The 72,089-nt window shown below is 37.8% G+C and overlaps 1 protein-coding gene across 2 annotated transcripts; it reads left to right on the top strand.

Moving 5' to 3' along the window:
- Positions 1-16,163: 16,163 nt before the first annotated feature.
- lrrtm4l1 (leucine rich repeat transmembrane neuronal 4 like 1) lies at positions 16,164-69,353 on the top strand. 2 transcript variants are annotated; one of them, XM_084400507.1, is made up of 3 exons: positions 16,164-16,853; positions 27,464-29,106; positions 67,971-69,353. In XM_084400507.1, the coding sequence occupies exons 1-3, from the start codon at positions 16,850-16,852 to the stop codon at positions 68,034-68,036; spliced, it is 1,713 nt and encodes a 570-aa protein (XP_084256633.1). In that variant the 5' UTR covers positions 16,164-16,849; the 3' UTR covers positions 68,037-69,353. The 2 variants fall into 2 exon arrangements, 1 of the variants encoding a protein (XP_084256633.1); XR_014626305.1 differs by having other exon boundaries at positions 16,418-16,853; positions 27,464-29,162; positions 67,971-68,024.
- Positions 69,354-72,089: the final 2,736 nt, after the last annotated feature.

Here is a 72,089-nt window from a genome sequence, read left to right as displayed (position 1 = left end):
CTAGCGACAACATTCACCCTGGTGACCCCTAGCGGCCGGGATGAAAATTACACCCTGTAATAGTGGAACTGTTACACATTCATCCATCCATGCATCCATTTATCCTTACATTCCTCCATCCATGCATCCATTTATCCTTACATTCCTCCATCCATGTATCAGTTTATCCTTACATTCCTGCATCCCTGCATCCATTTAGCCTTCCATTCCTCCATCCATGCACCCATTTATCCTTCCATCCATCCACCCATTCATCCATGCACCCATTTATCCTTCCATCCATGCACCCATTTATCCTTCCATCCATGCACCCATTTATCCTTCCATCCATGCATCCATTTATCCATGCATCCATCCACCCATTTATCCTTCCATCCATCCACCCATTTATCCATGCATCCACCCACCCACCAACCAACCATTTATCCTTACATTCCTCCATCCATGCATCCATTTATCATTACATTCCTCCATCTCAACTGACTTAATTTTGTCACTTAATACAATGACAGTCAGACATTTTTAAGTGCGATTTAGGTGCCCAAGTGCTTTTTACGGCCACTGTGTATCCTAAAAATGTGTATAAAACAAGCGCACATTTTAACACAGATATCCTGGCAAGATTAAATTATGATATAGGAAGGCAAGAGCCTTGCTGACTTCATCCTGGATCCAGCCCACATGGGTTTAAAATAACAGTCAGTGAATAAAAAGTAAAGAATAATGTTATTTTCAAGCCATTTCAATGTTATGGTAAAAATGAATCACCAGCTATGTCATTCAAAAGTGTTAGTATGAAAAGGCATGAACGATGCTAATTCAAAGAAAATGTACTATGTAGTGTATTGAACAGCGAGAAATAATTCAATCAGCAACCACTCAAATTAGCATTCAGACAGCTCAGCTGCCGCTCATCTCCAACTTTGGAATGGATAAGAAAACTAGGAACACTTTATAACGAGAGTTTGGTCACACTTTTTTTTCTTAACCTTGTGCACGCTAATTTTTTTGTCTAGCACTGATTTTTTGTATGCACAACTTGAAATGGATGGGGTGTATTGTATGCACTGAGTTGCATATTGTAAAATTCAGTTTAGAGATCACAATGACCTGGGCAAAACCAAGGTATTCCCTAAAATTTCAATAGGTGGTTTAAGTGATTATTCAACAACTGGGGTTTTCAAAATATGGTGATCTATAATATTCCCAAATATGACAAGATGAGCTTTGTAATATATAGGGAGCTCTATATTCACACTTATAGAAACCCATTTATAATGTTTGATTTATTCAAATATATTTATATTTGTATTAATAATATTATAAAGATAGCATGTTGTTTCCAAAATAAATAATTAGCTTCAAAGCAAACTATTAAAATATTAACTAACATGAAAATATTTCAGGGACTGAGCCGTTCTGAGGCTGGAGGGGAAGCCACGGGATCATCACGCCCAGGGGGAATTGGCTCCCAGCAGGTCCACTGTGTAACCACGCCACTGAGAGGAAGTAGAGGTGACAGAGGGACCGATCGGGGATGATGACTGAGTGGCAGGATTGGCAGTCTGAAGAGGTGGTGGGAGAGGGAGGCTGGGCGGGGTCAACGGGACTGAAGACGATACACATTTTGGCAAGATCAAGGGACACAAGGAATTCATCTCTCCACACACATAATCTGTCCAGTAAGTCCAGCTGGTACTCATTCTCAGAAGGCTCACTTCCATACCCTCAAACTCCACGAGGACTCCCATGGCGATGGACGGTGATGCCGGCTCACACCCCTGGTCAGACTCACTGAGGTGATTCTGCTCTGGGGCAATGGTGGGTGCTGTCCTCCTTTCCTCGGGCATAGGCACACGGGCTCTGGCATAATATCCGTCCATCATGGTGGTGGCGAGCTGAGCTCTGGGTCTGGCTGCGAGACATCTGTAAGGTGGGGCTGGATGAGGCTGATTGCATCACCCACTGTGAGTTTGGATCCGTCCACCCACAATGCAAAGTTGATATTGTCCTCTAGGGTTCAACAGTGCTCATGACGAAGTGAGTTTCATCATCCAGCCCACACCTAAATCCGTCCATGAGGCAGGCAGCTTGATGGCAGGGAAGTTTTTTTTTTAAACCAGAGTCTTTGATAAAAATCCACAGGAAAATCAAACAGAAAGTAGCAAGCTAGCAAACATAACTTTATTAACAAGACCCAACAACTGAACACTGAGAACACAGGAACTTAAGTAGTAAGGCAAGTGAGGACATAATGGCAAACCTGGGATAATTAAATTAATCTCCATGACAACTTAAAGAGTGGCGGGCAAACTAGACAAAGGGAATTAGGAAACTAATGAAAACAAAGTAAAAGTCCTTGAAAATTAATCTAAGACTTAATAACTGAATGTATGTGACAAATATATTATAGTAAAATATATTTTAATACATTAATATAATATACTGTGTTAGCATATATGTTAATACATTTATAATTGTATTATTACTATATTAATATAAAGACAATGAGTTGTTCCAAAGGAAGTAGCTTTAAAGCAAATTTTTAAAACAATAACTGAAAAATATTTACTTTACATTTGCATGTTGCTTTTTACATTATTTATTTTTTTAGTTTTATATAGAATATCACAAACCTATGGAGGACAAACCTGCAAAAACAATAAACAAAAATACGTATGCATATAAATAAATAAATAAATACATACATGTATACATACATAATTACATACATACATAAATCCGCATATTCCTGCACAACTAAATACATGTGCAAGCAGATAAACTAAAAATGAAGTACATACATACATACATAGATAGATAGATAGATAGATAGATAGATAGATAGATAGATAGATAGATAGATAGATAGATAGATAGATAGATAGATAGATAGATAGATAGATAGATAGATAGATAGATAGACCCATCAAAAAATAATACAATATAAAACATAAATATATTTTTTTGTGTAAATAAAAAATAGAAGTATTTTGTGTCCCAGAACTCCCTAACAGAGAGCTTGTGATTGAATCTGCCACCCTGATGCTCATGAAAGCACTACTGAATATATATAGGCCTGTGTCTAGAGCTCTTAAACTGATTTGTTCGCTTTGTGCTACAATTGCTGTGCTGATTCCAGTGAGAGCAAGTGTACAACTGAATACATACAGTATATAGAAAAATCCAGCCATACATTTCTGAAAGGGCTGGAATGAATATTCAAGGCTTGATGCAGAGGTCACCCTATGGTGTGCTGTTCTGCATATAAAGCTTTATTGATCTAATGATATCAGTGATCTAATAATCTAATATTCAATATGATGCTATTTCCAATGTGGATTGAATCATGAATGTAAATGTTCTATGTTGAGTTGTGTTACTTAATTGGTTTTGCTGTGATGGACAACGTGAACGGTTACTTTCTAGAAGGGAACCCAGCTACTGTACTGTATATTAAGGGAGTATGATTTCAGAAAGACATGACGGTGGACACGTGAGTACCCTAGCAACCACTATGGAAACGTCCTAGCAACCACTCCACACCTAATTAGTTGTCCATGTGTTGTCCTTCAAACCTTTTAAACAATGTTTCTGAAGTGCTGGTGTGCTTTTTTTCCGAAAATGACCATTTAAAAACCATCTATCGTTAAGCTCTTGTACAATCCTATTGCATATTATGGTAATGATCATAAATCTGTAGTGAATCCTGTGGGTGTATGCAAAAACTTTCACAGCAGCAGCCTTCTGGCTGTTTCATCATCATGTCAATATGTGTGCACTGTTTTAGCGATCTTCTCATAAAACATTCCCACTATACACTGAAAAGATTAATATCTGTGGGTGTATCTAATAAAGGTCAGTTGTAAGTTTGGTTTTCAAATTGAGACCATTTCTGTGCTCTTCAGTGACAATTCTAGTTAGATATACTGTAGGCACTCGTTGAGGGACAACTGATGGGTAATTTATTTAAAAAAATGTTTTACTTATATAAATTAACAATTTGTGTGTGTGTGTATAAAAAAGGTTATTTTAGACTGTAATTTTTCACAATATTTCAGCTTTTACTGAATTTTTGATCAAGCATAAAAAATCGACCCCAAACTTTCAAAGGGTAGTGCATATCAAATTTTTATGATATATTTTAATAATACTATAACTCAATCAGAATCACTATGTTTTGGATGAAGGGAGAGGTTTAAAATATCCATTACCTGAGGGTTATGAGGCATAGCCGACAAAATAATGTGCTATTTATTATTTATTTATTATACTTCTATCTATACCATCACGAAAGAAGCAATGTGAAGATAAACTCACATTACATTCCAGAGAACAATTCTATTCTGTCATAGCAAAAAACAGCACATGATTAATTAATGCAGCCATTCAACACTAATGAAATTTTCTTACAGAATTAATTAGCACACAATTAAATGCTTTAATCCAATGTGACTTACAAATGAGTAATACATACATATATAGATAAAATATTTAATACACATTTAAATAACATTAAAATGATTACAGTCATTGTGTCTTTGCACAAATTGTCATATAGATAATCTTTGTTCTACAGGGGAATATCCATGATTCATTTTGCTCTTGTATATGTAAACCTAGTTGCTGCAGCTTGTAATGTGAGCAATTTATTATTGTAAACAGTACAATGAGGCTTTTTTGTTTTACCCCTTTGGGATACAGTAACAAATGAAGCAAGCTCATAAAGGTTTTTTTTTTTATATAATAATGATCCAAGTGCAACAAACAGTAGTAGCATGTGCTGAATGTTCATCTCTATAATGTATTTCCAGGGCTTCTAGATTCCCATTGAATCTCCATTCACCTGTAAGGGCACTGGGGACAAAAACCGTCACGTAAAAGCAGCTATGCCATTTATTAGCCATTATTTTTGAACTTACTGCCTGTGAATGTGAGCAGCATTGTACATGGAAATATTGAATGGCCTGTGGAAGCCCTCTTCAATGTTTGCAAGATTGTGCACAAAGTGGCTCTGAAACGAAGAGGTCGGGATCTCTGAGAAAGATGCCTCTGGGGGAGTCTCTGATGGCAAATACTGTCTGTTCCATAGTCATTAAAGTATAAAAGAGCGCTACTACGGGTAATGTTAAGCACAGAACAAGGCCCGCAGGAGAATAGTCTCACATTCTGGGTTGCTTCCACGCTGTCAAGACACCCTCTGATAACCTCCAGCACGTTATCTATAAACAGTGTTTATCCAAGTGTCAGCAAGGCAAGGAATCAAGAAGCAGCCATCATTTTCCCTGTCACCCATTATCTGGCTGCCAGGCATTGTCAAAAGCTGAGAAATCAATTAGTGTGGAGCATCTTGACAGCAAACTCCACTGGCCCTCATGATCGCCCTGCTGATGGAAGGAGACAAAGTGTAAGTAATGAAGACGGCCACCCACGACCCTTCCCTGCCTGAAAATATCTCTGTTTGCGGTCCACCGGAGCTCCAGGAAGCTGGATCACAGACTGGATTTGGAATGGAAATCCACACTGTAAAAAAAATATATATATATTGTTGGTTTAACTTAAAAAAGTAAGTAACCTGGTTGCCTTAAAAATGTAAGTTCACTGAAATAAAAATAAATAAAAAACAGTTAAATGGAGATTGGTTTAATCAACAGAAACTCAAAATATTATGTTATCTTAAATACATAAATTATTTAGGCCGATTTGACAAAAGAAAAAATGCTGTGACAACAAAAATCAACAGTGACGCAACACATTTAATTGAATTTTAATTCAATTCTACTGGTCCTGTTTTTTAACAAGCTGCACAATGTGTTTTAGTTTTATTAGCTGTATTTTGTGTACCTTTGTTGGGTTCGTTTAATATCAGCTTAATATAATTTAATCAAATCTATATAATTTAATCTAAGTTTAATAATACCTAATTGAGAATACAGCACTGATCATGTTTAAATTATTTTTTTTAATATGCACCACCATTCAAGTTTTTGAGGTCAAGATTTATTTTTCACAAATTTCAGACATTACCTCTGTTTCATGCCAACTTTCACTCTATCTATCAGATTAAACTGCATCGTAAATAGATACTGAAGATGGTTGGAGGGACTGGCATTTTGAGAAAAAAATAAAATAATACAAAGACAAAACTTGTATTATTTTATTTGAAACAATGTGCCCTGATGAATTATGCAGAATAAGACCAGAAATGTGCATTAAGGAAATAAACCGGGTCAAGTTCTATGTCATGTTGACAATCAGAGAAGCTGCTTGAATCTCATGGGCAGTGCAGGTACTGTTTGGAGACACGTGACGTGCGGCTCCTTAGAGTTAATGTCTTTATTACACATTTCGCCTGGTTAGATCCATATCTATAATTAAGTCCATTTACCAGATAAAGGGTCAAGCCACAGTGCTGTTGTTCTTTGTGCTTCTGCTGCGACTTTAGAGAGTAAAGATGGCTATGAAGTCACGTGTGTACAGTAGATCACTGCGGCCAGTCCCTGGGGTATTAATGTAATAGCGGAGAGTGCACACAGTGAGTGTTACTCTTTGTGAAGACACAATCTCAGCATGATGTGCTTTTTTAAATTCCTCCTCCAGCTCCATGCCTACCTTTGCTGTTGCCTTTTAACACGCTGTATTTTTCAAACTCAAGGACAAGCGATATAGGCTTACATTACATTGGTGCCACAGAACAAAAACGGCCAATAAGGATTAGTTTGTTTTTAATTCCTTTCACTGACAGAATTTATCAGTTATAACGTTCTTTTATTTTTGATTGTGATAAATTTGTGTAACCTGTCAGAGCAAAAATTGCCTTGCAGGACTGAGAGGATTTTCTAAACACACGCTAACCTTTCCAACAGTTGAGATACATGTACTGTGAAACATGTGGACCTTGAGTTTGTCTCAACCATTGATTACTGTGCAATTTTACAATACTCATTTTTTTTCTATATAGTTTGAAACTGTGATTAAGGTGAAGATCTTATCTAATTAATTATATATAGCCTACCATTGGACTTAAAAAATATATATAAATATTTAATTATATTTTACATGACATATTATTAATATGCAAACTTTCTATTCATCAACTATTATTTCATAACTTTTCCATACTTTAAAAATAAATAAATGCAGCCTTGGTAAGCATAAAAGACTTATGAACAATGTATACAGTAACTACCAAATTATATATAATGTTTTTTTTTTTATTATTATTGTTATTATTATTATTGATCTCAAATAGCAAGACATCATTAAGTGAACAGATCGATTCATATTAGATTGATTTAATTTAATGTAGATGTAGTTTGATTTAATAGATATCCAAGAAAGACATATATCTCTTCTTCTTAAATATTATATTTTGACACGGTTCCTTTTGGCTTCCTAACTGAGGATTGTAAAGCACAATGTGGCTTTAAAGTGATTTAAAATGAACTATTTTAACCAAACTTAATTTAATCATCACTGCTAAGACTAACTGGCTCTTAAAAAATACATTTAATTCATGTCAAATGGGTTCATTCAGCTCAGACCTTGCAGAAGCGATGTCTCATGTGAGACTATAACCCCTTTAGAAAATAAAAAACATCTTCATCTCAGTGTCATGCCGGGTTCAGACTACACAATATCAGCTCGTTGTTGGCACGATCCATTTGATGTAGGGTGTCATGGTGATTCATAAACTACAATGCAAGGCGAAACAAAAGAGAAGTGATGGTATTGGTGCTGCTAAGTGGAATTATGCAATGGATGCAAAGTTTTGTGGGGCCATGGCAACAATACTCCTGCATTTATGATGTTTGATAAAAAGATAAATGCTGGCAAATGATATAGCGGAGGCGCTTCAGCAACCCGGTGAGTACTGGAATTAGCATTAAGCTTGCACGGCGCTATGGTAGTTTGTTTACGCTCTTGTTTCCGGAAGTCAGTTGCTTGTTCCGCCTTCTCAATGATATCACGCACATCGTTAAAGACGGAAAGTAATGACTGGCATGTTTCTTGTCCACGACATGACAATAATTTAGGAGTCAAAATCGCATAATCATACAGTGACTATCGTAACAAACAAAAATATTGTGTAGTCTGAACCCGGCATTAATGACACATATGCTCTCCATCTGCCAGTCTTTTACTACATTTCCCAGCATCCCTCCTGTCCCTCACCTGCACCCGTTCCTCATCATCATGCCAATCAAGAACAGTACTACAGCACATTGTCTGTTCTCCAAATTGGATTACAAACTTCTTATGTGTTATACTTAACTGAAAAGTCTCCAGCGATCTCCTGTCCTGTGAATCTATTTGCTTACCTGGCTACCCACAACTGTCATTGAAGAGGTTTGAGATCTCCTGCTCATGCTTCAGTCACAGTCAAGATTTCTGAAACCTGGTAAAGAAACAAAGACTTTGCTATTCTGTATTCATCTGCTAAAGTAATCACTTCTCCATTATTCACCTGCTTGCGTTGTTTATCATCTGTTTTGATAAATACCTGTTTGGGTTGAACTCCGAGTCTGGTATCCCCTGACAGAAGTCCAGACCTATAACATCATGAACCCAACAGCTTATTCACCCGTCCACCCCGCTGACTTGCTCCTCTCTCTCTTACAGGATGGCTGCCGTCTAGAACACTATGTGGAGGAGTTCCTCGAGCTTTCCTACCTGGAGTCTTGGAGTGACGACACCCAGAGAACAGTCTTCTGGAGTGGTTTGGATAATCATCTCTTCCAACAGTTACCAGAGGGAACTACCACCTGTACCCTGGAATGATATCTAGAATGTAGATGAGTGGCTTCTCCCTCGTAATAGCAGAAGAGGATGAAGACACCATCGCCCCTCAGTCGCAGCCTCTCCAGCCCACTCCAGTCCTCCTGGTGCCATCTGTCCTCATCTCAGAGACACCACCCGCCTCAGAACTTCTCCCTAGTCCTTCTCCACCCCTCCTCAAACCCGCCACTATGCTAGATCCAGTGACTTACAGACTTCCAGCCCAAACAGCCCCTTACCTAACCCACCAGGGTCACTGAACCAGAGCCCATGGCAGACCCAGAACCTGAGCCAGAGCCTGCCAAGGACCTTCCTCAAATGGAGAAAGTTACCCGGAGCCAGTATGACTCATCCCAGTGTCAGTCATTGTGTCTGACCAGGTGCGAGAGCCATCCCAGTGGGGATTCTAGAGTTTAGAATTTGACCGTGTAGAGTTGGGTTCCATCCATGTCCACATCCCTGGTGTGCAGTTGATGCCTATGAGCCCAATCAATAGGCACCCTAGTTCCCTCCTATTCCCAAACCAAGTCTCCTGTGTCTCCGCTGGTCCCGCCCATCTTCATCACCCACACCTGTTTCTCATCAGCACGCCAATCAAGAAAATTTCTAGAGCACACACATCTCAGTCACTCATCGTCTGGTCTCCAACGTGGATTACCGACTCCTTACCTGCTGTCCTCACCTGATAAGACTCCAGTGATCTCCTAGTAAGACTCCTGATATCTACATGTGATACTGCAGTTATGTCAGTCCTGTCCTCTGAATCCCATTTACCTGTTTACTCACCTGGCTACTTACCATTGTCATCAAAGAGATGTGTGCTCTCCGGCTCCATCACGCTCCAGTCAGAGTCAAGATATTTGAAACCTGGTAAAGACACAAAGTCTCTGTTATCCTATTTTCATCTGCTCAAATCATCACATTTGAGCAGATGCAAATGACTAATTTCTCACCTGCTTGCATTTAGCATGTTTCAATAAATAACTGTTTGGGTTGAACTAATCCTTTCTCTAAAGTCTGATATTCCCTAACAGTTGGAAATAGATCTTGACCTATACCTGGGAGTACATGATTAAAGAATAAATACATATATGTGTTGAAATGGAACATTATTATAAGTTAGTACTGTTTGAAAGTAAATAAATAATTAAGCAAGCTCCACAAAACAAAACAAAAAACACTTGAGAGGTTGTGCATGAGATATTCCCCCTGTAGTTTGTTTTTTTTAAAAAAGAATGGGGGAAAAAATGTTGCATAGGCTGTTTTACATACATTTTTAATCATTAACAAGAAGCTAAACATTTCTGTGATGTCCATGAATGTCTTCATGTTTAATAATGATTCTTTAATAATGAATGTTGTTTTAAATGATTTACTTTTTATCTTCACAGAACACTTACAGTATGGTGTGTGCAGGGTTTGTGTTTGACAGCTAAGTTTGCTTGTAATTGGCCAAACTAGTTCAAAACTGTTGACAATAAGGACTAAAAATCAGAAAACAACCAGCCTCATAACTTCCAAAAAAAACAAAAACAACACCTATTAGCAATCCAAGCTCCCTCTTTTTCAAAAGCACATAAAGAAAATTGAACAAGAAATCATGGTTTGACACCCCACAGAACAATTGTTAAGTGGATTTCCATGTTTTGTTAGAAGTCAGGTTTTCTTTTGATGTAAATGGTTCTGACTTGTGTCCTTTAGAAGGTCACATGTTGGCCTCTCCTCCTTTCCATATTAATGCATTTACCTTTAATCACACAGACCCATAAGTGCAGCTCATTCCAGACATTGACCTACAAGAAGACATCATTAGTGATTAAGCCTTTGACAGGTGACTATTAGACCATGTACGGGTGCTGTCTCTTTGCTCTCTGCTGATTTGTTTCCGTGCTTATGTCTATTCTTCTATTATTTGATTAGCATCCGAGTTATTGCGCTCAGTGTGGTGTAGTGGGTGTTATGTTTGGTTGATCAATGCATAAAAGACATCGACAGTGCGATGCAATTAATCTCTTCCCCGCTTTTTCAGCAAGCTGTTGAGAGCTGTAAATATCCTCCTTTTCCCGCTGCCAAGTTTAGTTACCCCTCACCGCCTCTGATCATTTGTGTGTGAGTATAGGTGTCTGTGTTTGAATATATGTTCTTATAAACTGGATATGCAGTGTATATATTGTTGGTCCTTGATTTTGATTGGCTGAGTGGCGTTCCAAGAATGCTGATATATCAGTCTAACAGCACTGGGACCGGACCGTTTGTATCACTTTGTTTGCGATTTCCACAGTCTGTGCATTTGTGGTGGCGATTATCATTGTTGAGAGAGTCATTGAATTATTCGCCCAATCGAGTTGTTCAAAACGTCTCAGGTTATGACTATAACCTGGGTTCCCTGAGGGAACGGGATACTGTCAGGATGTTATGGGAATGCTTCTGAGTGAACGGTCTCTGAAGCACATGTGAAATCACACCACATTCTATTAGCCGACGGCAGTCATGAAATGGTGCGCTGTTATGACTAAATGGCCCCTGAAGTAGACGTCATTAGCTTCTGATTGGCTGAAGGAAGAAGCCTGGGCATGCAGGAAGTTCTACTCAACTCAGGGAACCGGGGATATAGTCATAACCTGAGACATTCCCGGTAACACTTTATAAAACTGCACGCTATTAATCATTAGTTAAGCATTAGTAAACAGTTAATTCATAATTTATAAAGCATATATAGATTGGTCTAATTTGAATCCGAAAAGTCAGACTGATTGCCCCTTTAGCAAACTGTAGTTGGTCAGACTAGTTCTTAAGACTTAAGGTCCTTGCACACTGAGTCCGAAATTTTCGCATGCGTTTTTTCGTATCCGTGAATATTCGTGATTCGGTGGCTCTGAATTGTCAAAACACCATTCAAAATGCTTGCTACGGATGCGGAAAACGCAGAAAATAGAACCTGATCCAATTTTTTTTTTTTATGACGGACGAAAGTTTCGGAGGCAGTGTGCAAGCGTGATTGACATAACGTGAGGTCGTATTTATTTTTTAACATGCGAAAATTTCGGTTGCAAATTTCGGACTCGGTGTGCAAGGGCTTTAAATTGTCAAAACACCATTCAAATGCTTGTTACGGATGCGAAAAACGCAGAAAATCGAACCCGATCCGATTTTTTTTTTTGACGGACGAAAGTTTCGGAGGCAGTGTGCAAGTGTGATTGACATAACGTGAGGTCGTATTTATTTTTTAACGTGCGAAAATTTCGGACGCGAATTTCGGACTCAGTGTGCAAGGGCCTTTAAGGCTTAACATAGTAACTTTGTTTGGGCAACTGTCCCCTGTAATCTTTTATTTTCTAACAGATTATTGGAAAAGAGACTTGGTTCTTGGTTCTATCAATTGGTTGTTGATTGGATGTTGAGATGTGCGTATTTCACATAAAAGTGGAGGCAGATGAATGAAAGCTTGCATTGGTAGGGTTTAAGCAGACTAAATTATTAGAGAAGTCTGTCATAACACCGAAAGATCAAGACATTTTGATTACACACTATGAGGTAAAATCATAAAAATAAAAAAAAGAAACAGATGAATTGTTCACAATAAGATCTATAACATGCATTTACAAAATATATTGGGTAAATATTAATTTCAAGCCAACAACCAGTGGTTTAGGAAGAGGGCTACATTTGTCACAATGTGTGCTTTTGTATTATGCTGTGTGTTTTTGATTCGGCAAAAAAACTGGTTTGTGAATCTGATCATATTCGTAGCATTTTTTTATTTTTTTTTATTCACTAGAACCAGTAAAACCAGGGATTTGTTTTGGGAATTGGGGTTAGCTGGTTGTGCTATTTGTTTTTGATTTCAATAAATTTCAAAGTCTGGATAGTCCTTTTTTCAACATGCAGTTAAGATATTTTTGATTAAATCTGAGTGCTGTCTCACTCCTCCATAGGCTTCTACGACATTATAACTTGCTGGCCCAGAAAATGTATTAAAGACATCGTTAATATAGTCCAAGTGACTCCAGTGGCTCAATCTTAAGTTTATAAAGCGACGAGAATACTTTTTGTGTGCAAAAACGAGTTAGTTCATGTAGTGTTTAAGCGTAGCGCGTCTGTGTTGCACGTCACCCCGTAGGCTCACTATTGGCCGACGCTGGTCATGTGTGTCATACGTGGTGACGTGCAACACAGACGCGCTACGCTTAAACACTACATGAACTAACTCGAGGCCCAGAGAGAAGGAAATGAAAAGTGGAATAAAGTCGTTATTTTTGTTTGTTTTTGCGCACAAAAAGTATTCACGTCGCTTTATAAACTTAAGATTGAGCCACTGGAGTCACTTGGACTATATTAACGATGTATTTAATACATTTTCTGGGCCAGCAAGTTATAATGTCTTAGAAGCCTATGGAGGAGTGAGCCAGCGCTCAGATTTAATCAAAAATATCTTAATTTGTGTTCCGAAGATGAACGAAGGTCTTACGGGGTTGGAACAACATGAGGGTGAGTAATTACTGACAGAATTTTCATTTTTGGGTGAACTAACCCTTTAATATAAGAAAACTTGACTTTTGCTTGTGGTGAATGGTTAAGCCTGGTAAAACGGCAGATTTCCTTCAGATTGAGGGCTCTTAAAGGCAATCAATAGAAAGACAACTCAGCCCGACCCATGTTTAAGTTCTGAATCACTCAAGTGGAGCAGACAGAACTGACCAGTTATGAGAGATTTCCTTTATTACTTTTAAAATGTCACATGCTTATTGAAGACATCCTCAAGGGAATGCATGTTATTTTTCTAAGCAAAGAAATCACATCAGGCTAGAACTTTTTGTGTAGCGCAGTATGCAATTTAATGTGTGAACTTCCATCCAGAATGCCTGTTATGACGTCTCATAATCATGCAATATTTATGACGCCCTGGGAGAGATATTGAGAGCCATGTAATTGGCTTACATCAGCATAGCAGAAGCTTTTGGTGTTGTTTCAAGACAACTGGGTAACAATTGAGTTTTTTTTTACCACTGATTATCACATCCATCATACACTCTCTCTACAGACTCAAAAGACAATATGCTTTTTATAAATCATAGTCCTGTGAGAGAGAGTAAACAATGACAGAATTGTTTGGTTATTAAATTATTCGGATTGGATATATCATATGCTTAAACTCTCATTACAAGACTTTTTGTTAATGTCAGTGCATGTGTCCTATATTTGTCAACATTTCTTTTCAACACAGCAGCTAACACAATGATGAATTAAGCTATGCTGTTAACAGTGACCTTGTTTTGCCTTCGTCCATCCTTACATTGCCATCGGCTCCTGCCTGTTTTTGCCTAACGCGTACTGCTTAAACTGGATAATCCCCTGCTAAAATTTATTCCATTGCTTAAAATTATCTGCATGTCTTCAATGCGGCAAGAGATCAAATAAAGCCATAGCATCCTTAATCCACTCATATCACGACTGCCAATGTGTGAAAGTTCCAAGAATTCTTTTTTTTTTTTTTGAAGATTTCATTGTGAAAATCTTGTTTAAAACAGCCAAGATGGAAAAAAGATGGATTTTGACAAAAAAATACGATTTTTTTTAAGTTCTAACGAGATATCATCTCGTCTTTTTAACTTACAGATAATCTGCCCAAAACCATTTCGAAAGCTTCAAAAACCAGTTGCACCTTGTAGCCATTATAAAATAATCGACTTATGGAGCATAAAATTAGATGGATTCACAGGTAAAGACCAGAAGAAAACTCATCAACATGCACACTACATTTACCCACAGGATAGAGAGTCCAAAAAAAAAAAACCTCATGTTCTAACCATCCTATTAATTAAAGTTTTTGTGATAAAGTTGCCATTTCTTTTTGCTTTACTTTGAATCATGGACAAGTCGGTCAGATCACAAGAACAGCCTGGAACAAATCTACTTCTCAAACCAGAAAATTAATCAGAATAATTATTTTTCATAGACCATATATCAAGTGTTTTTTTAGTTCAGCTGCTGGCTCTCTTGTTTAACAGCATACTGTATTTAACAAGACCTACAGAAATACTTTGTTTTAAAGAATGTCAATAACAAAACGACAAGAGTTAAACTTGGCGATTGTCTTCACTATTGTGACATACATCCAATTGAAACAGCTTCTCAAACAAGAAAAAATGTAGGGCAGGACTTGATTTTGTCCATGTGGAATTGATTGGATGGTTGTGGTTTGCTATTGGTCGATCTCATGTGAGTGACAGGTTGCCCCGCCCTTGCGCCAGTAAACGTGTCATCAAAGAAGAGAAGAGATGCCATTGCAAGAGGGAGAGGAAATTGTTTTGATTAAAGATCGCAAGGCACATGGACTTTTTTTTTTTTTTTTAAGTAATGATGTGCATGGATATATTATTTATAATAAATACAGCAATATTCCAATAAAAAAAAGTCAAATTGTCCATTTTGATTTTACGGTGACGTTAAATTCTCCGCTAATTTGATCACTAAATTGGAACTAGTTCTATGGCTGTTTTTCCTAACACTAATTAGGGAAAAAAGCACCAGGGGGGACCAAAAAGGAAATTTCCATATTTTGTTTATCATTAAAGAATTTTATGTCGCTAACATGCTGGATTACTTTGTTTTATAAGACATTTTCTTTCATTTTTTATGTGCCTGTACAGTTTTGCATGTATCTGAACTTCTACTTCACAATGTGCAGCTAATGATAGATTGAATATTTTGCTTATTATGGGGCTTACCAAGTAATTAAATAAACAGACATTAAATATTGATTTGCGCTGAAATTATTTAAAGACGTGAGAACAAAAAGCTTCCAGAGCAAGGTTGCCTCGGTCAAACATACAGTTTACAGAAAATATTGATGCATAATTCCATGACTGAGTCAGAGTCAAGTATTCTGGATCTGGTGTGATATTATAAAAAATATTTTTTTATATGCCTAATTTAACCTGAATACATTAAAAGCAATTTTAATGTTCTGGTACATAAATAGCTCAGTTTTCAACTGGGGTTCATATACTGCAAGGGGGTCCGGTCCATTCAATTATAAAATATCAAAATATTTATTTATTTATTATTATTTTGTAAAAAATAAAATAAAATAAAATACTATTTCAAAAGTAAACAACAACAACAACAAAAAACCCTCAAACGATCTCATTTGATTGATTCTATAGAGCATGAATCATCTTTAAATTAATGAAAATCTTTTCAGATAATGTACTGTAAAGTAGTTGAGGAATAAAAACTAGTTTTGCATAACCCAATAATGAAGATCAATATTGTTAATGGAGTATATTAGTGTTAAAGACTTTTTTTTATATTAAGAAAATAAAAATAAATCAATCAATCATTGTTAGTGTCCATACCTGTGGTGGGCTACCGCACGCACACACACACACACTGGGTCTCTATTGTTACTTTGTAGTGATTAACAGTATGTCGTTTACATTCATCAACAGTCTTGGTTAAGTAGGGGGGTGTTCTGGCATTCTGAAAGTGTTTACCGCAGCAGGCTTGCCTCCGGGTCACCTTTATTATGACTGTGGAGAACCTGAGGGTGAGGGCGGGAGCGCGCAATCATCATCACGGTCTGTGATATTTCTCAGGGACGAGACTCGACTGCGGCGGCGAGCACAGATTTACTCTCATGCAAAGCCCTCAACACTCGGTCTTTCTTTTGGCTTTGCTTACCTCTCTGGTCGATAAGCTCCGCATGATTTTAGCATTATTGCCTAAATTATGCGACCCAGAACAACTTTTGCCCTTATATTCAGACAGTTGCTTGTCTTGGTGCGTCGCGAGAATTGAATTACATTCCGTTTGATCGACGGATGACCATCATGTTTAACGTTGTTGGATATGTACCGGTTTGCCGTTTTGTTGGATTCAACGGGGGAGGCAGCACGTTTTAAAGTTTTATTTTTGCGACATGGAGTCGAATCGATAATGAATTTAGTTCGGCTGTAATACTGCTCGGACTAAAGGTAAAAGTCTTCGTTGGAGTGGACCCTGAGAGACTGATATCTGTGCAGTAACCGCAGGGATTAAACGCGAGTGGAATCAAAAGCGCGCGGCTGATATGGGTGAGTATTGGCATCCTGGGATACAGTTTATCCGTTAGCATTGATGATTAATAAAAATGTTTTATATAATTTGCAGATTTAAAACATATAGTCGGTCCATTTATGTAAAATTAATAAAAAATTACATAATAGTTTAAAAAAAAAAGTCAAACTATGTAAAGTCAAATTATTTTTTTCGTCTTCTGTATTTGTTAGATGATTCATTGCAATTATAAAATTATCTCAAGGTGTTGATAGTCACATTTCAAATAATTTTTGGCTTGCCTGTCAAAATGATTGGCTTTTTTGTTATTTCAAAGCATCAATTCGTGATGGGCAGTTCGACTCATTTCCGCGAATCGATTCTTTCGAACAATTCGTGTCAAAGTAGCATTTTGGAAAAAAAAGCTTTTACGTAATAACGTGGTCTCTGACATCACAAGGTGGTTTTTCGATACTTGTGTTTATTGTGATTTCTTTTGTCCCAGTTTAGTTTGAAATGATGATTCAGTTCATAAAAAAACGAACATAGGCCTATTTAGTTCTAAAAATATTTAGAACCTAACTAAACTTATTAATTGACATCTTTTGGATAAAAAGTTTGTTTTAATAAATTAGGTACTATTATAACCTAGCCTACTATTATCTCATGTAAAACTGCCATGTGCCTACAGTCAAGATTTAATTGTTAATATTTCTGCTATTAAAATAGGCTTTGACCCCGTTAGTCAAATCCTCGCTCCAAAGGCTCAGACCAAAAGATCAGCTTAGGCTACTCATTGGTGCTTAGTTCTCGATTCACTTTGTGAGCTTTTTTGTTTTGTTTTTGGTGAACTCTTAAGCCGGATCACTGCGAAAGATTATACTGTAATTAAACTCATTCAGTTTGTGGGGAAACTACTCTTTCAAGCGGGTTTTGTCAATTGGAATGCGTTCAGCCCTGACAAAAAGTTGCAAAACGTTTTTTAAACGGAAACGGTGGTGCGTTGAACACCCTGTTCTAATGCTAAATCTTTAGTGAAAGAGTTGCAACTATGGCAGCTGAGAAGGCCACTTTGTGTTCTTTTTGAAGAATGTTCGGAGCCTGATGAAATCGGTATATAGATACATGTTTAATACTGGAAAATACGCTCTATGTTACAGTTACTGCCCAATAGAGTGAAGGGATTTGTGGAAACTGTGGTTCCTAATTATTGTGATCCAACATTTGCCTCGGATTTCAGGATGAAAAGACAAACATTTCAGCTGAAGGATAATCCACTTTTTATCTCCGAGACTGTGTTATGATCTATATGGCTTTATCATTTATCATTTATCATCATGGCTTATCATTATTGCTGATCACTGTTGATATGCTATATTTTAACTATAAAACTCTTACGACTTTACTTGGACCCATTGTGCGAGCTGTCTCTTTAATACCGCGTGGTTTATATACATGTTGCTGCTGATTGGGCTGACATTTTTGACACACCCACCAAACAAGAGAAAACATATCTCAAACCCCGTTGCACACTGTTTCCAGGCAACATGTTGTTCAACCCGGAAACCGTAGCAAAACGTTGCGCACCGGTTTGAGCTTGAACGTGCCTCTGGTTAATGACTCGTTAAAAAAATTTGATTCAAAAGAATGATTCGTTGAATTTTGGTCACAAATTCATTGCTATTACAGCCTACAATGAAGACCCCCCCCCCCCCCCCCCAACCTATACTATATTATTTCTACTTTATATTCACTCTCACTGGCCACTTTATTAGGTACACCTTGTTAGTAGCTTACTGGGTTGGACCCCCATTTGCCTTCAGAACTGCCTTAATTCTTCATTGAATAGATTCAACAAGGTGCTGGAAACATTCCTCAGAGATTTTGGTCCATATTGACATGATAGCATTACGCAGTTGCTGCAGATTTGTCGGCTGCACATCCATGATGCAAATCTCCCATTCCACCACATCCCAAAGGTGCTCTAATTAGATTTAGATCTGTGACTGTGGAGGTCATTTGAGTATAGTGAACTCATTGTCATGTTCAAGAAACCTAGTTTGAGATGATTTGAGACATGGTGCCTTAAAGGGATAGTTCACTTTGAAATTAATTTTTGATGTTTTAGCTTACCTCAAGGGCATCCAAGATGTAGGTGTCTTTGTTTCCGCAGTAGTTTCAATTTTGATATTTTTAGGTCAAACCGTTCTTGTCTGTCAGTCATATAATGCATGTTGATGGTCACTGTCTCAAAACACAAGCACAGAGTCCAAATTAAAACAATTCCCCATCGTCCAAATGAAACAATTCCCCATCATAAGTACACATTGATGGCCTAAGACACGAAACGAGCGGTTTGTGTGAGAAAACGAACAGTATTTATATCGTTGTTATCTCTTGAAAACAGCACACGTCCAAATGATCTGACGGCGTGGGCGGGTATAGATATATACATAGATGTCGCCTTGGCTACTGCAGTTCATTGGAACGAAACCGTAGCCAAGCGACATCTATGTATATATCTATACCCGCCCGCGCCGTCAGATCATTTGGACGTGTGCTATTTTCAAGAGATAACAACGATATAAATACTGTTCGTTTTCTCACACAAACCGCTCGTTTCGTGTCTTAGGCCATCAATGTGTACTTATGATGGGGAATTGTTTCATTTGGACGTGGGGAATTGTTTTAATTTGGACTCTGTGCTTGTGTTTTGAGACAGTGACCATAGACCTGCATTATATGACTGACAGACAAGAACGGTTTGACCTAAAAATATCAAAATTGAAACTACTGCGGAAACAAAGACACCTACATCTTGGATGCCCTTGAGGTAAGCTAAAACATATCAAAAATTAATTTCAAAGTGAACTATCCCTTTAACCTGCTGGAAGTAGCCCATCTGTTCAAGGTTCGACATGTTGTGCTTTCAGAGATGCTCTTCTGCAGACCTTGGTTGTAACGAGTGGTTATATGAGTCACTGTTGGTTATCAACTGGAACCAGTCTGGCCATTATCCTCTGACCACAACAAGGCTTTTTTGCCTGCAGAACTGCAGCTCATTGGTTATTTTCGGCAGTTTCTGAAATCCTCAGATCAGCCCGTCTAGCATCAGCGACCATGCCACAATCAAAGGTGCAGTAAGCGATTTCTGAAAAACGCTGTTGAATGTGGATCGGACAGAGCACCGCAACAAACTTGTAGCCAATCAGCAGTAAGGGGCATGTCCTCACATGACAGGGGAGGAGAGAGATTGAGCAAGAGGGAGATTTGAAGAAAGACTGGCTGAGAGACATTATAAAACAGAACACGTATCAGTGGAAAAAGAAGGGTTATGATCAGGTAAGAGCTTTATTAGAAAAGCTTTCCAGCACTGGATGGACTTTAGTGGGAAGACCTGAAAACGAATTCCGAGGTTGCATTGTTTCTGCTGCATACCCGAGTAACATTGATTTTGAGTGTGTGCGGCTGTGTGTTTGTTTGGGTTGATTTCAAAAATCAAGAGTGTTCAACAATGATTCTCAGAAATTGCTTACTGCACTTTTAAGTGATCTTTTTTCTATATTTTCTGATTCTTGGTTTGAACTTCAGCAGATTGTCTCGACCATGTCTACATACCTAAATGCATTGAGTTTCTGCCATGTGATTTGCTGATTAGATATTTGCATAAACAAACAGTTGAACAGGGGGGTATGTTGAATATTTACGATCAGAAATCCTGTTGTGTGGGAGGAACCCCGAGGACTATTATCACCATTTCTTCTTGCCTGTCATCCGCCATGTTTGTTTACTCTAAAGTCATAGTTGGGACTCTCCACACATTATAGGAACAAAATTGTTCAATTATTATTTTTTTTATTGTCATGTTAGTGGTCTCTCACAATTTGAAAATCTGATTAGTGTAGGCCAGCCTTTAGCAAACATGATTTCACATTTATTCCTGCTCAGATGATTGATTGCACTTAGAAATTGCCATGTTGTCATGAAAATACACGTCCACGTGAATCAGATCCATTCTTGTGACCATTACATTGATCACTAGCCCTACATACAGACTTAAATAACTGACTATGTCATCAAAGATCTCTTTTCTAACATGAAATAACCTTTCAGGCATGAAAGTGACACATTCGTTCTTCACTTTTTTACACAGACCATGTCCTTTTCAAAGCTTTTATTTCTAGTTTGGTTGGACTGGAGAGAATAGGTTTTGAAAGAAGACACACGTTTTCATTTTACTTGGGTTTCATCAGTATATTCTTTCAATGCAATACCTAAAGTATAAATGAGAAAGATGAATCTTTAAGATACAGTACACCCAATAAAAGAAACATTCTTTCTTTAGTGGAACATAAAAAAATGGCTCAGTGAAAAATGTCAATGTCAAAATGTCAATGGTTATCCAGTAGAGCTGTACGATTCTGGATAAATTGAGAATCACAATTTTTTTTTGTTTGTTTCAAACAAAGATCACAATTCTAAACTTTTTTTAAGCAAACTGTTTTCTCTTTGGTCAGTGGCAGCGTCAACGCAGATTTGAATGTTCCGGTGTGATTTTTGTCGAAGACAGGCGAAACGTTGAAAGGTCGAGATTTTTTTAAATGATTAATTGTGCAGCTCTAGTGTCTTCAGTCCCCATTGACTTTCATTATATAGACAAAACGTGAAAGCATTCTTCAAAATATCTTCTGCTGAAAGTCATACAGGTTTAAAACAAAGAAATAATTTTCATTTTTGGATGAACCATTCCTTTAAAAAACATGGGTACAACAAATTATATAGCTGCACAGTATGCAAAGTGCCTCTCTTAATATTTAATTATGAAAGCTAAAGCTTGTCTTTACAGTTATGAGCTTCTCTTTTATCTAATTGGAACATTTAATTTATTTACGAGCAGTCGCCATCAAACTTTTAGCATTCTTAATCCTGAGCCTGTTACTTAAGTGCAAATCAATTGCCTTGCTACTGCAACACATTATTCATTGCAGTGGATTAAGCTGATTTTACAATCACAATTCTGCCATAAATAATGCTTTTATAGTATAAATCACTCCTTTGTTCTGTGCTCCACATCCTGAGTGAGGCACAGTTACAGCACTCTTCAATCTCGCAATTAATGTGTGTTGAATCTATCACTGCGTAAATTACGTGCTTGAGTTGGGGTCACGTGTGGATAAAATCCAGAGTCCCAGCTCTGGAACCAGCCAAGTGTTTGGAGCGCCGTTACTATATCTTGTTAAATACTGAATGGATTTCATCATGCGGAGTGATCTCTTATTTAACCACTCTAAAATTCCATTATCCTAAAACTTTTTATGATCTTGGAACACATTAAAGACTAGGTCTTGACATTGGTATGGAAGAGCCACGGTGAGCTTCATCCAAATAAAAATGAAGCCTTTCTCAAGATGTTTAGAAAGGTTTAGAAAAGCTTTGGTAGCAGGACATATGAGTTTCAGTTCATTTTGTTTCTTATTATGGATACTATTGTTATTATTTGATACTATTGTTATTAATTATTTATGATTCTTGAGACATGAAAGTAAACTGTCAATTTATTAGATTTTCTCTTTATTTTATCAAAATGATGACATTCTATTATCACTCACTTCCCCTAAAACTAAATATAGGACCACAACTTAATTCAGATTAAAATTAAAACAACCTCATGTAGATTGAAATATATATTACACTTAAGAAAAAAAACATTTATGCTATGAAAATTTATGCTATATCTAGAAGGAAGAGGTTAATCTGTGGCCCTACGTTTCGTTTTTATACAGCACATTTTGATACAAATGTGTACAAACATTAAACCAAAATGATTCCTTGAAGAAGAGAAAAAAATATGTATATGTATGTATGTATATATATATATATACACTCCCTGTATTAACCCAGTATTCAAGAACTAGTGTTATGAAATATTTCAGGAGTCTCATTACTGGGAATTGACTGTTTAGTCATGTAAAGCTGTATTTTTACTTTAAATAGGACCAAGTCATGCTCAAGAGTGCATCCTATAGAGAATCTAACAACTTGAGGACTTAAACACATCTTGCATTGGCTATGAGTCATAGTTCATCTTACTTGAGGGAAAGTTTGGATTTGTAGAGAAAATGACCATTATTTTACATTCCAAGAATAGGCACATTTGCATTTCCTGCGGCCATGTTGATCTCACGCAAGCCATTAATGTAATATTTCACATATCAGTGTTCCTCTCAAAGCTTAGTTTAGATAAATAGAAGTTTTAATATGTAAAGTGTAGTTTTTTTTTTATTAAACATTTGCTCAGTCTATCATGAAGTGATATTAAAATGAGTGTTGACTTGACAGCTGAGCTTGATGCAAGCAGCGGGATATCAGTTATATTTAAAGATTTAGTCTGAAACTAATATTTATAGGCAAACGTATGAGTTAAAACCATTTAATTCCATTCTGCTTCAAATGTTGATGTTTTATCCAGGTTTTGCCATTATCTTGGCACTTTGGGTAATAGCCTTAAATTCACCAAAGCATTTATATAAAATATCAGCTTGTCACTGTGCCAAGGAATACAGCAGCTGACTCTGCTGTATGTGCCAGCATCTTCCCCAGCTATTTGAAAGGGGTCTGCCACAGTTGTACAAAGTTAAATGAGTGGCTTTTAAATGAACTAACCTTGGGTGAGCTATGGCGCATGGGCCTTTAAAGTATTTTAATTTGCGGAGTAAAAAAGTCTTGTCCGGATCGATTTTTATCAGCAGTAATACTCACAGGTGGCACACTTGCCACCACGGCCTTCCTTAGATCTTTGATTCATTCTACACTACATTATTTGCAGTCAAATACTATTGTTCTGCTGCATTTGTAAGTGGCATGTTAGTAATTATCTTGGTTTGAGTCGAATCAGATACATTCTGAGTCTAAATTTTGGTGAGGAGCATTGTAAATATTTAAACTCAATTGCAAGTGATTGGCACTGCCTTGGTAGATAAGGATCCTACATTAGAGAGTTACTGCTATCATCTGGCAGTAGCTGGCAGTTTGTTGGTTTGAATATCAAATATTGCTTCTGGAATATGAAAGTTCTTGATACCAATTTGCTGCAGAATATAAAATGGAGACCAAGATGCTACAACATTAAACTCCTGCTAATGCACTTAATGCTAAGGGTTGGCGATGTAAGCAAACAATTATGTGAAGATATTAGTAAAAAAGAATTGGTCTCACAATATGTATCACAATAATAAATATATACATTTATCAATCAATCAATAATTTATTTCTAGAGCACGTTTAAAACACAACCAAAGTTTATAAAAGTGCTTTATAAAGATGCAAATTATATATTTTTTAATGGAAACCAATTATAAAAAGAATGCTCATAAATAATGTCCTTAAGAAAATTTCCTTGTAGACCTGTCAGCCTATCATTCAATGAAGTGCTTTTAAACCATTCAAGCACAATTAGATGCAAAAGAGAGCTCAAATTGTTATTTGACACCCGAAACGCAAGCACAGAAGGCTGCATAAAAATGTAGTATCAGAATACTAATGTTAGACCTACTGTAAAACCTTAAAGCACTATTTATTTCATGTGTATCTGTTCTTATGTGTTTATTTGTTCTTATTTTATTACTGACTGTTTACTTGTCTTTAAAAATGTTTGAACTTTATATTAGTTAGGCTCATATTTTTTGTTGTGGTATAAATTTATATTGAGTTTTGTAAAATTTCGCTGGTGTAAATGAAATAAAATAAAATAAAAGATTACATGGGTCAAAAACATGGGGTTTTGGCGGGGCCAGTGGAAAAAATCCTTAGCGCTGAGCCCTGTTATATTAAAGGCACAGCTAAATGTGAAATTTTGTTATAATGTGTGTATGTATTGTGAAGATTGTTTTAAGTTAGTTCAATTAACAGTTTTTATATATATATTTATTTATTAACCTTATTAAATGGCCTATTATATTGTAATGATAAATGACTATAATTACTCATTTCATCCCCATATAGTGCGAAATAAATTGATTAATCATGGCCGATTACAGAAAAATTTGCAATTTATTAGCTATTTTTTTTCCCATTTGATTGACAGCACTGCTATAAAAGCATACAATTTAGCTTACAAGGACATCACAGTCGAAATACATATTTCTTGCCATTATATTGAAGGACACTGTCTTTTTATCTCATTACATTCAATTCAGCCTGGTAACCCGCATTCATAGCGTAGGTAATTTATTATAGTATTTATAGGCAAAATTTTGTTTGCTGTGGTACTGGAGATTCAGGAGAAATATGCTTTTAGCAGCCAGATCATCAATTTAAAGAATAGCCTTTGAGAACAGGGCCATGCTATTGAGCCAAACCTTGACCTTTGGTTAACAGTGTCCATTATTGTAGGATGACAGACAAACAATCAGGTAGTTCTTGTACTTTTGTACACCTTTGTACTTACAGCTTTTTTTTCTTGGAACTTGAGGCTGGGTATTTTTGGACTGTATTTTTGTGCCTACAGTTTGTGGACAGTGCAGTGTGTTTTTCTAATCATTGTGAGGGTTAATCTGTTCTGATTCATTTTACCTTTCCTGTTTCTTGCTCTTAAGACTTGCATGGACAGTGGTACAACATGACACAAACATAATGACCCTTAACAAATGTCCTTGTAGAGAGGGAAACAATATGTGTGAGTGTAATGGACTACCAGTGAAGCATACAAATCGGTAATAGTCAACAAGTCAGTTGGAAACACAGAGAGATGCGCCTGGGCCAATTTTTTCTCTTCAAAAAGCTCAGAGTACAGCTAATAGCGGTGTGATGATTTTCATAGCCATATGTTTAGTTGGAAATCTATTCCGAGTCACTGCATGCTAACAGCAATTGACAAAAATGATATGTAATTATGATATTTATTGCATGGACTCTGAATTGGTTTTTATCACCGGTAAGCCCTTAAAGGGGACCATTGGACAGTACTGTTTGAAGATGTAATGACAAGATGTAACCTTTTTTTTTTTTTTTTTTTTTTTTTTTTTAAATTTAGCCTCCTCTGAAATTGTCTTAACAGCACCAATGGGATTATTGTTTGGTAAAACAGATGACTCTGTAGTTTTCTGTGTATGCTTGGATGGCCTCAGTCATCCTTTTTTACAGTGGACAATGAGTTCATGGTACACACAGTGCAGATCTTTTACTGAATGGTTATACATTAAGACTTCAATCAATTTTTCTTTGTTCTGCATATTGCTGTATTCCTTTTTCCTGGCAAAGAAAATTCCTGTTGCACTTAAAACGTATGAGATGCAAAAGATTGTAATGAAATTGTCCATTTTGCATCATTTTTTTCTTGGCATGGATAACACAATATGAAACACATTTCAAATAGCATGGGTAATAGCTTCAGAGTAATTATGTTTGATGTAATGATTCAGCTCTAAAATGACTAATCAATTTCCACAGAACACTATAAAATATGGCATTAAAGATATTGCTGGTCATTAGTCATCTCTTAAAGTTGATTAGTTCATAGGTGATAATTACTAAGCTTTAAAAATGGTCCTTAGTAAATTAATCCAAATGACTCTCTTGGGACTCCTTCTGTAATTCTAGTCTAATTCAAAAGAGAGTGCCAAAAACTAAATAACAGATTTATAGTGATTTGCCTTATGCTGTGTAGAACTTTATCAACACTCTACATCATATACTTGTGATTTTTATGATGTTTCGCTAGAATATGAGATCTATATGTTCTTATTCATATAGAATATGCATATGATATCTCTCATTTTCTGAGACCGATGTCAGAAACAAACCAATCAGAAGTAATAGCTTTGTGTGTGCTAATCTTTACAGGGATTGGGAAGGTTTTATTTCATGAACTGATCTATTACCGGTCAGTTTGGAGAGACAGACAAACCACAAATTCCAACAATGCAGTCAACCAATCCTGAAATAAGTAGCAAACAAAGAGGCTAAAAGACCCATAAAACAACATGTGTTGTCTTGGGCAACACAATTTGTTTGAAAAGAAAAACAAAGAAAAAATCTGCATCTTTCATGTTTATGGTATTACTATTTTTATTTTATGTGATTTATTATTTATTTCTTCTGTTAGTGAGCTATAATGTATAGTCAGCTGGACATTCTTACAAAATAAATTACTTCAGGTTCAGGGTGATACAAGTACACTGTACATTATCCCTTACTAATATCAAGGATTCTCATTAGCCACATAAATCTGCAACACTCTAAAATGGCAAATTGTTGCATGTTAAATAAAACCACCATCTTTCATTAATTACTATTACCATTAACATTCCTATGAATGACAGTATTTCAGTCCTGGGTAATATTTCACTTGTTGGACATCAATGCTAATTAAATTTCATTAAGGCTGCAAATGATTCTGTGTTTCATTTAAAAATAAAATCATTAAAAATAAAATTTGATGGTCCCCAACAGTTAAAAAAAAAAAAAAACTTACAGACGATAATTAAACTGTTATGTCAAAAAAATGACATCTTGACTTCACAAAAATATTGTAGGTGTGGATGGAAGCAGCATTTAATTATATGAGTGTTGATAACTGAATATTTATCTAAATAAAATTGGTCTTCTTGTTAAAAATCATAAGTTAATGTTGTGCTGTTTCCCTCTTCAGGTTCTGTTGCTTGTGACAAGAGATTAGCAGGCCTCCTCCTCCTCCAAGCCTCCTCCCTGCTGCTGTTCAGTTCTGGGGAAAGGATGTGCCCCTATAGCTGTCGCTGCGAGGGAAAAATTGTCCATTGTGAGTCAGCCAGCTTCCAGGATGTCCCAGAAAATATTTCAATTAGTTGCCAAGGTCTATCCCTGCGGTACAATGACCTGCACACAATGCTCCCCTACCAGTTTGCCCATCTTAACCAGCTACTGTGGCTGTACCTGGACCACAATCAAATCACATTTGTGGATAGTCGGGCTTTTCAGGGGGTGCGGCGATTGAAGGAGTTGATCTTGAGCTCCAATAGGATTTCACAGCTTGATAGTGTAACTTTTCACGGAGTACCTAACCTTCGCAGTCTTGATCTCTCCTACAACAAGTTGCAGGAGCTGCAGCCAGGCCAGTTTTATGGTCTTCGAAAACTGCAGAATCTGCACTTACGCTCCAATGAGCTTACGACAATTCCTGTCCGGGCCTTTCTGGAGTGCAGAAGCTTGGAGTTTCTTGACTTGGGCTATAATCGGCTTCGGGTTCTAACTCGCACTGCATTCCTGGGTTTGTCTCGACTTATGGAACTTCACCTGGAGCATAATCAGTTTTCAAGAATCAACTTCTTTCTCTTTCCTCGGCTTGCTAACCTTCGTGCCCTGTACCTACAGTGGAATCGTATTCGAGCTGTCAACCAAGGCCTTCCGTGGAGCTGGTATACCTTGCAGAAGCTTGATATCTCTGGCAATGAGATACAGGTACTAGATCCTGTGGTATTTCAATGCCTTCCCAATCTTCAGGTTCTCAACTTAGAGTCTAACAAACTGCCCAATGTGTCTCAGGAAGTTGTGGCTGCCTGGATCTCACTAACAACCATTAGCCTTGCAGGCAACATGTGGGATTGCGGGCCAGGCATTTGTCCTCTTGTTGTCTGGCTCAAGAATTTCAGAGGCACCAAGGACACTAGTATAATCTGCAGCACTCCCAAGCATCTTCAAGGGGAGAAGGTCATGGAGGCTTCAAAGAACTTCATTGACTGTGATGATTATGAAATTACTGCTCAATCACCTTTGTATCTGCAGACCTTTGATCCGTATTTTGACTTTACCTCTGAACCAACTGAACCGACAATGGCTCCTACAACACCGTCTCCACCCCTGCCTTCACCTGCCTCTGAGGCGCCCGTTCCTCCTCCCCACCCTCGACCGGCTCAACGCCCCACCTTTCCCAGCCATGCAAATATAGATCCCAGAGACTCCCGTCAATGGACACCCTCATCTCCTGACAGCTTATTAGTGACACCAGCTCCTGAGCAAGATGTGTCATTTCACAAAGTGGTAATGGGTGGGGTTGCACTGTTCCTCTCAGTGTCCCTTGTCCTGTCTGTAATTTATGTCTCCTGGAAACGTTACCCGGGTGCCACCCGGCTATTGCAGCAGAGTTCAGTGGGCCGAAAGCGAAGGAAAAAGAGTCAGGAGCCAGAGCAGAACCTGAGCTCCCAGCTCCAGGAATATTACATGAGCTACAGCCCTGCAGCCACGCCAGAAGCCTTGGAGGTGCTGGGTAATGGGACTGGTACCTGCACCTGCACCATATCCGGTTCCCGGGAATGTGAGGTATGACATGTGAAAGCAGCCTAAAATCAAATCAGATCAAAACTCAGGAAATAGAGGTAAATTCTTCATTGAGCATGCAGGAAATAATCTCTTGAAATATTCAATGGGTAAGCGCCATTGACTCCTTAGGTCCTTTAAAATGACTCATACAAGAGATTGTTTTATTTAGTCTACTTTCCTTGACTCCACTTCTAGGGATGCACCAAATGGACATTTTTGGTTGATACAATAATTATTTGTATTTTGAAGCTGATAACCAGTATTGGCTGATTTTAGGTAACAGTTGGCATTTTTTGTGATTGATTGCAACACTCCCTTTAAAATTCCAGATCTCTACATGCTTATATTGTCAAACATCATATTAAATATATCTGCATTTTTTTACTTATCAGACTGATAATGATAACATTAAAGTTATATTTATTGGTTGAGACCAAAATGACTGCAGATATGTTGTGCATCCCTTATGTTGCTGTACAAGGTAAACCATAATTCAGGAGTCAATGGTTCCTTTACCAAAAACTTCCCTGCACTGCCCCATCTCACACATCTGCATCTTGGTTTTGGCCTCATTAGTTATTTCACTTGTGAAAGGCTTATTAAAGGGTTACTTCAGGATTTAGCATTAAGCTTTGTATTAGTAGAAAACCTGTAGTATTTTCGAATTACCGTGCTTTCCACCCTCATATCCCCCTGAGACAAGAGATTTATGTATTTTTTGTCTGGAAAAAATCCTCCGATGACGCAAAAATCGTCATTTTGCGTCATCGGAGGATTTTCTGGCCAGAGGCTAAAGACTACAGCCAGTAGATGGCGTTGTTCCGCATGTTTTTAGCCCACCCATACAGGGTGGGATCTCACTCACAGAATGTACACACAGTCAGCCTCTTTCTGTGGAAGCTAAGCTAGCAGGCTCTTGTTCTGTGGAGAAAGCTGAATAGTAGGAGAAAGCTGAGTAAGTAACCATCCTCCTTTTCCCGGACTTGTCCGGCGGGCGAGATCGTTCAAAATATACGGGATTCAGCTTTTGCTTTCTGCGGTCACCGGTCGCCATTCATTGTTTACATGCACACCTTTCAATCTAACTGAATTCATTCCGATTGGTGAATTTGAATGTAGTGTTTACATGAACGCTAAACAAGTGATCGGTTGATGTGCGTTTTACCATTGCTAAGAAAAATTCGCGCTCCTCCGTGAGAGATGCGAGACCCGGCGCGTCTCAGTAATCATGCCACCGGCCTCGCGCTGTTCTCCCGCGGCCGTCAGCCTCGTCCTGCTCTCCACAGTAAACATGATGAATGGCGACAGTAGAACGCAAAAGCAGAATCCCGGACATTTTGGACGATCTGTAAATCCCTTGCAAACTCATCACGTAGACTAGCTTTGTTGTTTTCATCTGCGCACTCTTACCGGTAGGCGTGGCCTCCTAAGGCAGCGAAGCAAGTGCATTCTGGGAGTTGTTGTCTTTCATCCACATAAGCCAAAAATACATTTTCTGGCTTTTCTCAGTCTAGAAAGCTCCAAATTCAAAAATGTCTTCACATTTCTGCTACTTAAATGACCTATTTTAAATACACATTCATCTTCCCAGAGGTGAAGTATCCCTTTAATTTGTGTTTGTCCTCATGATTATGATTAGTATGCTTTGTGTTTGAAACGCATATATACACTTGAGATGTTAAACGGGTTTCTGAAAACCTCTGATTTTAAACATGATTTTTCAAACAGTCAAAACCATGCCTGTTGCATTGGGAATTGGTTTGCATCATTTAGCTTCTGAGAGTACTGCAATTACTTAAAAAAAAGATGTAAAAAAAGACATCTGTCGATAATTAAAATTGCAGTTCAGGCTAATAATATATGCATCCAAAATGACTCCTCCTTCACTCTCTAATGTCATGTTTAAAAGCAAATATCTCTTTATCTGTCGAAATCTGTAATTGGTTTTTATGTAGCTCTTTTTGAAGATTTTAAATGCTGCATTTTAATTTTGGATATTTTTCATGTACCAAACAGCCACCAGACTGTGGAGACATGAATGTTATATTTTAATCATACTGGCATGGCATCGTTGCAGCTAGGGAAATAGTATAAAGTTTTCGCCAGTGTTCAGAACAGTCTTAAGTGTGAAGTGAAGATGCGGTTTTTAACAGTCATGCAAAATCCCAAGATTCTGCTTCAGTTCAGCCAGGAATAGTCAGTAAAAAACGGATGTGCACCAGGCATCTGATTAAAAAAAAGAGGGTTTTTTAGACTTAAAGGAGAAACTGTGTATGGCAAGAAACCAAAATACTAAACTGGAAGTAATGTACTTGTTCAAATTAGCTAATGGAGGTAACCAAACATCACTGAATAAGAAAAGCTATTAAACTCTGTAAATATGTAGTTTGAACAATGAAGTCACTGAGTTGAATTAATGAGACAATGGACATAGAGAATAGGACAAACAATGAGACGTGCTAATACAATACAAGACAATTCAAGTTTCCATTTAACTGATCCTTCAGATCACCTTGATAGCATCAGGGAAGAAGGAATTCCATGGAACCCGATGATATGGATGGTTTTCATGATTTCTGAGAGCCTGGACAGCTTTGCCTTCATCCACCACCTGCAAGGGATTGGGGTTTGTTCTTGAACTGAGGTACCTTTCTTGATTAAGCTAAAGCCCTGTGGCACCTCCTGTGTAGGTGCTGCAACCCTTTCTTATACAGGCAGTGTGTATTTGCTGCCCACTCTAATGTATTGATTGAGTGGAAGGTAGGCCTAGGTAGGCCTATACCACCCCAGTGTCTTCACCATTGATGGTGACAGGGCTGAATGGAGTTCTTTTCCTTCCAAAGTCTCCTTACCAGTCTGCAAGAAGATTTTGAATAGAAGTGACCACTATGGAGCTATTCACATCTTTTGTTCTATGTGAGACATGGTCTCTAATCTGCATATATGTCTACATCTACATTCTTAAGGGATAGTTCATCCAAAAATGATTGTCATCATTTACTCACCCTCATATTGTTCCAAACATGACTTACTTCTGCTGAGCACAAAATATAGTTTGGAACAACTTTAGGGTGAGTAAATTCACCCATTCACCCAAATTCATCCATTTTTGGATGAACTATCCCTTCAACATTTTCATCAAAAATGGGATCCAATAATATCACTGTACTAGTAGTATACTTGTAAGTGCACTATTTCAATACTACTTGGGACTAAATTGGCCTACTTAGTTTATAAAAGTATACTTTTTAAGTATACTTTAAGCGTAACAGGTTTAAACTTTGAATACACAACTAGTTTACATGTATTTATTTTTCATTTTTTTGTACTGCACACATATACCACTAGTGAACTGATAGTAAAAGTGTACTAGTTAAGTACTTGTAGCACATTTTTAAGTTTATGAAAGTACACTTTGAGGTATACTCTCAGTAAACTACTAGTTTATACTGCAAGTGTACCTGTAAGTTTTATACTGTAAGTTATACTTAAAGTACAGATTTATATTTAAAGGTATATTTCAAGTAGATTTGGAGTAAATTCCTATATACACTACCAGTGGACTACACAAAAATTCACATACTCAGAATTAGGAACGTATGTTTTCCTTAAAAATCAATGTTTTCAAACAAATCGGTTTGTATCGGATGCCAAAAAACATGCAAGTTTATAAGAGTATGTAAAACTATGTGGGGGAAAAGTATTTAATAGGTTACTCAAAAGAGTAAACACGACTACAAGCCAAGTATAATTAATTATACTTTTAAATACATATCTCAATTAAAATTGAGTACAAGTATAGGCCAAATATACTTTTTTTCTGTCAGTGCAAGTCAAATATTTAAGTGTAAGTTTATTTCTGAGAAGTACGCAAAAAGTAGAATGAAAGTATACTTTCTTATTTTTAGTGTAGTAACTGATTAGTACACTAATACAGTGGTTCTCAACCCTGCCCCTGAAGGACCCCCAACACTGCACGTTTTCTTTGTCTCCCTTATCAAACACACCTGATTCAACTCATTAGCTCATTATCACATGGGTTAATGAGCTGATGAGTTGAATCAGGTGTGTTTGATTAGGGAGACAAAGAAAATGTGCAGTGTTGGGGGTCCTTCAGGGGCAGGGTTGAGAACCACTGCACTAATAGCACACTTTGGGCCCTATTTTAACGATCTGAAACGCAAGTGTCAAAGCGCAAAGCGCAAGTAACTTTGTGGGCGGGTCTTGGTGCTGTTGCTATTTTCCCGGCGGGATAAATGACTCTTGCGCCAGGCGCAAATCTAAAATGGGTTGGTCTGAAGAGCTTCATTATTCATAGGTGTGGTTTGGGCGTAACGTGAAATAAACCAATCAGAGCATCATCTCACATTCCCTTTAAGAGCAGACGCACTTGTAAAGCGGATTCCTATTATAACGGCGGATTTGCCAGGCGCGCGCCAGGAGCGGTTCACAGCCATGGAGAGCAACGCTCTCGTCAGGGACGTTGGGGATGGAGAAACCCACCCAAATTAACTTCGGTTAAAAAGGCGTATGATAATTTGGGTAAATGTGTAAGCTAGATGTATGCTTTTATAATAAATTGTCTATCTATCTATCTATCTATCTATCTATCTATCTATCTATCTATCTATCTATCGTAATAATGTATGATTTGCAAAAATGAAAACTGCTGCGTCTGTGTGTAGATGAGAGAATCAAAGTACGCGTTGTGCACACGCTACATTGATTATGGCCAAGCATGCGCCCTTAAAATAGCATATGAATAACATGCGCAACGCGCCACTGACTTTAAACAATTTTTTCCTGGTTAGTGGCGCAATTGTTTTCTAAAACTGCAAAATAGCATGAAGGAACGTTTGCGCCGGAACACGCCTCCTCTTTTCGCTGAACCGCCCCCGTGAGCGCAAGTTCATTCCCTAGTTTAGCGACGTGCTTCTGTGGAGGGAAAAGCGCGCTTTGCGCGGTTGCAAAATAGGAATGAAACATGCGTCGATGTACAAAGTCAATTGCGCTGGGTGCAAGATAGGGCCCTTTGTGTTCACAAGTGTGAAAAGACCATTTAACAGTGATGCATTTGGTGTGAAAGGGCCTTTACTTTTAGTCTAGAGAGATATCTTCTTAAGTCTTTGTCATCTTCTAGAGTTCAATGTGTTCAAGATAAAAACATCTCATTTTGACTCATTAAGCACACAGTAACCTCAGGCAGTAAAACTATTAAGGAATGAGCCTATGTAGAGTATCTTTTTATTTTTATGATTAAAGTTCTTTTGAAACATTTAAAAAGAAATGTGTGTGGTAAAAAACATAGTTTAAATATAACGATATCACTTACCATTCAGTCGTCTCAGTAGAAACATTTTCAATGTTTTTTTTTGTTTTTGTTACTACACTGTTTTCTACTGATGTTTAATAATACAAGAGCAGGCACCCATTCTGCTTATGCAAGCACAGTGTTCCTGTGCCAGGTTCAGAACTTTTCATTTCAGCCCATACACAGTGGAGGCCGTCCCTGTGGATGCTGGTAAGATGCACTGATCATGAGCAGGAAGCAGGTATCACAGTGTGCTGTAGCTTTTGGTCTGTAATGGAATCTGCAGTGGTGAGGAGAAAAAATGAAAGCCCAGGCAGCTCTTTGGACTTGAATGAGCTTATTCATCTGCTCCTTTCCCACAGAATGCATTAGTACGATTCAGATTCAGTGTTGGGTCTAAACTAGCAATACATGAAAATAAAATTCATGCACTTCACAGTGCGGCTGGGGAGCATGCTTCAAATATCTATGGAATATGTAATGTAATGCACAATCTGCCGTTCATTAGGATCCTAATTAGAGGGACTGATTATGGCCATTTTGAGAATATACCCTTGCCCGCTTTTCCACGTAACAGTATTATTTATTCAAATGTTTTTGTAAATTATTATAAAATATAAAGTGTTATTGTACCTCCAGTTCACTGTCAATTATTATTATTTTTTTATACATAGCATATATATATATATATATATATATATATATATATATATTGTCACTATATCAGCAGAATACCTCGACTGACCAATTATAATCAAGCATTTCAGAGCGTGTTAAACTATGTGGACAATTCTTTATAAAATGTTGTCAAAAGTGCTTTATGTAGGCATCATTTGCTAAAAGTTCTCAGTGCTTTAACTGCATTTACTAGAGTGTTAGGCGGTGTACTGAACCCACTGTGCTTCAATATATATTGTGTGCTTAAATCAGTCCTTGGCAGGCTGTCAACCCAATAACATGCAAGGAGAGACATATTTTTCTCGCTCAAACTCATGGAGTGCTTAATAGGTTCTGCAAGACTTTAACACACGAACAAAAGATGTAGCTAAGTCAGTATAAATGAGCATGAGCACCTTACAAAAATGTGGCCCTGGCATGATAAATGGGCATCAAATGTCTTTAACCCTTGATGACCCACTGTAGCAATATTGCAACTCTTATTTACAGTTTTTCTCAATCGCTTTGGCTCAATTCTCAATTTAGATTTTTTCCCCAAAAACAATAAGTTCAGATCTCTGACCAGTTAATTTCTCATTCATGTCAAATTAGAATTTCTTATTGATTTAAGCAAATTGCATATGTTTTGGCATGTGTGCAAAAGAGTAAGTACAATTGTCTACAGTTTGTGCAATAACTAAATGCGCATGGCTTGTTGATCAAAACTGATGAGTTGATTATCAGTGAAATTGTGAAACTCTTCACAACTTTTAAACATTCTTTCATCGTGTGAGCCTTCACATGCCAAACATTCTTGAAAACATAATTATGAAAAATGTCAGAAGGACCAGTCTGATCAATACCAATGATCTTCCCTGCTACCTTTTTGAAGCTCAACTTATTGTCAATGACCACAAGTTTTTGTTAGTGTCAACAATTTCTATCTCCGAACCTTTAATTGTTGTCATCAGAGGACTGGGTGGGGAACTCCTATAATCAGTCACCATGTCCTTTGTTTTATTAACATTGAGCTGAAGAGAAAACCGATCGCACCACGACACAAAGTCCTCCATGACAGGACCATGCCTCGGATCCTGTTCATGGAGAAGACTCACAATCACGGAGTCATCCACATATTTTATAATATAACTGTTATCATACCTACTCCGACAATCATTGGTGTACATGATAAAAAAAAGAGGTGAAAGACCGCAGCCTTGAGGTGAACCAGTGGAACAATACTGAAGGTCTGAACATCAAGTCAAGTCACCTTCATTTATATAGCGCTTTTAACAATACAGATTGTTTCAAAGCAGCTTTACAGTGGTAATAGGAAATGAATGTAACAGAGATTGCTTTGGCTTTACAGCAGCTCTAGAATAAAGTTCTACCAGAAAGACTCGGGAGAATAAATACTGTAACAAGTATACATTTATTAACAGCTCAGCAAGCAAATTATGACAAGTTCTTTCCCGATCCTGAAGGAGTGACTAGTATACTGGAAGAGAGATGGACTGCAGCTTTAGTGGACAGTAGCTAGATGAGTCCTGAACCAGGCTTAGAGAGAGGTGCTCCGTTAGGTAGAATAAATAGGAAGATGATTTATCTTTCCAATAAGACAAAGTAGAAGGCAACCGTTTATCTGGGGAATTGCTAGAAGATATAGCTATGCCTAATAAGCAAACAGAAGTAGCAGTTTTCATACAGGGCCACCTGCCATCTTTTCGATAAATTGGCATAGATTTAAAAGCGTCTGTTATGTCGGCTTTAGCTAACCAAGTGCCTTGACCAGCTAACTTAATTAACTGAATAGTATTAATGAACTGAGTTAACGTAATAACTGAATTGCCGGAATATTTCAGAGTATCGACACCTATAGAATTTATGCGAAATGGAGAAAAGGGAGGAGAAGCGAAAGGGCCAATGACGTATCCTTTATTAACCTCTTTTCTAGTAATGCTAAACCACTTTCTTTTTTTTTTTCACAAAAAAGGTGGTGAGATTGTGAAAGGATACCCACCCGAAGCCATTGGAACAACCCGGTGATTAAATAGACAACTCTCCGGCGGGTTGCAGGTTTGTACCGGCGTGGACAAACTGATTTCGGGTGCGGATCCTTGCAAACACTACAGATGTGAGCATATTTACAATTAGGATGTGGACAAACAGACTCATTAAAGGAAAAACTGTTGATATCTGCAACAGGGCGACCTCTGCTGTTTGGGGAGATTCTTACATTTTCAGCACCAAGGACAGCGCACAGATCATGGCTAGCGAATGCTTTAGGGCAAAATGAAGCCTTGTGACCATGAGCGCTATAAATAGCACAAGCCAAAGTTTTTTGGCCTCCGAAATGACGGACGAGCAGTTCAGTGTCGGTAACTGATCAGTCTAGTCTTGAGTTATAAAGTGTAATGAAGGAAGCAGATTTCGCGGAGAATGACTTGTGGTATTCATCAAATAAAGTGCCCCCGTATCTTTGGTTGAAGTCCGCTAACATAGCTAGATAGACATCTAACTCTTCCGTTCTTTCTGGATAAACCTGGCACAAAAATGTCTCTGTAAATGCTAAAAGCAATTACAAATTCGCCAAACGTAAGGTTGTGTTGCAAACGGGGATCAGAAGTTTTGAGTAGGACTGCTACATCGCCAGCTGCAGGTGAAGGAAGCAGTAAAGTAGCCAATTTAATGTCCTTACCTTGGACGATGTTAGCTCTTAGATAAGGGAGACACAGTTACGGCGGCAGGTGAAACAAAACACCTGCTGAAAACTTGAGCTGGAGCTGCTGTGCAGAGATTGAAGTTTGAAGAAGTTGGTGGAGCAGGAACAGCTTGAAATGGCGACTGAACCGTATATGAAGGAGCTGGCAGAGTAGCTGATGTCGAAGGCATACTCGGGGGATCACTTAGTCCGAAATGAGGAGGAGGGAACTGTGGAATGGCTGAAAAGTTTTTGGCAGAATTTGAGCTGAGGTTAGTGAAGGAATGTTCAAAATTCGCCCATTTTTAATTCTAATCCTTTAACCGTTTGAGAGAGGCATTGAACTGCAGAGATGAGATGATGATTCATGTCGGTGGAGACGTCGAACTGCGGAGAAGATGACCATTGTCCAGGCAGCGAGGTGTCAAAGAATAAAAAACTGGTGGATTTCCCAGGGTGTTTTGGGCCAGGAGGAGCAGATCTTCTCTTGATAGACCTTGGCTGATGGGTATTTCAGCGTCCTCGAGAGCGCTGATCGTTATGATTGAGTAGACGTGAAGGACTATAATGCGTTAAGAGCTCGCTCAAGTACTGGGGAGCTAAACCATTTAGTGCTTTGTAAGTAGTCAGCAATATTTAAAAATGTATACAATGTTTAATAGGGAGCCAATGCAGTGTTGACAGAACTGGGCTAATATGGTCATACTTCCTGGTTCTAGTAAGGACTCTAGTTGCGGCATTTTGGACCAACTGTAGTTTGTTTATTATGCGTGCAGGGCAACCACCCATAAGAGCATTACAATAATCTAGCCTTGAGGTCATGAACGCATTTCATTCCGCATTTTTCATTGAAAGCATATGTCGTAATTTAGATATATTTTTAAGATGGAAGAATGCGGTTTTACAGATGCTAGAAACGTGGCTTTCAAATGAAAGATTGGTATCAAAGAGCACACCCAGGTTCCTAACCGACAACGAAGACTTGACAGAGCAGCCATCAATTGTTAGACAGTATTCTGGGTTAATACGTGCAGAGGGTTTTTGCCCAATAATTAGAAACTCTGTTTTTTCAACAGGAAATTACTAGTCATCCAAATGTTTATATCAGCTATGCATTCTGTTAATTTTGTGAATTGGTGCATTTTGTCGAGGCGCGAAGAAATATAGAGCTGAGTATCATCAGCATAACAGTGAAAACTAATTCCATACTTCCTAATGATATCTTCCAAGGGTAGCATGTACAGAGTGAACAGCAACGGTCCTAGTACTGAGTCTTGTGGTACTCCATATTGAATTTTTGATCGATATAACATCTCTTCATTTACTGCTAGAAACTGATAACGGTCAGATAAGTATGATTTAAACCATGCTAATGCAATTCCACTAATGCCAACATAATTTTCGAGTCTATTCAAAAGAATGTTGTGGTCGATGTTATCAAATGCAGCACTCTCTCTCTTGGTAGTCCATCGTATCCGATGATGACATTCCACTTCATTTGCGGTGTACTCTTTTATGACTGTAGAGTCCAATCCTTGATCCACAAATTTTATTACATATTGGGCATGTAAAGTCTGAGTTTGTAGAGGCATACATGGTTGCATGCCTTCGTAGTCTTTTTTGTTGTTTCCTTATATTCCTCTCAGATTCCAACTGCACTATTCCTGTGTGGCAGAGCTGCTTCCAGGTGGTTCGGTTTGCTGCAAATTCTTCAAGGCATGATGGATTAATTTGACACTTTCCTAGTGAAGTTTTTAGTTGGTCTTTGTACCGCTTTTTCTGGCCCCCTGCAGAACGGCGGCCCTGATGCAGCTGACCATAAAGGATTTGTCGTGGAAGACGATCTTGAGGCATCCTAATAACATGCCCAAGCCAGCGTAGTTGATGTTCAGCGACTGTTGCCTCCATACTCTTGCAGTTTGTTCTAGTAAGCACTTCAGAATGTGGTACATGGTCATAACATGTGATCCCCAAGATTCGCTGCAAGCACCTTATATGGAAACGCTCCAGCAACCTTAGGTGATGGCTGTATATGACCCAGGCTTCACAGCTGTAAAGAAGAGTGGTGATACACACAGCTTTATAGATGGTAACTTTAGTGCCCAACTGAAGGTGCTTATTTTGAAAGACCTTGCGTCGAAGTTTGCCAAAGGCTGCAGAAGCTTGCCTTATCCGATTATTTATTTCGTAATCGAGGCTGCAGTCCTCTGAAACAATGCTGCCTAGATACTTAAAGGATGGCACTATTGTAAGTGGTTGTTGTTCTATGGTAAAAACAGGCATGGTAGGTGGAGGGCTGAGCCTCCATTGGCATATCACTTCAGTTTTGGTGGTATTAACTGACAAGCCCAATCTACTATAGGTCTTCACAGCAGCAGCAAGTATAATTTGCAGGTCTTCTGGGGTATGTGCCACGAACACGCAGTCGTCAGCATACTGCAACTCAAGGACCCGCATTACTGAGATCTTAGTGGCGGCCTGGAACCTTCGAATATTAAAGAGATTTCCATCCAACCTGAAGTCAACAGTGATCCCAATACTGCTTTCAAGCTTATCACATAGAAGCTTTGTGACACAAAGGAGGTAGATATTAAAAAGTACCGGTGCCAGCACACATCCTTGTCTTACCCCAATGCATACTCCAAAAGGCTCTGACTCCTGACCACCTATGGTCACACGAGCTACCATCCCTTCATGGAACTGTGACAGGATGTTACAAAACTTTTTTGGACAGCCAAATTTTGTTAAGATGTCCCAGAGCAGCTCTCGATTCACAGTGTCGAATGCTTTGGAGAGATCGACAAATGCCATGAAGAGGTCCTGATGTTGTTCACGGCATTTTTCTTGGAGCTGTCTCACTGTGAAAATCATGTCCACAGTACTCCGATTCTTTCTGAAGCCACACTGTGACTCTGGCAACAAATGTTCGGTTAGGTTTTCCACCAGCCTACGTAGCATGATTTTTGCCAGGACCTTACCTGCGACTGCTAGCAGCGATATACCTCGATTGTTGCTACAAATAGATTTTTCACCCTTGTTTTTATATAAAATGACAATGTTTGCATCTCTCCATTGTTGAGGGACACACTCCTGTTCCCAGACCTGCAGGATGTATTGATGAATCATCCTTGTACACAGGTAGCCACCCTGTTTAATGAGCTCTGCTGGGATGCCGTCATTGCCAGGGGACTTATTATCTTTGAGGGAGTTGATCGCTGCTAGCACCTCTAGAAATGTTGGATGATGATCAAGGGCTTGGATAGGTGGTCGATTTGGTAGCTCCTCCAAGATGGAATGATCAATTGGTGACTGATGGTTAAGGAGAACTTCAAAATATTCAGCCCACCTTGCCAAGATCTGTTTCCTGTCTTTTAAAATTGTTATTCCATCTGCTGCTTTTAAAGGTGTAATAGAACAATTCCTAGGTCCATATATGACTTTTAAGGAGTTGTAGAAGTTATACATATCGTTTCTATCAGCATATGATTGAATTTCTTGAGCCTTGTTCAACCACCATGAATTCTGTAGAGTACGTAAAGTTGTTTGTACCTCCTTGCGTGCTGTTTGCCATTGCTGCCGAAGGATGGTGGATGCAGGGCAGCTGATAATAGCCCTGTATGCTCTGCGCTTATTTTCCAGCATGGACATGATGGCATCAGAGTTCTCATCAAACCAGTCCTGATGTTTTCTGGTTTTATAGCCTATAGAATTGACTGCAGTTTCATGTAACATTGAAGCAATGGATGCCCATTTCTGATCTATGGTGTAATCAGAACACAGAATGGACTCGCACTCTGATGACCTCATACCCATTGAACGGCGGAACATACTCCTTGGTGAAGCCGACTTTAGCATAGCACAATTCAGTTGCTTTTTGGTGGATTTCCTGAGACGCTGTGGGGGGCGCACTTTGAAATGGAGCTTGGTAATAATCAAGCGGTGATCCGTCCAGCACTCTGCACCTCTCATGGCCCGGGTCAACAGAACATCACTAATGTCAGCACGTCTTGCTATGACATAGTCAATCAGATGCCAGTGTTTAGATCGTGGATGCATCCAAGATGTTTTATATTTGTTTTTCTGCTGAAACAATGTGTTGGTAATAGTGAGGTCGTGCTCTGCGCAGAGTGTTAGCAGCCTAAGACCATTTGCATTCACCTGCCCAACACCATGTCTACCCATTTCTCCACGCCATAAATCGTTGTTTCTTCCCACCCTAGCATTAAAATCACCCAGAAGGAATATCTTATCATTCCTAGGGATACGCTGAAGGGTGTCATCTAATAGCTGATAGAATCCATCCTTCACACTGTCATCTGATGGTAATGTGGGCGCGTATGCACTTAGTAGAATAGCATAGCGTGCTTTTGCTAGGGGGATACGGAGGGTCATCAACCTCTCACTTACTCCGATGGGTGTTTCAGTGAGACAGGGCAGGAGACTGTTCTTGATTGCCATTCCAACACCGTGCTGATGCTTGTTACCAGGGGGATAGCCTCTCCAGAAGAAGGTGTATCCTCCTCTCTCTTCTTTCAGCGAGCCTTCACCCAGCAGCCTTGTCTCACTAAGGGCAGCGATATCCACATTATAGCGCTTCAGTTCCTCAGAGATCAGTGCAGTCCTCCTATGAGGTCTGTTACCCTCATTGTCCAGGAGAGTCCTGACATTCCATGTTGCCAATTTAAAAGGAATTATTTTCTTATTTCGACCGCAAGTTGGAATTCCCAGTAGGCGCGGTAACCTACCCAGGAGATTGTAGAGTGGGCAATTTTTAGGCCACCTTTTCTAGGCCCTTCCCAAATAGGGTGAGCAGTGTGGCCCCTAAATAGGGCTGCTCAGTCGCACGGGGGGCTGCCGAAAGCAGCATCCACTCAATCCAAGCTGCTAGCGACCATATACCCCATGCCGCTGCCGTGTAGGGTTCTAGCTAGAAGCTTCCAGGCCATTCTTCCCTGCTCCCGTCACCAGATACCCCATCGCCGCCAGACTTCAACCAAATATGAGATCAGAGTATTGTACACCGTGGTCAGAGGTGGAGACCTGTGCAAAGGGAAAGTTTTTAAAGTGCCATAGGGGGTGCACAGGCCCCAGTAACACTATCTTCACCATAGTTTGGAATATCCCGGTGGCATGGGTGACCCACGACGACCAGTTCCAAAATATAGTTGCAGGAGGCTGCTGGAACTTCAGACTGTCAGAAGACAGCCTAATGTGCACCTCCGACACATGCTTTTTCCTCTCAGGGTATGCTCCCGTAGCCTTGAACTTAATAAACTAACCTGCAAGGCAGCAGGGCAGTGGCTGGCCATGAACGACCTCTGGGGACCACTGCAACTCCGAGATCCCCCACCAAAGTTAGCCTGGAGCCGCAAAGCACCCAGTTTCCGTGTGTGGCCACGAGGAGGCCTGGTGGGAGTCTTGGAAATGGAGAGGCTATATACTGGCAGGGGGAGACTTACAGACTGCTTCCCTGTTCACCATAAAGGCTAGCCAGTGGCAGCAGGCTGAAAGCAACTGCTGCACTAGTCGCATCACATCACCCTGTGACAAGTCACACACACACAAGTGACTAAGGTCCAGTAACACTAATAGAGAGATACAACCACGATCGGATGATAAGAGCAAATCATTTGTGACTCTAATGAGAGCTGTCTCATTACTATGGTACGGTCTAAATCCTGACTGAAAATCCTTGCAGATACCATTTCTTTCTAAAAAGGAACATAGTTGTGAGGATACTGCCTTTTCTAGTATCTTTGACAGAAAAGGTAAATTTGAGGTCGGCCTGTAACTGACTAATTCTGTAGGATCAAGTTAGGTTTTTTTAATAAGAGGTTTAATAATAGCCAGCTTTAAAGTTTTCGGTACATATCCTAGTGACAAAGGTGAATTAATGATAGGGATCTATGACCTCTGGAAGCATCTCTTTCAATAGCTTAGTCGGTATAGGGTCTAACATACATGTTGTCGATTTAGATGATTTAACGAGTTCAGACAATTCTTCCTCTCCGATAGCAATGAATGAATGAAAACTTTCCTCTGGGAGACTACAATGCACTGTCTGATGCGAAACTGTAGTAGACAGTTGCATAGTTATAATTTTCTCTCTAATATTATCAATCTTGTAAGTAATGAAGTTCATAAAGTCATTTCTGCTGTGCTGTTTGGAAACGTCCGGTGTTGAAGCTTTATTTTTTTGTTGTTAATTTAGCCACTGTTTCGAATAAATACCTAGGGTTGTGTTTGTTTTCTTCGAAAAGTGTTGAAAAATAAGCAGATCTATCAGTTTTTAAGGCCTTTCTGTACGCAATCGTGCTCTCTCTCCATGAAATGTGAAAAAACTTCTAATTTTGTTTTCCAGCTACGCTCCATTTTTCTGGCTGCTCTCTTAAGGGCCCGAGTGCGCTTGTTGTACCACGGTGTTAGACTATTTCCTTTAATCTTCTTTAAGCGCAAAGGAGCAACAGCAACTGTGTCAAAAGTGCTGGAAAAGAGAGAGTCAATCATTTCTGTTGCAACATCGAGTTCTTCTAGGCTATCTGGGATGCTGATGAGATGAAATTGATCAGGAAGATTATTTATAAAGCAATCTTTAGTGGCAGAAGTGATAGTTCTACCATATTTATAACACAGAGTCGGCTTTGCAACCTTGGTTAAATAATGATCTGAGATGTCATCGCTCTGCTGCAGAATTTCAACGGCATCATCATTGATTCCATGTGACAATATTAGATCTAAAGTAATATTACGACAATGAGTAGGTCCTGACACGTGTTGTCTAACTCCAATAGAGTTTAGAATGTCTGTAAATGCTAATCCCAATGCGTCTTTTTCATTATCTACATGGATATTAAAATCACCAACAATTAGGACTTTATCTGCAGCCAGTACTAACTCTGATAGAAAATCAGCAAATTCTTTGAAAAAATCTGTATGGTGCCCTGGTGGCCTTTATACAGTAGCCAGCGCAAATGTTAAACAGGATTTATCACTTACGCTAGATAACATTACAGAAAGCACCATCACTTTAAAATAATTATATTTGAAACTAGATTTCTGAGTAATACTGAAGATATTGCTATAAATTACTAGCCTGTAGAGATGCGCGGTTGGCGGTTACAGCCGCGGACTCCGCGGATAAACCGCGGATTGGGCGGATGACGAGACGAAAAATAATATTTTAATTAAATTCGGGCGGGTGGCGGGCGGTTGAACCAATCAAATGAAAAATATATGTATACACAAATCAACGGATGGCGGGCGGGTGCGGTTTTGAAAATTGGTCAAAAACGTTGGTGCGGCTGGATGGCGGACGGATGATGATTTTTGTGATGCGGTTGCGGATGAAATAATAGCCCATCCGCGCATCTCTACTAGCCTGGTCCTACCAGACTCTCGTACATTTCATTTGTACAGAGAGTCTGGCCACTCCACATTGACAAGCGTTAACTTCCTTGAAGGCGGGTACTCTGTTGAAGTTTAAAACTATTGGATCTGCCCAGAGCCACTCTGGATCTGCCATAACCAATCGCTAACGTTTGGTTGTGATGTAACCCTCAAACTAGCGCACAACCTAAATCTCATCGTTCTCAGCCACTCCCTCTGTTCGCTGATTGGATCGGTAAAAATTGGCCGGAGAAAACCCGCGAATATACCGCAAACCCAGACGGCATACTGAAGGAAAATTAAAATTGAGCGGAAGTACGTAGGAGGGCGGAACCAAGCTAATAAATGTTCCTTTTTAAACGAGCCTCGTGTTTATAGCAGTAATCTTGCGGGGTGGACTCATTTAAAGTAATGCAATTGTCTGGTTTTACCCAAGTTTCTGTAAAACACAGCACATCTAGGTTATGGTCTGTAATCATATCATTAACAATTGTGCTTTTGAAGAAAGGGATCGAATATTCAGCAACCCAAGCTTTATCATTTGTTCATCTGCATTATATTTGTTTTTTATTCGTTGAACATCAATAAAAAATTTACCCTTAAATGGGTTTGGGAGTTTTTCTGTATTTCCTAGCTCGGGGAACAGACACAGTCTCTATGTGATGATATCTACAGTAGGTGAAAGAGTCTCTATGTGATGGAATTTATCTGATTTATCTGAATTTATCAGTGATGTGAGACAGCTAGCAGACGGTCGGTTTAGCCACTCCGTCTGCTTCCTGACCTGAGGCCCAGATTGTCTTGTTTGAGCTCTAAGGCAATATGCCATATTACTAGAGAGAAGAGCAGCACCATCCCAGGAGGGATGAATACCATCTCTTTTCAACAGGTCAGGTCTGCCCCAAAAACTTTTCTAATTGTCTATGAACCCTATATTATTTTGCGGACACCACTTAGACAGCCAGCCATTGAGTGAGCACAGTCTACTAACTATCTCATCACTCCGGCGAACAGGAAGGGGACCAGAGCAAATTACAGTTCCTGACATCGCACTTGCGAGTTCACACACCTCTTTAATGTTAATTTTAGTGATCTCCAACTGGCGAAGTCGAACATCATTAGTGCCGACGTGAATTATAATCTTAGAGAATCTACGATTAGCATTAGCCAGCACTTTTAAATTTACTTTGATGTCAGGCGCTCTGACTCCCGGCAAACATGTGACTATTCCGTGTAATAGAATCACCAATAACTAGGGCACATTCAACAGGATTCACAGTGGGTGTTTCACTGAATGGGGAGAACCTGTTTAATGTTGTTATCAGAACGGAAGAGCGGTGTTTTGTCCCACGACTACAGCGTCTCACGATCACCCAGTTGCCCTGCTGCACAGGCTCTACAGCCGGAACCAAACAATGTCCAGATTAACAGGCAGATTAATGGCAGATTAACAGGCTAGCGGAAGGCTAGCACGTTTTGCAAGCGATTGTGATTTAGATTAAAGCTAGCGAAGTCAGATCAATGTGACAATGTGATAATCAAAATTAGATAATATCAGATATCTGGTTGATGAGTATGATATATTTAGCGATATAAACAACAAGGAATGATAGTAAATAGAGATTTAAAATGGAAAACTATATGGAGCTTACAGACGCAAACCACACGGCAGCAAGCCAGCGAGGCAGACCGGAGCAATTGATCCTTGAGCGATCCTTGAGCCAATACAGAATTTTTTGTCCTTTCCGCGGATCCATGCGAACTTGAATCATTTTGTTAACGTTTTATCTGTACAGAGGTAAAGGGAAGGGAAGGAGGCCTTCACTGGGGAGAGTCTGGTTGACACTTCAGGGCTGCGTTGTCCTTGTGTCTAGGCGCAGGTCCTTCATCAGATCTCCATTGATGAACACCATTAGATCAGATGAACATCATTGACTCTGACACAATGAGGACGTCCTTATAGAAAATCCACGATCCACCCAACAATATTGAGATCCAAGTTAAAAAGAGAAATAAGTTTCTCTGCCAACAAATGGGGCCGTATTGTATTAAAGGCCAAAGAAAAATCAATAAATAGTAGCCTAGCATGGGGGTTTTGAACAAACAATTTAACAAAGGTTAGCAGCCTCGACACAACTGCCCTGTCTAAATGCAAACTGCAGAGGATCAAGACTATCTTTAGACTGCTGTAAAATGTATCCCTTCACTACTTTCTCAAAATACTTTATAACTATTGAAGTAAAAGTTATCGGCCTTAAATCATCGAGTTCCCTTGGAGCCCTAGTCTTAGCTACAGGAACTATAATAGATTTTTTCCCAAATTTCAGGGACTCTTTGTAGCTTGAGTGATTGAGAAAAAATCGAATGAAATATCTCACACAACTGTTCAGCACACGTGCCTAACACCCTTCCTTCAATATTATCTGGACCGAGACTTTTATTATTGTTAACACACTGGAAATGACCTTTAACCCTTTGCACATTGATTAAAAGCTTGACTGCTTGCAGTCCTTTGTTTTAAAACATCTATATTATCTTCAAACCTTAAATAGAATGTGATCAGCTCATCAGTAAACTTTTTTGCTGAGCTAAACCCATTCGTTTTAATATCCCTATTCCCTCCTCTTACAGCCTTCCATTTCCTTCATATCTTGCCAGGCCGATCTTAGATTATTACCACTTAATTGTTTCTCAATTGTATCCTTATATACTTTGTTTTATCCTTATTCAATTGAACTGTCACTGCCTTTTTCAATTCCCTAACTGCATTCAGATCACCCTGTTTAAATCCTGCCTGTTTTCTGTGCAGAAGGTCTTTTGTTTGATTGGAGACAATCATTGATTGGTACATAATCACACACCACTTCTGTGAGTTCATCAATATTTTCTGACGCAGTTTGGAAAACATTCCAGTCCGTACTTTTATGGCAGTTCACATACTGATAAAAGTCACTTAAAGTCTTTTTTAAATTGCAATTATTAAAATCCCAGAGAGCAAAGTTTGGAACATCTGGAGAGATTGATCTAAAATTTGATAAAACTTTCCTAACATGTCCAGTGGCAGTTATGCTGTTTGTTTTCGGATCTGTGGAAATTCCCTCGGTATAGGTAAAAGGGTCTTAACGACACAGACAACAACCTGTCCCAAAAACCTGTCCCTAACCTTACCTGTATCCCTCTTCAATAGCAGTAAAAGTGTTTTGCAATACAATATGAACACAATAAGAACATTGTACTTATTTTTAATGTAAGTACATAGTAGATAAGGACACCTTATATAAAGTGTGACCAGTCCAATTTTTGTTTGTGTGCTACATTTTTACCTACTGCTAAATTATGTATCTAAAAGTGCAGTGTGAGACACATGAGCATTCAACTAGACAAAACTGACATTCTTGTATAATGTAGAAAACAGACAATGTCAACTAAAAAGTAGAAAACATATTACATCTGTATATAACAAATAGTTCCATGGTGAAAAAAAAACATCTAAACATTTTGATTTATTGTGGCTGACGTAATGACAAAAACACTTACACAATAACTTGTTTTTGAAGCATTAATTCAATATTTTGGTTGATTTACTACATTTTGCAGACATGCTAGAGTTCTGATGTTCCAGCAAACAGTTGTGACAATTGAACTTAGTTTTTAGAGAATATTAAAACTGTTTTGAAAAATGTGCCAAAGTAAAAAACTGTAAGAGCAATTAAATAATAGTGCTGTTATTGTTTGATATACATAGCAGTAGCTGGCACTCTAAATTGTCTCCCAGCAACAGTTTTGAAATAATTAGATATTGAACAAGGTCGCTGCTTACTGAGTGAAATAATTTCTAACACCTCTGGAACACGTTTCTTTATTTGGCCTGTAATTTGTATGTTTATTTCGTGAAAATGTATGAAATGCACCAAAATGCAACTGTGGGCCTTAGTTGTCAATATTTTAAACTTAAATGACCAACTTGCAATTTTGCAACACTTCTAAAAATATGCTTAAAAATTTAAACTGTAACTGTCACCCCCCTTTTTGAGCACAGATCTGAACTTTGGAATTTAGACCTTGTGTTGGTCTCTTATTAAAGAAGACACTCAGAATATGTGAAAGCACTTCAAAAAATTAAAGTGTAAAAATGTAATGGAAGTTTATGTTTACTGTAAAGCAAATGTGCTGAAATACAAAATATGTATTTTTCAAAATAATTTGGACTCTAAAATTGCTAGACAATCAAAACCATATGCCTAACCAAGTTGCGTTCCAATTTTTAAGTTGATATAACAAAAATTGAGCCTACACTGTAAAATATGTTGAGTTGTTTTAACCAATGTTTAGGTCAAATATGGACAAACCCAACCATTGGTTTACATTTTTATATAACATTTTTTGTAACACTTTATTTTGGGGTGTTCATTTTTTGGAGCTCAGAAAAACATGCTGTTTTAGTGTGTATATTTTAGTGAGTTCAGTGAAGTTTATTGTACATCACACAAAAGATGAGCGTTAGTTTTACTCCAGAGAATCACTGTAAGAGCTGAATAAACACAGTATAAGAAGTGCGCATTAAAGTCTTATCCATAAACTCTCTCTCTCTCTCCCTTTCATTATCATCAACATACACAGCGAAGTGCACAAAACACTCGTTACAACTAACAGTAAACAAATATATACACACCTTTTCAGTGGGTGCTTAATAAACTGGTAAACCTTATAGCCGTAAAATGACTCGATGAGCTGTCATAAAGTGCGCGCTCTCACTTTAATTTCTGCCGTGGTCAGTAACGTTAGGCCTGTCGCTCCGGAGACTGTAAGCTGGATCACGAACAGTACAGATCCATCCTCGAGAAACAACGAGAGTAAATGAAGACTAAGTTCATTCTTACATCCAACAACAAAACACCTCAATCGCTTAGGAGACATTCTTGTCTACAGCTGCTCAAGCGTGGAAACAATGGCGGACTGTGTCCAGCTCACTCAGGGCGGGTCTATGCTCAAACTGCAGTGTCAATCAACAGTCGTGGGAGGGGCCTGTGCAAAGTGACGTCACATTGCCCCGAATCTGAGAACAGCTCGTTCTGAGACAGTGCTTATGATTTATGGGGATTATAAAAAAAGCACTGGGTGGATTTTTATCATTATAGGGTGGCTGTGTACACACACTGCCAACACACGTTTATGTTCAAACACCATGTAAAAGTGAATTTTGCATAATAGGTACCCTTTAATCCTACCAAATACCTAAACTTAACAACTACCTTACTAACTATTAATAAGCAGTAACTAGGAGTTTATTGAGTCAACATTTTTTGCTAATAGTTAGTTAGTCAGTAGTGAGATTTGGACCCTAATCTAAAGTGTGACCAAATAAACCCAACAGTTGGGTTTGTCCATATGACCCAAACATGAGTTGAAACAACCCAGCATTTTAAAGTGTTCTAAAAGGTTTAAAGTAGGCTACAGTTTCCATGGTAATGCAGTGTCCAATTTCAAAATGTTTTTTACATGATGAATTTTGAGTATTCAAATGATACCTAATTTGTGATTAGAGAAAAATGGCAATAAAAAAAAAGCGTGCCAGCATCTATGATAATAAATAAAGCATCATCAATGCCAATGTTTGGGTCTGTGGAGATTACTAATAGATTAAATGACATGATTGGATTTTCAGCAGTATCCTTCCCTACAATTCCTGTATGACATCATATGAGTCAGATGCATCACATGCCCATTGACTCTCATTATCTCATAAGATTAAAATGGCCATTAATGGACATATACTTAATGCCTATAGATGTCAAAGAGGCCTCATTATGAATGTTAGGAAATGCATGATTCACATTCATTATATTTTTTAAAAAGATGTTCTTTTAACCTCATCAAATTACCCATTAACCAAGCTTCTATGGATATTTATAGTCTATTTTTAAGGCACTTGAGACTGTAAAAGCAAGTGATGAAAGAGTAAAAATAGTTAGGGTAAGTGTACCTATTAAGCCCACCAAAATCTATGTCTAGTTTTTTTTTTATAGATATTGACATGGTTTATAAGAAAAATAATTTGTTAAAATGCAAGATTTATCTCTCATTTGAAAATGTATTAATTAGTTGATGTATATTTTTTAGAATGTAAAATTAAGATATTTTAGGAATAAAGTCAGAAGTCTGGCATGGGCTTAACCCATTTAAGCCCACCGGCAACTATAGTTGCCGCAGTACATGGTTGTCATTTTCCTTTTGTAAATATTTTTCTAGATGTTGTCCATGTTTTATTTCTCAATGAAATGCAAGCAAACAACCAAATAAAGGATTTCAAGAAAAAAAAAAAGGTATTCACTTCCTCCCTGTCACATGACGCTGTCAACTTCCTACCCCTATTTCCAGGAAGCAGGGCGAAGGCAAACCCTTCCAAAGAAAGGTCATTTTCATGTTACTAATAAGTATTTTTTGTTGACATATATATATCTACATAATCATGAAGGTCTCTAGAATCAGCCAAACAAAACAAATCTTACAAGAGATCTATAGTTTTTTGTATACTTAGTCAAAAGTCCAAGCGGCAACTATAGTTGCCGGTGGGCAAATGCCTTGTAAGTACATATATCATGGGAAAATGGGGTACAGTATACTGTGTTAATAGGTTAATAAATCAAGTTTATTGGTCTTGTTTAGTGCATAAACATAACTTAACCCTTTAAATGACATCTCTATATAGATATATATTTTTCTTCATTCTATTTATTTGTATTTATTTATTTTCATTTAACTTTTTGATACACAATGCCCTGTTATGGCTGCACTTTGTTCTGCACTGTTCCACAACTGACCCCAGGCAACAAAATGTTATTTTGTAACAATATATATATTTTAAACAAATGTAATTTTACTCAGTTTATTAATGTTTTTACTCTATATTTGGACATTTTTATTCCACAAAATGTTCAAAAAAAGAAAAGAAAAATTCTCCAAAAATTTGCCTTATAAAATACCCACATTTCTAACTTTCATTCATGGGGATAACATGGATAATTTGACATGGTTTAGTGTAAGATTTTTGGCCAAATCTTGGAAAATGCAGTTTTAAAAGTAAAAAAAAAAAAAATCACTTTAACCAGTAGATGGCTGCAGAGCTCTAAAAGTACTAAAAGTTTCAAACTAAAAGACATCTTTTCACAAGTTTTTTCCAGTTAGATTCATATCTACATATAATGAAATCACAATTATAACAATAAAAGTTACTTTCTGTCAAAGTTTGGCAGTTTTTGTACTGAAAAAAAAATCAGTTTTTCAATAATGTTACATTATGATTAGAATCAAACCTGATCAGGATGTTACAAAGAGAAAAGTTGGAGATTTTAGAGTTTATCATTTATTTCAAACATCTGTTTTTCATATAATTCTACAAATTTAAAGTGTGCCACTTCATTTCTGTCTGTGTATTCTGTGTTGTTTCTGATTTTGAGGATGAATTTTGTCCATTGATCAAATTCATTTGATTCTAATATAATATAACATTACTGAAAAACAGATTTTTTTTCAGTACAAAGAGTGCCTAAACTTTGACAAAAAGTTACTTTTATTATTATAATTGTGATTTCATTATATGTAGATATGAGTACAACTGGAAAAACTTGTGAAAAGATGTCTTTCAGTTAGTCAAAAAGCAAATAGCAAATAGTGGTGCTCTGCAGCCATCTACTGGTTAAAGTGATAAATTGTTACTTTTAGAACAGCATTTTCCAAAAGATTGGCAAAAATCTTTTAAAAACACTTAACCATGTCAAATTATCCCTGTTATCCCCATGAATGAAAGTCAGAAATGTGGGTCAAAAAGACCCTGAACAGCGCACAATGGTTAAGGCAAATGGATTTGTTGTTTGTTGTGTTTTCATATTTAAGAGATTATAAGCTAGATGCAGTTTTTTTGGGGGTCTGCATCAAATGTTCTTCGACTTTTATACATAATAAATTTGTTTATGAATAAAGATTGATCTGTTGAAAGCAGTTATTTTGAGATAAATGCCAAATGTTCTCCTCCTATTCATATTTTACATTGAAGGGGTGCATACAACATATTTGCCCACCGGCAACTATAGTTGCCGCACATTCAAATATGATTTTCAAGAAAGAAAAAAAAAACCTGGGGAAAATAAATGCAGAACATGTTCACATAGGACACTATTAACAGGATTATATGCATGAAACCATTCGGAAAAATTTGGGCACAAATGGGTTAATTGGTACTTTGGCACGCCTGCATGTGTTCCAAATTAGCCCACATCATCTTTGATTCACAAAATATAAAAAGAAATATTGATTTTAAAGAAGTAAAACATCAATATATTTATTCAGTGACAGGGAAGTATTATAAAAAAAATGATTTTGCTAATGTTTGATTAGAGCCCTGGGTGGGATGGGTAGGTGTTAGTGGCCGGTGGTCTGGAGCCTTAAGTCGGCTTGACTGGAGTTGTAGCTGGAGTCAAACTGGAAGTTTGAGCGGGTGTATCTCGGGAGCCAAGCCGAGTTGGGGCTCCATACTCTGGGCTTAGGGGGTCCCCTATAGTTGCCCCCCATGTCTGGAGTATGGAGCCGTATGTCGGCTTGGGTAATTTGATTCAATGGGTTTAATGAATGTGTGTAATTTGTAGGCCTATCCAAATATAGTTGTAAATTAAGGTAGTAAGTGAGGTAAGATTAAAAGGTTAGTAAGGTAAAGGCACACAAAGAAATGTTATCATTAAACACACAAAATGTATCAAAGTTTGCAATTAGAGGGATTCCCCATTGAAACGCATAAGGTAGGTTTAAATGGTTCCACAGTGAGTAATGGTGAAAAAAGACAAACAATTAAGAGATGTTTACAAATACATGCATGGAGCTTAAATATACTGTGGACTAAGTATCATAGTAATTTTCATTGTGCCCACAGTGAGAAATGTTAAGTTTTTTTCATTCAAGGTTAGCTTGTGTTGGCTATAGTTTGCATGCGTTTTGTGGCACTGTACCATTTAAGCCCATCTTGAAAAAAAGTTAATTTATGAAAATAATCTTCTCTACAAAACAATTTATGATGTATTTATTTGTACATTTATTTGTAAATTAATGTAAAATGAATCGCAAAACATTTACCGTTTGCAGTTCACTGCTTAATTGTTTGGCAGTCTCGCCTTTCTGTAAGGCTAATGGTTTGACCTAGAGATTGGCTTTGAACGCAAGTTAATAAAACTCATCTTTCCATTTAAAGGAAAATAATATAAAATGGTAAAGTACTATTTGTTCATACACAAAAAACAATATATGAATCTCTTATTTGACATAATATCAATGTAGTTACCAAAGAAATGGCTGGAAATTGCAGAAATGTGTTGATTTCTGAAGGGTCCCGAAACACCAAAGTTTTGGGTGACTTTGTGTGAGGTCCCCTGAGACAGCATGCACATGGGTGGTGGGGCTAACTCAACATTGCCAAATGTGATTGGTATGCAATAAAAAGTGCCAGGGAAGTAACAAATCACTGGATTGGTTAAAATAATGAGCAGCATAAAATCTTATTTTCTTGACTTTAGAGTTGAAAGTGGGCTTAAAGAATACATGGGCTACACTTACCCTAAGTTTAAAGGTAACAAGATAAGTAAAACACGTCTTTCAGACAGCTGCATGTTTCTCCTTTTACCCTTAAACAGGCTGCAAAGCATGCCAACGGCATCTCTTTAAAAATAAATGCAAATCTAGGCCGTGAGGTAAGTCAGGTGAAAGAAATTATGTGTAGGATGTATTAAACATATTAAGCCAAAAGTAAAGACATTTCTATTTCTAGTGAACCAAGCATGAACGAAACAAATCATCTTGTTTGCATGTTGTAAATGACTCTAGGCTTTTACTGTGGGTCTTGCATTTTATTAAAAGCCCCAGCTGGAACCTTGTATAGTCCTCAGGCAAAGACAGCCGGAAAGCCTGATTTTTCTTCCTTGTTGCGTTTTTATAGAGAGAGAACAATCTATTGCAGTGGTAAAACAAACAACAAAATGGGTAAATTGATAAGCTGCTTTCACTTTGAGCATGTAGAAATATTTAAACACTTAAGATAGGACATTCAAATTTTAATTTGATGACTGCACAGATGGAGGATCCACACTATAGCTCCATCATGCCGATCTAATGTGCTTTTTAGTTTTGTTGATATAGTGCAGCCTCAGTGTTTAGCCCATACAAATCTTCATTATTAAATACAGGAAGTATATGTAATAAAGTTGTTGTTTTTATCTTTTGTTTGTGCATCTCTTAGCAAACTAGGTCAATGGAATCATAAGATGGTGGTAGAACACTAGGATTTTTTATATTTTGGTTTTCAATCTGTCCATCTATGAGTCAAATCTTTACCAAAGAGCTTAAATAAAAATGCAAGGACAGAATACAGAGAAATAAAGGATCTGTAGTCGCTGAGGACTTCGAGTTACTACATTTAGTGTGATTGTCTGGAATGGTAATTCTACCCGTAAGAGCCTTACAAGTCTTTATAACTAGAGTCCGAGTCGAGTCTCAAGTAATTTCATCTCTAACTTAAATTATATGATCTTTCTATGATCTGTTTTGTTTGTAATAAAGGTCCCAAGATGTAATGGATATTGTATATCTAGGCTGTTTATTATGTTATAGTCCTTTACAATGTACAAAACAATTGACCAACAAGAAAAACACTACAACAATATTAATGCGAGTAGTCATTTTCAATAGTCTCCGAATGCAACGTAACAGGTAAAGATGGAAAGCTCCTAAAGCTTAGATCCATATAAATTCACGGATAATTTGTTGTTTTGTCATTAGTGAAAATCAATATTGACCTTGTATTTGAAAACGGATGCTCATATAAGAAGCAATACTAAAAGAGTCAGTTCATTCACATTCGGAATGTAAAAGTCAAAATGCCGGCAGACACAGCTGCAGTGAGTTGTTCAAAATCTTTCTTCTTAGTAAACTCTTTGTACACAAACAATGTTCTCAATGCTCGAGTTCATGTGTAGAGCCCCTGGTGATACTTTGAGCAAAGTTTCATGTTGTGTGAGCCTTCTTAGTGTTTTAAAAATAGCGATTGTGATGCTATCATAGAAGTGCCCCAAACACTCCCATTCAAAAGGCAGTTTGACTGAAACCGAAAATACGGTCAAACTCAAAAGAGGCGTTTCCATTCTAATTATACTTGTAAACGAAAGTTTGCCTCAGGTAGATTAACAAAAAGACCATATGTTGCATTTTTGCGAGAGTTGCCCTTTAAGAGAGAGAAAAGCCATACAGGCTACAAAAAGCTGGATAAAACGTAGTGCTAGTAGGATGTTTTTTGTCAATCCAAAGGAACCATGATAAAAAAAAAAAAAATGTATATTGTCGTTTTGTTGTTTTTAATTATTTAATTATTTAATTTATATTTTCTTTGCATCTAGCCAATGTGACATTAATAAATCCAAATCCGAGTCAGTAACTCAAGTGCAGTAACCCTCTCTACTTCATAGGTCATTTTTTCTTGTGTACAGGACAATCAGCTGATGCATATCACTGTAAAAAAAAAAATTTGTAAGTACAATCAACTTTTATGTTTAAGTCATTTCAACTTAAATTACATTAAACTGTCTTTAAAAAAATGAGTTGAATCTTGTATAACTTATAAAAAAGTTGAAAATTGCTTAACTTATTTTGATGAGTAAAAGCAATGTAAAACCATGTTGTCATAACTTTGATCATATAATTTTTTACAGTCATGCTCACGGCAAGTATTTAGTGTTTCCATACAAACGTATATCCCATTTATGACACTTCAAACAAAAAGCTTTGAACGGTGACTTTCCATGTCCCATAGTCTGTATTCCTCACTTTATTATAATTTACTTTTTGTTGTTGTTGTTGTTGTTCAGAGAAGATGTTGAGTAAAAAATTATAGTGAAATGCTTTAATATTAATCAAGTAGCGATGTAACAGCATTATTTAAGGTATAATTTAAAGCTCCATATTTTAGTTACTAATTTCATACAACGAAACAAAATAATAAACTGGCTTTTATGGAATTTAGTTAGTTCTTTTATTTCATTATTTTATATATATATATATATATATATATATGATTGGTCATATTTTTTAAGAGGTCTCTTTCAGCAACTTTTGCAAATCTCTGAATTATTGAAGGCTGATGAGCAGTGCACAGAAAAGATGGTTGAAGAGATTTTTGTTATAATTTATTTTTTTTGCCTGCGGGCACACAAATGCATGTTTCGCATATGGAGGCTGCAGTCCACTGAAATGAAACAATCCACATTCTCTCTCTCTCTACCTCTTTTTCATATTGTGCCACAAGGGACAGAAGTACTTTTATGAAATAGGTTTTTTTTTGGCTCTTCTCACACTGAATATGATTTGAACACAGTTGAAATGACTAATGGGAAATAATCCAGTCTTTCAATGGCTCTATGAAATTCGTCTTTTGGGGTCCATTACTATATGTGTATTTGTGTGAGTCATTCTACTGTGCTGTAGTGTAATTGGATTTTTGGGTGGGTTTCATGTTGGTCTGAAGGGTCAACATTTGAAAAGCCATGTAATGATCTCAAGTATGCAAGCCTTTTATGCACTTTTATACATGCAGCTGCAGTATTGCTCTTGATTTGATTTTCAATCATTCTAGATCAAGATAAAGTGCTGTTATATCGTTTCAGAAAAGGAGCTAAAGAAAGACATTAATTTTATCATCGCTGATTGCTCAGAGACATTATAAAACTCTCCCCTATTTAACACACTAAATTACAGGATGTTATGGGAACATTATGTGCAGAAAAAAAGTATGGCTAATTAGTCTTTTGAAAATCCTGTATCTCTGTAAAATAAGGGTCTTTCTATAGTGTAACTGAGCAAGAAATAGAATTTGATGGAAATCATGAGACATTAGCATCACTATTGTTAGTGGAAGAAAATATGTACAGTTGTTATTATAATGACTCTCTACTGAATTTCAGTATTGCATTTCTCAAGATTAGGAAACAAAGATTAGCTATATCTGTCTTGTGGTGAATAATGTGTCCGGACGCTCAGATGTGGCTCTAAAGTAATGAGCTCAATAATGCAAATATAAATAAACCCAGCCCCGGGGTTTCAGACAGACCGCGCTGTCCTTGGATCAGAGAGAGTTGAGGAGGAAATGCCCCGTGTGATGTGATTTGTCAGTGATAGTGAACGAGTCCAAGGGTATCGGCACAGAGCGAACACTGACCTTTCTTTTATAAGACATACAGTACTTAGACTGAGTGATCTACTGATTCACAGTAATTTTGTCGGTCATACATTAAGCAGCAACGTGAGTATTGTGATGATATTAATTCGTTTTTTATTCAGACATTAAGTTTCCTAAGGAGAATTTCATTAGATTAGTTTCATTATTCTTCCTGATTTAAATGGTGTAACATCGGTTCATTTTCATGAATCAGTTCAAATGAATCGGTTCAAAACTTTGATTCAGAAATTCAGCTCTCAGATGATTCATTTGATGAATCAAAAATGTTGATGGAAGTCCTCATCAGTATTGTTATAGCTAAAACAAAAACTATTAAAAATCTTTTTTGTAATTTAAATTAAGTTCAAATGAAATATAAATACTAGATTCAAAACTTAAACTTTAAAAGTGAAAATGAGAAATGTTACCTTGGCAAGTTACTATAACTAAAATATTTGTTAAAAATGGGGGAAAAAATTACAAAAGCACATAACAAAGCAACTAAAACAAAAATAATCATCTAAAATAGAAATTAATTCAAAATAAAACTAAAATAACACTGGTTTTATATATTTATATATGTAAATGATGCATTTTATTGTTATATTAGACAATATAAATGTAGTAAAACAGCTCCTAGATTATGTTTATTAACTAGATTTAAAATGTTTGGTTCAATAATCTGATGAAAAAAAAAAAAAAAAGTTACATAGGCCTAAATATTAAAGGTGCATTGCGCAACTTTTCATGTTAAAAATACCCGTTTTCTAACCCATACATGCTTAAACAATTGCCTGATGGGCTGACTGAGCCCTTCTCTGATCACTGCGATTGCCTCTATAATCCTGTACAGTAAAATAAATAAGAGGGATTCGGGTCGGAATCTGAGACTGGGCGTGACGTCATGCGCGTTCACGGCACGCTCATATGTCTGGCAGGTTTGTATGCGCCGACGCCGCCATTCTCCGTAGAAAATGGATTCTAAGAGACCGGCTTGTAGTTCATTTCAAACACCAACGCAAACTCCACGTAAGATAAAAAAAAGAGAACTTTTGTCTAGTGCAACCAAAAGGTCCAAATTGGAGTCAGACAGGCGTCGGGGTAAGACGAGAGTAAACATAGGGAAGGCTTTCAACAAATGGAGAGATCTCCGGTCTGCTCTAGGGCTCAAACGGGATCCTCAGTTGGCTTTTTTCTTGATAAAAAGGTAAGATATATCCCATTCTCTAATGTCTGATACGGCCAATAATGACAATAAATGACGATCCATAAAATGTGTAATGCTTTAGCGTAAGCTAGATAAATGTACAATCGGAATAGGTTTTACTAACTTACCATTGTCAGTGATCAGGTTCAGAATGATTGTGATATAAAATGCTGATATATAAGTTAGATACTTAGACACAAATTTTGAGCAAATTACTGCTTAATTACGATGTATTGCTATTGGAATATGCTACTTAGCTGATCAATAAAACAGGCTAAACCCCCGCAAATCTTCGGCGGATTAGCCTGTTTGGCTTTTATGGTAACGTCATAGTGCCACTTGATTGTTTATTACCTTGAGACATTTGGGTGTACTTTGTTGACCGACTGTGTATGGTATGGTATCATGATTACAATTTTGAGCTTTTACAAAGTTATAACTTATATTGTTCATGAACGTGTTTCCATAATAATAGTCATAAGTGGATACAGTAAACACATAACACAGTTCAACATGGAGATAGATGGGAATAAAAAACGAAGTTTTCTACTACCCCCATTTTTTCCCTCACACATAAGTGTGTTATTTACTCAATTGCCTTTCCTTTCACATATTTTAAATTACTTGCAGATTTAAAACTTTATTACCTCTGAAGACATTATGATTGTAAACAAAAGATTTGTGCGGCTGATGCTCCTTGGGTTATGACCAGCTCGAGCTCGTGCAAGCGTGCGTGTGCGTGTGGTCCGTGAGCGTGCACACCTCTGGTTGCAGTTTCGCTTGCCGCCAGAGGGGGCGTAGTTCTGCGAAAACTCAGACTCTCGCGCAATGCACCTTTAAGATAAATAAAACATCATCAAAAACATCAAACAAATTATTATTGTTATATTAGACAATATAAATGTAGTAAAACAGCTCCTAGATTATGTTTATTAAAATGTTTGGTTCAATAATCTGATTAAAAAAATAATAATAATTATTTGAGAAAATACATAGGCCTAAATATTAAGATAAATAAAACATCATCAAAAACATCAAACAAATTATTATTGTTATTATTTTTTTTATTAATTATTATTATTATTATTTGGCTATTTTGCCTATACAGAAAAACCTACACATCCAAAATCAACACAATTATCAGACATTCAGGCATCATAAAGGAGACTTCAAAGGCAGCAGTTCAACAAGAGCAAAACTCTCTGGAAGAGCACTTTTGGCAACCCTTTTTTCCTTCTGTTTCAAACATCTCTCATTTGCTCACTCTTTCATGTTTGCTATATGTGAAAAAGAAAGCAGGAGACCCCATGCACAGCAGCTGACCTCCCGTTGTTTGCAAGGCACATTGGGATAATTGGAGCCTTGGGCCGGATTCTAGTAGAGAAACAGCATGGCTTTACTGACAGGTTGAGCCTGACATATGTCTCACTTAGCGCTTCACCGCCGACACAATACAAGCTAATCACTACATGTTTCTGCTCCTAATTAAACCTCGCTAATATGATCTAATTACAGCTCTGCCCACGAGGAAGTGAGGTTAATTTTACTTTCCTAAATAAAGACAAAATGCAGTCTAGGTTATCACCTTGGCCTATAAAGTGTAAGTAAGTGATCATCCACTGTTTGACTTGGCTCTAAACCGCATTTGTTGTGCAACCGTGTGATAATTGAAGTCGCTGAGGGTTCAGCTAGGCAACACTTATTAGCATAATTAGTTAGTTACCTATTTGTTGGAATTTACAGCCATGCTCATCTCCTATAACTGTGTTAAAAATCTTTCACCTTGTCTGATTTATCGACATTTTTTGCTGCTACAATTTCGATTTGTGGCTGGTCTCTTGTCAGTAATCGCAGGTCTGTCATTGTCTGTCACTGCTGTCATAACTGTGAATATGATTTAAATCACATGCTACTATACTGCTCTTACTATTTGTGTGTATACTGTGAACTATGGCTGTAAGAAATGACTATTTTAATAATCGATTCATCTGTTGATTATTTCTGTGATTAACTGACCAATCGAATATTCCACATTGAAGTCTGTACAATATATGCTAGACTGTGTGAAAAAAAAGTTAACACTTTACAATAAGGTTCATTAGTTAACATTAATGTATTAACTAACATGAACTAACCATGAGCAATACATTTGTTACAGTATTTATTCATATTTGTTAATGTTAGTTACTAAAAATAAAGCTGTTCATTGTTTGTTCATGTTAGTTCACAGTCCTTTAACTAATGTTAACAAGATTTTAATAAAGTATTAGAAAATGTTGACATTAACAAAGATGAATAAATACTGTATAAGTGCAGTTCATTATTAGTTCATGCTAACAAATGTAGTTAACTAATGTTAACTATGAACCTTAAAGTGTTACCAAAATAATAATAATAATACAAATTAATATAAAAAGTAATGCAGAGGTCTTCCCTGCTCCTGAGGACCCACTGTCCTGCAAAGTTTATATCCAACCTGGCACGTCCTGAGTTAGACGCGTTCCTGTGTCAACATATTTGATTGATTCTGGAACAATATTCCTATCTGAAAGTGTAATGCTAACCATATCCCTACCCCTAAACCTAACCCTACCCATACGTCATCCCTAAAATCAGAGGGAAAGGATGGTGAATAACACTGATGTAAAAGCACATGGTTGTAAGCCTAAACTTGACATAAACTGTAAACTTGTCCATCAAATCTGATTGGTTGATTGGAATAACAAAGATTTTGATCTAGGAACACGTGCACTTGGTGAAATCAGGTTCTGCCGTCTGCCACAGTATCTCAGAATCCAAAAACAAGCAAAGAAGAAGATCTGCGTAAACCAGAGAGACATGAATAGCTGCAGGTCGAAGAAATGGGTGGGCTGAAAGGTACACAATGCTACATCTATTATTAACCCCTAACCCTACCCTCCCCTCCCCTCCCCTCCCCTCCCCTCCCTAACAGGCAGCTTTTACCACCAATTATAAAGACCTTTCAGCCCACTTCTCTGGCCTGCAGAAACCCATGCTTGAAAACAGGATTTTATTTTGTTAAATTTTTAACTTACTGTATTCCATTTTAACCATACTGTATTCCATGATGCAATGCACTTCACTTTCATTTCCAGTGATGAGAAGTATTACCCATGATCCCTTTCTGATTTGATTGGTCTACAAAAGCGTTTTAACACAAAAATGGATTAAAATGCAAAATAATTATTTTTATTTTCAGGATGATAACTAGACAGTGCTTGAAGATTCAAACAAACATGTAATACAGTTTGAAATGCGACATTGCATAATGTGTTTTTTTAACACAGTCATTATTATTTTTAAAGTTAGTATTCAGTGTTTTATAATGCTATAATATCTTAATAATTACTGAATACTACCTTTTTTTTATTATGTTGAATGCTTGATTCTGATTGGTTGACAAACATTCTAATGTGTACAATTATTATTATTTTTACTTAAACTAATTACAGTTCCACTTCATCTAATTATTTCAGTCACTTCAGTAAAAGTCCTTACTGCATACAACAGCAAAATAACCTAAACCCAAAGACACCGATCAAGCAAACTTTTTTTTTTTAATAATTCATTGGCCTGTCATCAGTTATTCTTTAGATATTTTATTCCGTACACAGTCAATGACAAAATATGTCATTTATCTTGTATAATATCCTAAACACTTTGAAGGTAAAGGTCAAATTCAAAGGTTGCTAATCAAATGCTGCATGCCACAGTATAAGGGTTTTGAACTCGGCTACTGAGTGCAAGGAAACTCACATCATCTATTATGCTATGTCTGTTTTTTAGCATTTTAGAGTGTGCTTCTGCTCCGAGCATGTCCTTTGGGGAAATGTTTTTTTGTTTGTTTTTATTTGCTATGATTCTTCATTGCAGAGAAGGGCTCTGTGCTCACATTTTTGTTTAGGACAACTTGTTCCTAAGATACTTTTAGATAGATAGATAGATAGATAGATAGATAGATAGATAGATAGATAGATAGATAGATAGATAGATAGATAGATAGATAGATAGAAATGTATATGATCAATAAGTTATGACAACAAATGTTTTTACATTGTTTTAACTCATCAAAATAAGTTAAGCAATTTTCAACTTGAAATGTTGAAAAGTTTAAATGACTTAAACATCCAAGTTGATTGCACTTAAAAATGTAAGGCCCATATTGGCCAGGTTGAGCCAGAGATTGTGCTCCTGGACCACTAAGGTGGACATCGCCAGTCCGATCGCGTAAGCCGCAACGGCCGTACCCCGGAGGGCGAGGTCGGTTGCGGTGCGGAGCTCACCTATGAGTGCACGGTCCGGGCTACCCTCGTGCATGTCCATGAGTGCAACGCCATGGCACTCAAAGAGGAAGCGGCTTGCCCACAGGCTTTGTAAGCTCTGCCCGTAAGAACGGACAAGAACTCACAGGCCTTAGAGGGGAGACGAGGATCCCCCGTCCAAGAGGTAGCGGCTGCCAGACACAGGTGTGTTGCAACAGACCGCACCACTGGAGGGATAGCCCTGTAACCCTTCACCGCTCCTCTGTCAAGGGTAGTGAGGGGGGAGGAGCTACTCAGGCAGTCTCTGGCAGAGAAAGGTGCCGTCCACGACCTGGCAAGCTCTCCATGCACTTCGGGAAGGAAAGGCACTGGGGCGGCGGGCTGAGAACCAGGAAACGAAGAAACGAATCATCCAACTGAGACCGTTCGGGACACGGTGGAGGATTCCACGTGAGCCCGACAGCCTTGGTGGCCCGTTTCAGCATAGCTGACATCTCTGGATCTGGCTCGGGCAACGTTCCCCAAAGGGGATAACGCAGCCGAGTTGTCATCTCCAGAGCTCAGCTCACCCTCCGATGCTGCAATCGGCATCCTGTCCTCTGGAGGGGCCCTGAATGAAACGGCTGGTCGGTCCATTAAAGAGGGACCAGCATGCTCAACGGGGAGATCCACCGGCTGCGGTGTGATAGAGGATTGAGGGGCCCACAGGCATTGGTTTCCGGGCGGGAAAGCCATTACTATGATCCTCTGATCACCCATTCCTCACGGCACCCTAGTGTGGGGTGTGGTAATGGGGACTCCACCTTCGCGGACGAAGGCGAGTCTCAATCTCAACACCATGCTAGTCATGTTCTCGCAATGAGAATATGAGCTATCCACAAAAGCTGAAGCTGTAACCCAAACTTAACCCAAACACGTGATGCAACTAATGTGACCGTCAGAGGGGGACAGGGCGTCATCCAGAAACGCACGGGTGGAATGATATCTTGAAAAATATGCAAACACACCCGTGTTGCTCTTTCAGGAAATGAAAAACTCTCACCAGTGCCGAGGCACACAGGGGAATGATCGCGGCAACACTGACAGGGATGGTGCAGCCTGTGCCAGTGAAGCACTCACTTTCTTCGCCCTCAACCGGGCGTCAGACAAACAAACACAAAAAGGAATGCTGTTAAAACAGCAGTTGAGAGCTCAGAAGGCTCACAACCACCGCTGCACTCGCGCTGTAGAAACACCAGCCCCGGGAGAGACTTCCAGAAGAAGCACCGACACACTCGCTCGTTGAATATATCAACACTCTTCATAGACACCGTCATGAAGACCAACTGGTTCCGAAGCAAAAGACAAGTGGTGCTTGGATCCACTTCCGTATTTATACCCGTGCTGCGGGGCGGAGCGTGGATGCAAAGCTCACATGGCAATGTGTGCATTAGCTCGTTTTATCAATGCTCGAAGATGACAGCGTGATCCCGATCAGTCGACACGTCGACTACGTTGAACGTGAGCGACTGAAAGGGAACTTATTTTTACAGTGTATATAGATAGATAGATAGATTTGTCATTCCAAAGTCGTAAGAAATTACAACAATTTATACTTTATAGGAATAACGATCAGTTTTACAATGGTTACTGTTCTGAAATAAAACAACCTTTATGACGTATGCAGCCAACAAAGACACAGCTAATAAATAACAAATATGTGAGGGCATAGCTCATGAATATTTAATGAATTACAGGACACTCAGAAGGACACGACACAATTAATATTCACGCGGTATACCTTAATTTCACATTGGGGCGTACATACAGGATGCTGTTTTTAAATGGAGCAGAATGTCCCGTTGAAACATAACTTGCATATAAAGGAGGGTAATTTTTTTGATAATACCTGTATTATATCAATCAATTAAATTTACCAGTGCAGGCAAATCATTTTCCACATACTGTACACAGTAATTTTCAATGTCAAATGTTCATGCCGTAGAGCCCTGCATATGCTGAAAGAACTCGCTGTCAGTAATTTCAGCCTATCTAGAATTTCACTTAAATTGTAAGTCAAGGGTATACAGCTTGTGTCAGCCAGTTTGAATACAAGAAAATCAAAGCTCACCCTCAGGCTGCTCCAACAAAGCCTCGCAATGGTGGAAAAAAGCTGCCATTTTAACTAAAAAATGATTCCCTTATTTTTGCAAGTTCCGAGAGCATCCTCTTGAAGGATCTGCTGTTTGCACCGTTATCTCTGCCTGAAACTTGAGTTTACTAGCATTACATCCCATTTCTCTATTCAAAGACATTTCATTGATCTTTTTTTTTTTCTTAAAAGGGATACAAATGAAATTAGTCATCATTTACTCACCCTCATGTCTTTCTAAACCTGTATGACTTCTTTTTTTTATGCCACGCAAAATGAGATATTTGGCAGAATGTCCAAACTGCACTTTTCCATACAATGAAAGTGGATGGGAACCAGGGGCAGCCATTGAAATGAGCTGCATCAAAAGTCTGCAGCTACTCCGAAGTGTTAGAGATATGACAAACAGCCCATTCACTGTGTGTTAATTTAGATGAAGTGAGATAGATTTAATTCATTTGATGGTGAAGATTTTATTCTCATGGGTAAGAAAGGCGGCATCACTTTTGTCCTCATTTTGTCCTCATTTTATCAAGTAATTACTCCAATCTTTGTCTTCAGGTTGACTCATTGGGCAGTATAGCTGCTATTCCCATGGTTTCTGAAAGAACCTCAGTTGAACTTGAGGATAATTGAGATAATGATGATTGTGCTCAATGCATATTGCTAATTAGTATTCACAGCGGTTTGTTTAATCCATTTAAGACGAAGTGCTCATGACAGCAAGGTCACTTGAGCTGAGTAAATTCAGTCGTCTCAACTGTAATTAACATCTTAACAATGATGGCATACAATGTGCTGCCATATTGGATTTCTGACTTTCTTTACTGATAGCTGCCAAATTATCCAGTTCTACCAGAAAGACTCGGGAGGCAAAATAACGTAACAAGTATGGGTACAGGGTACAGAATCTGCATTTCCTGCCTGAAGACGAAGGCAGGGGCGCAGCCGACCCCCTGGGAGGTATGGGAAGGGACCATCCTGGTGGTGGTGGGGAGGATGAAGGGGAAGGGACCATCCTCGTGGTGGTAGGGAGGATGGAGGTGAATGTAGGTGTCAGCATCTGCGAACTCAGACATGTGTAAGTACCGATCGTTTATACTGCAAGTATTAGAACATGATTGGATAGATGAGAAGGTAATAAGTGACGTAACAATTGAGTCTTCCTGGCAGAACTTACGCTAAAGCTTTCATTTCTGCTTCTCAAAGTTTTTTTTTATTTCTTGGACATGCATCAGCGTTTCATTTTACATCACAATTGCATGCGGCTGAAGTAATGTGTGATTTATTATCCTTATATTTTTATATAATCAGATTTATCTTTAATTAGAGTTTAGGGTCAATGACAAATAACATACAGAAAAGGAAAGATCTTTTGAAAATCTTTGCAATGTACTCTTTCTTTGTATTCATATTGGTTTCATTTGTTTTTGAAAAACTTTTGAAAAGTTTTCTATGTAGTTTTTTTTTTATTATTATTACACCATGTGTTCACAAAACATTTTCAAATATATTTTTCAAGGTGATTTTTTTTTAAATACAAATGTAATGAAGTATTTGTCAAGTCAATTAATCAAGTATTATTGTTTTGGGGGGGAGTCGCACCTCATGACTTTTTTTTTTTTTTTTCAAGAATAGAATTCTATTTTTCTTCATTATGATATCATTAAACCCTTATATTTTTGACTTCCTGCTCCCCAAAAGATATTGAAATATTTATTTTTTTTATCCCCAAAAAAAGAACGAAAAACATGCTCATTATAGTAAAGGTTGAGCAGGATGATGTATTATTTGCATTTTTGAAATGTATATTTTTGAATAAATAAATAAATGCATCAGTACAAAAGAGAGCATCGTGCCATTGACCTGTGTATCAGTTCTAAACTGAACCTCATGGTTTTGTACCGTAGTAATCATCATCTGTCTTTTTTGCTTCCTACAGAATGAATACACGTGTCCCAGACCGTTACCTGGAGCTTGGATTGGAGACATACCGACCATACACTAAAGGGAATGTTTTGTTCCACAAAAATAATCCACCGGCGGAGGATTTGTGCCTACCTGCATTTCACCAATGCATCAAGCTTTGTTCTCATGATACCACTCATGCTGTCAGTGCTTCTTTAATAGATTGTGCTGGATATTGCAAATGGCCATCTGAGAGATGCCTCAGATGCATATTTTACTAAAAAACATTTGGAGGCCTCACTTTGTTCTTTAATGCACCTGGATACATGTGTCAGATGGGTGAAGAAGCCTCCGTGGGCCATACAGAGCAGGGTTAGTGCTCAAATAAAGAGCAATGGAACATACCAATGAAAGCTATCCAGCCTTTGATGAATCACTCAGCGTCATTTGACGCATGTGTGGACCTATACATAAACTATAAACTTTGTTAATATACCCTAAAATTGACCCTTTCCTTTGTTATTTAATGTAAATCCTTGGAAAATTTGTGTATCAGAATAACTAAATAAAACGACTGAGTTAAAACCTTTATATTTGCTGCTTAATACTGGATTTGTTATGCTTTGAGTTTCTGCAAACCTCTTTGTACAGTTTTATTTGAGGAGATTCTCAGATTGACATGCCCTTCACGACAGTAATAGACGTTGTACTGTTTTACCAAATAATTTAAACGTGACCTCTGATCTCACTGACTATGTCAACACTGACTCAATGTTTGAGTGTAAATATGTAGTCTCATTTTATAGGAGAGTGTGTAAGCAAATGTCAAGATCTGAATATAGAGGTATCGTTAAAGTGCTAGTTTAGAGGAGCGTGTCATTTGGTGCTGCTGGTTGTGCAGAAATGATACACTTCACCTGTGTGTTGGAGAAGGGTCATAAAGAGCATGTGTGTGAGTGTATTGGGTGGGTATTGATTTGTTCAGGTTCCACCTGCCCCTCAATCTTGAAACATTGCCATTTGAAAGTGTAATTTACTTTTATGCTTCCCCACTTTAATTTAATAATTACATTTTTGTAATAAACTGTATGAATTGTACACCACCAAGTTCTGTTTTATAATGAGAATGTTGTCAAAATCAATGGTGAGAAATATACATTTGTCAAATGGAAATTAGTATTGATCAACTTTTATGAATTTATTATTAATACTCTTTTTAGCAATATAGATTTTCCAGAAAAAAAAAAAAAGAAAAGAAAAAAGAAAATGTTACTGAGAAGAACCGAGTAGGCCCAACACATCATTTTTCACTTGTTGGACATTTCATGTAGCTCATTTGTACATGGAAATAAGAATTAAACAACTGTAGATGTAATTAGAAATATGCACTACCAAAATTAGTTTGGGGTCTGTAATTATTTTTTATGTTTTTTATGTTTTTGAAAGAAGTCTCTTATGCTCATATGCTTATGCCTTTTTTGTGGAAACCATAATACATTACCATTTAAAAAATGTATCTAAAAAAAAACAATAAACAATAATTGAGCAGAAAATCAGCATATAATGATTTCTGAAGGATCATGTGACGCTGAAGACACTGGAGTAATGATGCCGTCAGCTTTACCATCACAGGAATACATTGCATATATTCAAATAGAATACAGCTATTTTAAATTGTCATAATATTTCACGACATTATTGTTTTTACTGTATTTTTGGTGGGCATAAGATAATTCTTTCATAAACATTTTTTTTTTAATTATTCCAAACTTTTGATCAGTAATGTAAAGTTAATATGTTCAGAAGGTTTTTACTTTAAAGCTTAGATGGCTGTTTGTGTCTCAAACTTTGGCATTTGCTATTAAGTTTGTGTGACTAAAGGGGCTGTTCACACTGACCATGATTTGCAGCGACAAAATCACCGGAAGACACTACTTTTCAGTAAGTGTTGGCGATATCTGGCAACATAGGCGACGACGTGGGCACTTTTTTTGATACGATTATTAAAAGCTATGCCCAATTACACACTGCCAGCGGCATCAGCTACTAGCAGCCAAGAGTACTGCAACCTTCAGCCATTAAAATCTCTGTCATTGTGGCCACAAGTTAGTAAAAGAAAGTTCAAGCTACTTGGCTGCACCCACATGTTCAAGCCAAGGAAATGTCCTCCCATATTTCGCTTCTTTGAATGCTGTCAGATCAATATTGGCCTCATAACCCTGAAGGAGAGCCTCTCCGATTTGTGCCAGCCCTGCCCTCTCTAAAAAAAGAAAGTTCAAAATTCTTCTGGGCATGTCATAATTATCACTAAATATGTCATTTCTCAAGAGGGGGCTAACATGAAGAGTTTGTCCCGCACAAAGTCCTCAAGGAACACGTCAAGCTGTCTGATATGAGGTCCAGATGGCATATCAGCTCCGGTGTTTTCCTAGTGTTGCATCTCTCCCCTTCTCTCTCTTGCCTGCCGAAGCGACAGCTAAACAGACACAGCACTGTGTTTGACCAAACTCTCCCCATGAATTATTCATCAGCCCCCATCCCTTCTTGTTCAGAAAGGAGTCTTGACATTTTGCCCAGTCAACGACCTACTACTGGAAGTGCATTCAGATATTGACTGTTGTGTGCTCTATTAACCTCGATCATGATATCCCAAAAGTGCTCAATTTTTCCATTATTTTTAAGTGTGGGCTAGACATGAATTAGACAGACACCTTTGGGAACGTTCACGCAGAAAGCGTTTTTGCACTACACTGCTTTTTCATGTAAATATGTGGTAGATGAATGTGTTGAAAAGCATTATTGCATCACGGATGATTGACACATGATCATATAGATTGACGTGTCTGCTGCTGGAAAAGATTAGGCCTCATGGGAATATGTCTCAAGAGGAAGAAAACTCGCCCATTCTTGATCTTTAGCCAATGGTTGCACATCCTCCAGGGAGCATGAGGTTGGAGAAACGATGCAACACCCAGCCAGAAATTGTCTTTCCAGAACACATCTCACAGCTAATTAAAAGTTATGAGATGATATAGACTGTCCAGTTCACCCGGCCTTCCAGTTCACCCACACAGAAGTACAAAGTATGGTTAAAAAAGACCAACAACCTGTTAATTAATATGAAACCAGTAGTCTGTTTTATCCATGAGCCAGCAGATAAGGTTTAGTGTTAATGTAGTAAAAGATGAGATCTCTTTAGCATCTCAGCTGTTTTAATGATATCAACCCCCAAAATAAAAGTTCTGTCATCATTTGCTCACCCTCATATTGTTTCAACCCACGACTTACTTTTTTCCGTGGAACATGAAAGGAGATTATGTACAGTTATTTACTAACTAAACAACATCACACTACTAAATAGAGCTCAAAGCCTTCAATAATTCTAATGTCTATGGCCCTGTTCTTATTAAGCATACATATTTTAATTATTCAAAAGCCAGGGCTTATGGGTATTCCCTCCTGACACAATGCTCATGACTTAACAATATGAGGTTCATTGTACTTAGCGTTAATAGCTTTATTAATGTTTTATTTAAATGAGCTTAACTGAAAAATTTATTGGCTAATCAACAGTACAGTGGGTACGGAAAGTATTCAGACCCCCTTCAATTTTTCACTCTTTGTTATATTGCAGCCATTTGCTAAAATCATTTAAGTGAATTTTTTGCCTCATTATTGTACACACAGCACCCCATATTGACAGAAAAACACAGAATTGTTGACATTTTTGCACATTTATTAAAAAAGAAATACTGAAATATCACATGGTCCTAAGTATTCAGACCCTTTGCTCAGTTTTTAGTAGAAGCACCCTTTTTATTTAATACAGCCATGAGTCTTTTTGGGAAAGATGCAACAAGTTTTTCACACCTGGATTTGGGTATCCTCTGCCATTCCTCCTTGCAGATCCTCTCCAGTTCTGTCAGGTTGGATGGTAAACGTTGGTGGACAGCCATTTTCAGGTCTCTCCAGAGATGCTCAATTGGGTTTAAGTCAGGGCTCTGGCTGGGGCATTCAAGAACAGTCACGGAGTTGTTGTGAAGCCACTTATTTTAGCTGTGTGCTTAGGGTCATTGTCTTGTTGGAAGGTGAACCTTCGGCCCAGTCTGAGGTCCAGAGCACTCTGGAGAAGGTTTTCGTCCAGGATATCCCT

Source organism: Rutilus rutilus, assembly GCF_951802725.1.
Source record: "Rutilus rutilus genome assembly, chromosome: 25".
Taxonomy (NCBI): domain Eukaryota; kingdom Metazoa; phylum Chordata; class Actinopteri; order Cypriniformes; family Leuciscidae; genus Rutilus; species Rutilus rutilus.
The sequence above is the reverse complement of the archived record's forward strand: the minus strand, read 5'-3'. Positions and strand labels throughout refer to the sequence as shown.

Coding starts and splice junctions, on each gene's coding strand:
- lrrtm4l1 (XM_084400507.1), top strand. Junction 29,107..67,970: donor CCGGTTCCCGGGAATGTGAG/GTATGACATGTG, acceptor TGCTTCCTACAG/AATGAATACACGTGTCCCAG.